Here is a 69,051-nt window from a genome sequence, read left to right as displayed (position 1 = left end):
AGTGTGATGTCATTGAACATGGAGTTGGTTAGAGACCAGCAGTATTTCTACCACATAGAGTGCAAAATAATAGGCGCAAATAATATCAAGAGAATAGATAACAATAAGATAAAGTGAAATAATTAGGAAGTAATGAGTCTTGAGTACAAAGTATTTCCTTTGTTTTTAATATACTTAATTGTAAGTTGACATAATTTAATTTTTAGTAATGGTCATGTTCCCTAAGGTGCCTAGCTTCTGTGGGTGCCTATACCACCCACAAATTTCCTAAAAATTGAACCAGTACAATCTGACTCTGGTACACCCCTGCTTGATAGCTATAAATAATTAAAAGTAGGAATAATATTATTGCTAAAGCCTGTTCTCATTCTTGCACAAACAATAGCCCTCCAGGGACATGTGGACTAATGCGGGAGGAAACATTAACCAGTTTTACTTTTTTTTTTTTAAGATTTTATTTATTTATTTTGACAGAGAGAGAGAGACACAGCGAGAGAGGGAACACAAGCAGGGGGAGTGGGAGAGGGAGAAGCAGGCTTCCCGCGGAGCAGGGAGCCCGATGTGGGGCTCGATTCCAGGACTCTGGGATCATGACCTGAGCCGAAGGCAGACACTTAATGACTGAGCCACCCAGGCGCCCCAGTTTTACTTTTTTAAATTTAATAATTATTTATCAAAATTTGTAGAACTGGTTTCACCAGTGTAGACATATGTCAGATTGCACACTTTAAATATGTAGAGTTTATTTTATTTCAGTTATATCTCCAAAAAACCGTTAAAAACCCTTTTAGGACTTCAAAAAATTGTAATGTGTTTACACTGTTTTGATCAATTGCATTTTTACGATAATTGTAATGATTGAAAATTTTAAAGCTAGTTTTTGGTCATAGAAGGTAAAATAATGATTCCATTTACATATATGTATTTTTAGGCAGAGAAATATGATAGCGTTATCAATAAGCTATTTAAGCATTAAAAAATACATTATTGGTGGGGAGCCTGGCTGGCTCAGTCAGTAGAGCATGGGACTTTTAATCTCAGGGTCATGAGTTCAAGCCCTCCATGTTGGGCGTGGAACCTACTTAAAATTAGAAAAAAAAATACATATGGTAAAATTTTAATGTGGTGAAACATGGGGTGGAAATTTGAGTTTGAATAGAAAAAAGAATGATGGGAAATTTCCATTAGAGAAGAGACTTTTCATGATTGATTGATTGATTGATTGATTTTAGTAATCTCTACACCCAACATGGGGCTCAAACTCATGACCCAGAAATCAAAAGTCACATGCTCTATCTGCCCACTAAGCCATCCAGGCCCCTCTGTTCATGTATTTTTTATTTATTTATTTATTTATTTTTTAAAGATTTTATTTATTTATTTGACAGAGAGATACAAAGCGAGAGAAGGAACACAAGCAGGGGGAGTGGGAGAGGGAGAAGCAGGCTTCCCGCTGAGCAGGGAGCCCGATGCAGGGCTTGATCCCAGGACCCTGGGATCACGACCTGAGCCGAAGGCAGACGCTTAATGACTGAGCCACCCAGGTGCCCCTGTTCATGTATTTTTTAAAACGATGGTTGTGGGTATCAAATTGCTAGGATATTTAATTCAACTGGACACGTTTAAAAGAATGACATAAACATTTATTTTTGAGTGTATGAATTTATAATATGTCATAAATTGTAGCCTTTGCAACTATTTAAACTCTTGATGATAAAAGGTTAGCTGTCAACTAAAAGTGTGCCAGGAAGTACATAGTTGTTCAATAATCATTTGGGAAGCACACTAACAAAAAAAATTGAATACTGCCAGTTTAGACAGCAGAAGCTCTTCTATAAAACCATCCCAACCTCCTGAAACAAAGGAATTCATTTCCCCTTTGAGTTCTGAGAATTTCTCTGAAGGCATGAAACATGTTTGAATGTGGTTATTTGTAGATTTGTGGGGTTTTAACCTGTGCTTCTTGGATTGCGGACAAGGGGGAACATGGATGGTCACTAATTCCATAGGGTATGTGTCTCTATGCAAATTCCTGGGGCAGGAAACTTCAGATTCTCTCTTCACGACCCCCAAGAGGTTAAAAACAATTTGAGCAGAACCTGAGGCCTTTTAAGACGTCTTAATGGGTTCTTCTTTGGCTCCCACAAAACAAAATGCAGTAATCAAAGGTTTAGTGAACTGGATTGACGTCCCCAATTCCCTACATGGGACTGAAGTAAAACACAACAAAACAAAACAAAAAGCCGACCAAGCAAACAAAAACCACCCGGGTATCAGGGTCAGAGGTTCTTGATTAAAATCCTGTTTCCAGCACTTGCCAGTTAGAGGAAAGTTTGAAAGTCCCTTTGCTCCTCAGTGACATGGAGGATAAAAGACCTATCTCTTGGGGTAATTAGGAGGATGAAATAAGGTGAAGTGCTGGGTACCAAGTCCATGCCCCCTACATTATGGCGCTTCCTTATTTTCTACCTCTGAGGTGGAGGGAGCCTGGGGGGATAGCATGGGCCACACACAGATCCTCCTCCCAGCTTCCTTTCAAGCAAAGAGAAGTGATTCGGGGAGTCAACAGGCAGCAGATGGCTGAAATCTGGCCTATAACTGGGGTAAAACTGCCCCTCTCCCTTTTCTCAGGCATCCTAGGCCAGAGGTAACCGAGGCTGGGTATACACCTGGAGCATCCAGAGATGTCCAACCCAAGAAACTACAACTAACCCTGTCCTTAATGGCCCAGCTCAAGTGCCTCCTCTCCTGGAAGGCTTCTCAAAACCTTCTCACCTTTTCCTTCTAGCGCTCCTCTCTCCTTCCCCTGAGACCCCTGTCACTCCATCTGCCCCTCTCCTTGGGCAAACATCCCTTTCTTTCTTATGTTGGATATTAAGGGCACAGGCTTCAGGGTCAGAGAGATCTGGGCTATAATCCTCGTTGTGTGACCCGAGACAAGACACTTTACCTCTCTGTGCCTCAGTTTCTCTTTAGTAACTTGGGAGCTGTGCATGTTGAGAGTATGGTGCTTAGCACAACACCCACCACAAAAAAATGATACCCGTTTTTATGATCACAGCGGTCTTCCTCTAAGAGTCTTGAGTTGGGGAGCTTTCTTGCCAAAAGCTCCTCACACAAAGTAAGTAACAGGTAATCATGTCACTATTTTCAGAACAGCTGAGAGAGTGGGCGTGGGGCTCTCTCTCCCAGAATGGTGCCAACCCTCTTTGGTCTTCCTCACTCCATGCAAATCTCTCTCAAGCTCCAGATAATGACAGCCTGGAGTTTCCAGAGGCCATGGAATGTCCAGCCTCTGCCTCGCATAACCGCAGAACCTGGGAACACTGGACAAGGAAGGGCCCTCCCAGACCGTTCACCCCAACAGCGCTCCCATTGTAAGACAGGGAAACCAAGGCCCACATGGTGAGTCAGCACCCACCGGAGGGATGGTAAAGAATTCTAAAAATAGCCCCACCCTCTCCATTCACTTTCTCCTTGCTTTGCATTATTTATTTTTTATTTTTTTGTCGTAACACTTTCCTCACCTGACATCATGTCTTTATCGTTTTCCTTGTTTATCATCTCTTTCCCCACCAGGTATAAGCTCCATGAGAGCAGGGACATTGTCTTGTGTGTGGATGGATCCCTAGCATCTTGCCCAAGATCTGGCACAGGTCAGTGTCCAGTAAATGTTTGTTGTATAGATAAATGAATGAATGCCATTTGGATGTTTGTCCTTAGAGATTCAGACACAGGTATTCACTCATTTGCTCATCTATCCAATAAACATTTGATGAACGTCTTCTCTATGAGAGGTTTTTTGAAAAATCCTGGTGAATGAGACACTGCCCTTGCTCTCTAGCAGCTCCCTGATTAGGGAACAGTAGCCACCAGTGGCTGAGGACCTATCATATGCCAAGTTCTGTGCTGGCAACTTTATGTGCGTCTTCTCTGTATGTGCAGCTACTGCAATTGCAAAGAACCATGTCTCACTCCGGACTCCTTAAGACAAAAGGGCTTGGGGCTTATTAGAAGGATACAGGAGGGCTAAAGACTAAAACAGAAAGGAAGACATCAAGAACTGAGATGACTCCAGGGACTGGCCATCTTACCTCTAGCTTGTAAAGCCTGCATGGTCTTTATTTGAGGGTTTCTCTTCTTCCTCGATGTGTGCCCCTCTCTCTTTGATGGATTTACTCACTCTCTTTCAAGTTTGAGTTGGGGGGAGCAGTCAGTCGGATTGGCACAGCCAGTGGCCTTCATTGTCTCCCAGAGGGAGGATTTTTAGGTCAAACTGCTTCTTGGGTTACTAGTCGGCCTAGAGGGTAAACATCACCTGCCTTGTAACGTATCCTGAACAGAGGGTATCTTTAGTTAGAAGGGAGTGTTGAACATCATCCTCACTCTGACCCTATGAAGTTGGTAGTGTTACCTCTATTTTACAGATGGGAGAACAGGCTCAGAGAGGAGAAATGACAACAAAGCTGTAACAAAGCTGCCCCAGCTGACCTGCACACCCATGATTGAGAAATACATGTCATTGCTGTTTGCAACTGCGATCTGGGGGGGGGGGGGGGGCTGTTTGTTATGCAGCAACAGCTGACTAATACAGGATTTAAATCAGGTTTCTCTGATTCAGTCTCACTATGTTGTCCCACTGAGTTGATAGCTCTGATTCCTGTTCTCCCCACAAAAACATTTTTTAAGTTTATTTTTTAAATTTAAATTCAATTAATTAACATATAATGTATTATTTGTGTCAGGAGTACAGGTCTGTGATTCATCAGTCTTATATAATACACAGTGCTCATTACAACACACCCTCCCCAATGCCTGTCACCCACTTACCCCATTCCCCACACCCCCCTTCCCATCCAGCAACCCCCAGTTTATTTCCTAAGATTAAGAGTCTCTTATGGTTTGTCTCCCTCTCTGGTTTTGTCTTGTTTCATTCTTTTCTCCCTTCCCCTATGATCCTATGCCTTGTTTCTTAAATTCCACATATCAGTGAGATCATATGATAATTGTCTTTCTCTGACTGACTTATTTCGCTTAGCATAATACCCTCCAGTTCCACCCATGTTGTTGCAAATGGCAAGATTTCAGTTTTTTTTTTGTTTTTTTTTGTTTTTTTAAGATTTTTATTTATTTAACAGAGAGAGAGAGCACAAGTAGGCAGAGCGGCAGACAGAGGGAGAGGGAGAAGCAGGCTCTCCGCCGAGCAGGGAGCCCGATGCGGGGCTCGATCCCAGTACCCTGGGATCATGACCTGAGCCGAAGGCAGCCGCTTAACCGACTGAGCCACCCAGGCGCCCGAAGATTTCAGTTTTTGATGGCTGTGTAATATTCCATCGTATATATATATACCACATCTTCTTTATCCATTCATCTGTTGATGGACATCTGGGCTCTTTCCATAGTTTGGCTATTGTGGGCATTGCTGCTATAAACACTGGGATGCACGTGCCCCTTTGGATCACTACCTTTGTATCTTTGGGGTAAATACCCAGTAGTTGCAGTTGCTGGGTCATAGGGTAGCTCTGTTTCCAACTTTCTGAGGAACCTCCATACTGTTTTCCAGAGTGGCTGTACCAGCTTGCATTCCCACCAAGAGTGTAGGAGGGTTCCCCTTTCTCGGGATCCTTGCCAACATCTGTCGTTTCCTGACGTGTTAATTTTAGCCATTCTGACTGGTGTGAGGTGATATCTCATTGTCCCCACAAAAACATTTTGAAGTGTTCCATCCCCAGGAGCAGAGAGGAAGATGCTGGAAAAGAGATTGAAAGATTTGTCCCTGAGAACCTCCTGCATACTTAACTTGAGCTTCCCTTGCGGTCCCCTACTCCAACGGCTAGAGAAAAGCACAGATAATAAAAATCCCAACCATTCACAGAGTACTAGACAGTTCTTCAAAGGAATTTACATACCTCAAACTGTCCCAGAGGGTAGCCAGAGCTGGTATTATTACAAACAGTTTATAGTTGAGGAAATAAAGATCAGAGAGGTGAAGTGAGTTGTCCAGGTTACAAAGCTTCATGTAAACCCGGATGGTTTCTAGCCCTGAGCTACTTCCATACACCCTATTTCCTCTGCGTCCTTGACAGAGACCATCATCTGAGCGCTTACCTGTGGGAGGCATAGCACCATGGGACGCACACGCCACAGCCCTGGGGCTGGAGTGCAGGGAGCAAAGCAGGATGCTTTGAACCCCACTTTACCAACATCCAGCTGAGTTGTCCCGTTCCTCCCAACTTCCCCTGCCCCCCTGAGGTCCTTTCCCCCAGCCTCCATCCAACATCTGGTCAAGGTGGAGATAGTGCAACTATTTTTCTAGATGCGTCAGAAATCAGAATCTGCTCTTTGCAAACAGCAAAAGCTGTTGGTGCAGCAGAAATGGGGCAGTGAGGTAAAGAATGTCAGTTGAAGCCTCCTCAGCCATTTGACTTATGACATGGGCAATCCACCCACACCACGGGTCTGTTTCCTCCTCCAACAAATGAGATTCCTCCCATGATGATGGGGCTGTGACAAACCCTGTCTCCTTCCCCTGGCACATCCTTGCCCAGGCTAACTCTACCCATCTTTACAGTCTAGTACTTTTACCACTTCCTCAGAGAGACCTTCCCCTGAGGCCTAACTGTCTTCCTGCCCAACTCCTTTGACATCGCTTCCTTCCCAGCATTCACTACAACTTATATTTCTACCATTCCAATTCTGTTTTCTGGCTTTGTTGTGTAGAAGCTCCCCAAGGGGAGGGACTAAGTCTGTTTTCTAGCACGGGGCCTGCTACATAGTAAGTACTCAATATATTTGTTGGATGAGTGAATGGATGAATCTGCTTTCTTCCTCTCATCCCTCCTGCCTTCCCCCACCTGCCCACCCCACACAGCTCCCAGGGTGTGGTAAGGTGATGATGAACTGTAGGCTGGAAATTCTTGGGCAAGGGCGGATGGCCATGGCCTCCGCTTCTCCCTGTCCCTGCCACACTGGCCTTGCTATTCCGAGAACATGCCAATCTCATTCCTGCCTCGGGGCTTTGCATTTGCGTGCCCTCTCTCTGGAATGTTCTTTCCAGATACCAGTTGGCTTCATCCTTCACTTCCATCACATCTCTGCTCACATGCCACCTCTTCAGGGAGGCCTTTGTTGACTGCCATTTCTGAAATAATCCCTCTCAGCCTCCTTCTTCCATTGTTCTCACCCCCTTACCCCCATCTTCATAGCTCTTCTCACGACCGGATGGTAGGTTTTACATTGCTGGTTGACTTATTTATTGTCTGTCTCCTCCGTGAGAATATACACTCTATGAGGTCGGAGTTTTTCTTTTTACTTACTTTATTCAGTTCCTGGCACATAGTAAATGCTCAGTGAATATTTATCAAATGATTGATTTATTGATTGATGAAAAGGGAGGTGAAAAAAATAGATTTTCTTTTTAAAATAAAGCCCTGAATTCTTCACGTCGGAGCAAGGAATGATTTCTAGGGGGCAGCAGAGAATATAGTACACAGCAGGACCAGGAAGTCTGGGGAGTGGAGCAACTGTTTTCAGAAAAATCTCACCTTTCTTCCTCCAGGGGTGTCTTAGACCTGGTAACCAACCTCTGGAAAAAGAGTTCTTTATTCAAGAGAAACAATACCAGGGCGCCTGGGTGGCTCAGTCAGTTAAGCGTCTGCCTGTGGCTCAGGTCATGATCCTGGAGTCCTGGGATGGAGCCCCAGCATCAGGCTCCCCGCTCAGGAGCCTGCTTCTCCCTCTCCAGCTCCCCCTGCTTGGGCTGTTTCTCTCTCCCTCTCTCTCTCTCTGTCAAATGAATAAATAAAATCTTAAAAAAAAAGAGAGAGAGAGAGAGAAATAATACTCCCGGAGGCCCAGCCACCTGCTGGGATCCCTGGCAGCATCTGCTCTCCATAGAGAGATGATTTGCAGAAAAGCACTGACCATTTAGCTTCCTCCTCCAAGCTTCAGGTTCCTCATCTGTAAAATGGGGAAATGTACACATTTACCTCCCTAGGGCTGTTGGGATGATAGGAAGATCGTGTAGGCGAAAGCCCTGTGTGAACTGTAATGTCCAGTGCACTTCCCACTGTGCACTGGGAAGAGGTAGCATGTGGAGTCAGGTTGGCCTGGGGTGGAGTTCCCGCTCTACTTCCCACTGGCAGTGTGGCCTTGGGGAAATGGTGTCCTTTCTCTGAGCCTTGGGTTCCTTATCTGCTAAGTGGGACTATTACTTGTATCTACAATTTACAAGCTTGTTTTAGAAATTAAATAAGCATCAAGTAAGATCATGTAAGTGTCTGGCACAGAGTGGGTAACTCAGCAAATGTTCCTCAAAGCCACACATAGCCCTTAAATACTCTGGGTGGCTGAGTCGGTTAAGTGTCTTACTCTTGATATCGGCTCAGGTCATGATCTCAGGGTCTTGAGATCGAGCCCCGCATCGGGCTCTGCGCTCGGCATGAAGCCTGCTTAAGATTCTCTCTCTCCCTCTGCCCCTCCCCCACCCCCTGCTCCTGCTCTCTCTCTCTCTCTCTAAAAAAAAAATACTCTGGGTAACGAAGTGTTCTTCGTCTGAAGGAGAAAACAAACAATGATGAGTTCTTTCTCTCCAGTTTCTCTTCTGAGCAAGGAAATCACTGTCCAGAACCCATGCAGAGGACTGACGGCCAAATGCAACCTCCCACATGGAGTTTCCGAAAAGTGTGAGCGCAGAGTTGCATAATCTGTCCCTGAGACACGTGTCTCTCCTGAAGTGTTTTCATCAGACATTCCCTGAAAGGTTTCACGTGAGCGGGCACCCTAGCAAAGGAGGAAGGGAGAGAGGGAGTTGGAGAACCCTGCAGGTGGGGTGGGATTAAGAAAACAAGGTACTGCATTTACTGAGCTCCTACTGTGTGCCAGGCACTGGGCTTACTCTGACATCCACTTAGATCTTTCCCATAAATCTGAGAGATCAGGTGTTACCACTCACGCATTCCAAGGGAAGAAATAACAATAATTAATACTGCTAACGTTTACATAATGCTGACTGCCTATCAGGTAGTAGTAGGGTGAGCACATATTTGATCCTCAGGACAGCCCAGGTCATGGGTACTAGTCTCACTGCCATTTTTATAGAGAAGGAAACTGAGATTCAGAAATGAAGTAGCTTCCCCAAGATCACCCAGCAAGATAGTAGTAGGGCTAGGATTCGAATATAAGCGGGGCTCAGAGCCCACAGACTTGTATGAGGACATCCTCCAAGGGATTTATGGGGGGGGGGCGTAGATCTGGAAAGTGATTCAAACAAGAGTTGACCTTATAAACCCACAGTGGGAGTTCAGTGTAGAAGTGACGTAAGTGACCAAGTAACCAGAGGCACTCCTCTTCTCTGCACCCGGAGGACAGTTTGTCCCAGCTGTGGCTGTTTGTCATTCAGTCTCTGACCTAAAGTTTAAAAAAAAAATTTCATTCATAAGTTTGGAACCACAAACCCAGCAGCGTGGGAAGGGCCCTTGGAGATCAGCTATTCTAGTCCAACCCCCTCAGATTACAGATGGAAAAAAACCCTGAGGCCTAAAGAGAGCCATGGACATGGCAAGGTCACAGAGCAATTTTCTGTTAGAAGGAGGATTTGGTTTGAGGTCAATTACAGATCATCTTGTTCTGTAATTACCAAATGTTGGCTGTACCTCTGAATCACTTGGGGAGCTCTTTAACTGTCCAGATTTCTGCATTCTGCTTCTGGAGATTCTGACTTTGGTTTGCAACAAGGCCTGGGAATCTGACAACATATGTTCCTCAGCTGATTCAGATGGCACAAGGCCAGGGACTGCATTTGGAAGTTGGAGTCCAATTCTCCTCCTTAATTTTATACTTTGGCATACTAAAACCCAGCAAGGGACTTGCCCCAAGGTCACATGGCAGGTCACTGGGGCCCTAGTTCAGGCTTTGTGATCATTCTTCTCCAGGCTTCCTGTGGTCAGATTCTCAAAATGGGCCAAGAAGGTTAGCTAAGGGAGTTACTGTGGCTTTCCCCAGCTCTTGGTTTCCTTGTTTTACCCAAATTAAGACAGAGGATGGTGCCCCATTTCCCAAGCTGGGAAAGATGGGAATTCAAGAGCTGAAATCCTACAGGTAAAAGGAAACTGCAACAGGCTGTCCTGCAGGCCCGTGGGGCTTTCCCAGAGGCAAGCTCCAGGCTCCAGGAATGACATCACACTCCAGCTATTCAGTGCCCTAACGCCTCAGGCTACCTGTGTTTTCTGTTGCCAGAGAATGGGTAGGGAGGGCCTTCTGTCTGTGGGAGGTGACGGGTGGAGAAGGCCCAGCTATGACTCTAGTGGGGTCCTGACTCAGGAGGAGCCAAATGTTCTGGCACCTGGAAGGAAGACCAAGCTGCTTTTGGGAACTGAGTCAAACCTCTCAAGCACTTTTCCTGGGCTTCTCCCTACTCCACCACTTATTTCGCTTTTTTTTTCCCCTTCGGGAATGGTTATTTGGGTTTTGGAGTGTGGTGTCTTGGGTTCAAATTCCTGCTCAGTTTCTTATGAGCTGCCTTACCTATGTAGAGTCACACTCCCTTTCTAAGCCTCCGTTTCCTCACTTTTATTTATTTTTTAAAGATTTTATTTATTTATTTATTTGACAGAGAGAGAGATAGCGAGAGCAGGAATACAAGCGGGGGAGTGGGAGAGGGAGAAGCAGGCTTCCTGCCAAGCAGGGAGCCAGACGTGGGACTCGATCCCAGGACCCTGGGATCATGACCTGAGCCAAAGGCAGACGCTTAACGACTGAGCCACCAAGGTGCCCCCGTTTCCTCACTTTTAAAAAGATGGATAATATCCACTTTCTCAGATTGTGAGGATAAAACAAGATCACATATGTATTTGATAAGCACAAGATGTTTTCTCAGAAACAGTAGATCATATGGGTAATCAGTGGACCAGAGGGATTTGAATATATTTTTGTTGATCCAAATTGAGGCGCCTAAAAGAATGGTTAAGCTGGAAAGCACCTCAGAAATCTTTGGGCCTTAATGACTTCCAAACTGGAGTCCAAGGGAACTGTTTACAGTATTTCTAAATGATAAAGGAAACCACATACTTACTCTTGATAAAGTCTCACGTTTCTTTACTTTTGTCTGGAATTGTATCAACTCAAGGTGGTAATATGATTATCACATGCTGTTCAGAAGTTCTGATTGGCAGTTACATGTGTCTTTGATAAGTTTTTTTAATGGGGAACTAATTGTGGAGGGTAGATTGAATGTTGGCAAACGTTAATCATGTCTAAGTCCTCATTTCATAATCAGGGAAGCTGGGGTTTAAAGAGGGAAGTGGCTTGCTAGTCGAGCAGCTAGTAGAGCTGGCTCTAAAACCCACGTTCTTTCCCTGGAATCAGTTACTTCCCTTCTTTCCATTCTGGAGAAGGGGCATCTAGGCTCAATGAAGTTGAGGGGTTTGGGTCGGCTGGGACAGGAATAAAGTGATTCATCAATTTCCTGTTACTCTTTCTCTGTTTTGACTCATTCAGCAAATATTTACTGACTGTATACACTATGTGGACTCAGAGGAGAAGGCGGAGACAAAACAGTTACGGTGGCAGGCGGGGTCAGAATCTGCTTCCAGGTATGACTTCAGAACCTGTCCTTTTTCTATTTTAAATATATATGTATATATAAATATAAACGGATACCCACGTTATAAAGCACCCACTACTTTGCCTCCTAATAATTAGGTTGGGTCAGAGGGCAGGGATTGTCCTATTCGTACGTGTCCAAACCCTCCTGGCACTCAGTAGCACGAAATCAGCGCTGCGATGTTGGCACGTGAATTCTACTCCTGACTGCCACTAACTCTATGTATTTGAGGCAGTATGTTGCTTTCCTTCTCCGACCCTTAATCATCTGTAAAAACGGGAACAGTGGCAAAGCCCTGTGTGGAAGGGCTGGCTGGTTCACTTAAAGTTATCCCAGTCTTTAACTAGGAGACAGAAAACAGAATCTACATTTAGAGATTCCGTAGTTCCTAAACATCTTTCCCTGGTTCTTGCCCACCCCTCTCCCTACTCTCCAGGTTCCCCGCTTTTCTTCAAGATTCCCCTATAGAGGGCACGCAAGCTCTACCGCTCTCGTGCCTCACTTCCGTTCGCCTTCACTCTTCATCTTGCGCATGTGCACACTTCGCTTCCCGGCGGCCCGTACGCGGGTCTAGGTGGCTTGGCCAAAGATTGCACCCACTACGCCTGCGCACTCTCGGCCCCGCCCCCTCCACCGCCGTCCCCGGAAACGCTTCCTTCTTACGCCGTCGCTGCAGCTGCCGCAGCCGTAGCTGGACCTTTGCCTCTCTAGGCCGGTAGGGCTACTCCTCCATGGTCCTGTCTGTCAGCGCTGTTTGGGGGGCCAACCGGTGAGACTGGGCCGCGCTCGGACGCTTCGACCCTCGAGTCCGTCACCGGTGAGTGAACCCCAAAGGAGCCTGCGGACGGGCGGGCCTGGGCAGCCGGAATGGGCAGGATTTCTCCTCGCTCTGGCAATGGGTCTGTCCGCCCCGCCCTCACCCCCACTCCCGGAATGGGCTCGCCGCCTCTGTCCCAGTCCCTCCTCCCGGGCGGGGCGGCGTTGCCATGGTGACGGCGGGCTGGCTGAGGCCCGGCGTGTGTCCTCGCAGGTGCCAGGGCGGCCCCGGACCCATGGCGCGGCGGTGCTGACCCAGGCCCCGGGTGGCGGCCGGGCCGCGAGGGCCGGCATGGCGGGCCAGTTCCGCAGCTACGTGTGGGACCCGTTGTTGATCCTGTCGCAGATCGTCCTCATGCAGACCGTCTATTACGGCTCACTGGGCCTGTGGCTGGCGCTGGTGGACGGGCTGGTGCGCAGCACCCCCTCGCTGGACCAGATGTTCGACGCCGAGGTAGGGTCCCCTGGCCGGTGCGGGCGGAGCCTCGGCCTCGCGGGGTGTGTTTGTGGGTCCGACCCCCCCCCCCGGGATCTAGACGTGGCTGGACCACCATCTCACTTTGTGACCCTGGGAAAGGGACCTCTTCTTTCTGAGCCTCAGGTGCCCCATCCATAAAAATGAAACCACTGACAACAGAGGCAGATTATTAGTACAAAGGAAAGGATCTGGATATCATAAAGAATAAGCTTGTGTTCCAGGCAACCTGATGCATCTCCTCTCTGACACTCTGAAAAAGTGACTTCACTTTCCTGGCCCCAGATTCTCAGGTGCCACATTGGAGAGGGGGGGTGGATAAAAGAGCATTCATGGGGATATTATGGAAACTGCCTAGAGTATGGGATTGGACCTCAGTTAAAATTACGCTTACTACCTGTGTGATGTGGGGCAAGTGTTGTCCCGTCTAAACCTCTCAGTTTTCCTGTCTGCAAAATCATGAGACCAGTGGCAGAGCCCGTGGACTGCAATACAAAGAGCCTGTACTTTGGATTCAGGAAGGTTTAGCGTCCAATCTAGGTCCAAATATACTAGCCATGGGACTTTGGGCAGGTTGCTTCACCTTTCTGAGCCTATTTTCTCTTTTGGAAACTGGACAGAATAATTCTTAGCAAAATGTTATGAGGCCCAGAGACCCCAGAGGACCTAGGAAGATGAAAGTGCTTTATCAAGTAATGGAGGGCTATGAGATGGTTGCATCTGAGAAGCAGCTGTGTTGTATGGTAATGAGCCCAGCTCTCGGAGCCAGGAGATTGGGAATGGAATCTTTGCACCTGCTACTTATTCTCTGTGTAGCCCTTGGGCAAGGTATTATCTGAAAAGAGATAACAGTAATGATAACAATAGCTTTGGGAGGTTGTTGTGAGGATTACAGGAGATTATGAAAGTCAGAGGCCTTTGTAAACTGACAGTGCTGGACAGATGGTATTCAGTAGTATTGTCTCTAGAGTGGTGGACGTTGCACACACACTGAGTGCCCAGTAGTAGCCTCTTAGGAGCCTCTGTCCTCCTGGGAAGGGCCTGTGGGAATCCTGGGCTTTGTTGAAGAGCCATCTCATGCATACGACCTGGAGACCTGGATTCTAGACCAGGGGTTGGCGGACCTTTCCTTAAAGGGCAAGATAGTAAAGGTTTTAGGTCACAACTACTCGACTCCGCCATTGTGGTGCAAAAGTAGCCAGAGATAGTACTAAGCAAATAGGTGTGGTAGGGTTTCCATAAGACCTTATTTACAAAACTAGGTGTCTGATTGGTGGGGCCTCAGTTTGCCGAACCCTGTAATAGTCCGTACTCTTGCTGTTTACTTACTGTATCACTTTGGGCAAGTTACTTAATGTCTCTGAACTTTTGCTTCTCCTTTGTAAGTCTTTTCCCGGCTGCTGTTTGGGGTCAGACGAGATACCATAGTGGATGTCTGTGAAAGCACCTTGTTGGAAATAGGCTGCCATACAGACGCAGGGCCCTGTGGTCTTCTGTGCTCTGGGAAGAATGCTTTTTCCTTAGGAGGTCCTGGAGCCTGGAGCTCTGCCAAGCCAAGTCACTTTTCCAGCATATTTCCATTTGTGATTCCCCCTCAGATCCTGGGCTTTTCCACCCCACCAGGCCGGCTCTCCATGATGTCCTTCATCCTCAACGCCCTCACCTGGTGAGTATCACCAGTTTTGCTCTCCAGCTTTTGGGGTCCCAACACTGGAACTAACTTCCTAAATCCAGACATGAGACAGGCTGGCACTTGTTCCTGGGGAGTGGTGGATGAAAGTGGGTGGCAAAAGCCAGTTCTGGGACTGGCTGCATTACTTGTATCACGATTTTGCCTTAGCTGAAAAGCTCTTAACATCACTCTGCATGCTGCCTGTGGGATAGCTTCCGTCTCAGATCACTTCCCTGTTGTGGAACGAGGTGAGGAAGGGATTGGACCGGTAGTCAGGAGAAGTCGGTTCTGTTCTTGATCCGTGTGCCATTGGCCAGATTACTTCCCTCCTGTCTAGGCCTTGGGCTCCTCGTCGGTACACCTGAGGGGTTTGACTGGGTAACATTTAAGGCCATTTGTGACCATTGCCTGCCTCTTGAGAGGCAGTTTAGCATAGTGATTAAGATCTTGGCTTTGAATCTCAGCTTTCCCACTAGTCTAGTGACTTTCGACAAGTTGATCTATCTAGGCCCTGGTTTCCTCATCAGTAAAATGAGGCAAATAATATTACCTATCTCATAGTTGTAAGGGTTAAATGAATTCATTCATGGGAAGTACTTAGAACAACACCTTGCACATTACTGTTCTTGACCTTACACTGGAGATTGAAAATGGGTGGGCTGACTATGACCTGAATTTGGCTCCTAGATATGTTCTGTTTGGCATCCCACAAGTGGTGTTTAAAACATTTTTCCACTTAGTTGAAATTCAGGATATTTTATATATTAAAAAAAAAATATCCAGATTTTTAGCTTCTCTTGAAAAATGGAAAGATCATTTGATTCCAGGCCAGCCTTCCAGTGTGAGGATTTGCCCAGCTGCAAGCAGCTTGTTGTCCCCAGTTTCAATGGCCCGTGTACGCTTCAGGGTGCTGCAATCCCCACCAGTCCCTGGGATTCCCCTGAGTGACAGTTACTATTTCTCATCAAGCTTGTACTTTTGTTTTTCTTCTCCCAGCCTGATTCCCTCCCAGCATTACCTGCTAGCTTTCTCTAGGCATCTAATAATGTAACCCTTGCTTCACACTTCTCTTACTTGCTTCTGACCACTATGCTGTTAGCCTAATTGTCTCTACTCCCCAAATGATCTAAGGTCAGGACAACCCAGTGACAACTCACTGCTGTCCTCTCCCCACAGTGCCCTGGGCTTGCTGTACTTCATCCGGCGAGGGAAGCAGTGTCTGGATTTCACTGTCACTGTCCATTTCTTTCACCTCCTGGGCTGCTGGTTCTACAGCTCCCGTTTCCCCTCGGCGCTGACCTGGTGGCTGGTCCAAGCCGTGTGCATTGCACTCATGGCTGTCATCGGGGAGTACCTGTGCATGCGGACGGAGCTCAAGGAGATCCCCCTCAACTCAGCCCCTAAATCCAATGTCTAGAATTGGGTCCTTTGGACACCCGGCTGGGCACTTGGCCCCACCCCCAACACCTTGGGCTGCTCAGACCCTCCAGTCGAGGTCCAGCCCAGGTCTGAGAGGAACCCTGGAAATGTGAAGTCTCTGTTGGTGTGGGAGAGATAGTGAGGCCCCGTCAAGAAGGCAGGTAGCAGTCAGGACCACAACTGCAAGAATGGCCTCTGTCGGCTGAAGCCTTGCTGTCTGGGAGGTCAGCAAGGGGACCTCTGTCAGGGTAATAACAGAATTGGAACCATGTCATTCTTGAGCCACCATACCTGTCACCAGCCTGTTATTTTAAAAAAGAACCAAATCAAGGATATCTGATTGGAGCAAACCACTCTTCTAGTCATCTGTCTTACCTTCCCGGGACAGCTGTTACCTTTGCCATGTTGCTGAACTGCAGCTATTCTGTTTGGAGAAACGCTCAGTTTCTGGATCTGTAGCCACAGAAAGAGACAGAGGTACAAAGTATTAGGCTGCTGTCAGGGAGAGGATGAGCAGATGGAGGCATCAAGCACGAGGAAAACACACAACCTGTGTCCTGCCACACACCTGTGTGCGCACACCCATGAACCCATGACTGACTTTTTTCCAGTTCTCTCTGCTGGGTCTCCACCTGCTGCCAGCGTTCAACAGAGCAGGCCCTAGGACCCAGAGAAGAGTCCCAGCATCGCTCCTGGTCCACCCCTCGTGACAGAGTCACTGCCTCTTCTCTAGGAATGACTAGGCACCCCAGCTCCCTCCGGACCTCACTTCTGGCAATAGTTCCTTTTTCCTGCCTTCCTGGGAATTCTGCGGTGGGAAGGGTATGATGGGTACCCAGAGACAGGAAGGCCAGCTTTCCAACTTGGGTTGCGCTGATAGTGCTGAGGGAGATAGGAATTTGCTGCTAAGATTTCTCTTTGGGGTGGCATGTCCTCTGTGAGGGGCTTGCAGCTGTCCCTCCTATGTACATAAATACAGTATTTTCCACGGTTCTGCCTGTGCTTACTTTGTCCTGCCATGGTTGGGCCGGTGAGAGCCCTGCACAGCCAGACAGGGAAGCTATAGGGAATGAGTAGGCCACCTTCTCTTCTAGACCCCAGATTGTCCTTCCATTTGGTTGAAATACTAAGTGCAGGGAATTCCTGTGTCCTACCCCCTCCATCTGCGGCCACCTCTGCTCTGCCTTGGGTGATCTGCCATGACTGAGTTTCCTTTTTCTGACCAGTGGTTTCTGAATGTGTTCAGTGGAACGCACTTGGTGTAGACCCACTTCTGTATTGAAACCATCAGTGTTTCTCTTCGGGCCCTTGGGAATCTGCCCAAGAGTGTGGGCAGCTTTCAGCTTGTAGTGTTAGGGCTTCCCAGATGAGTTTTGCTCTCTGCCCACGAAATTTTTTTTCATAGCCCTGCAGAGTAGGGAGGTGAGGCTGATAGGATGAAGGTTTAAGAGTGAATGTGCCTGGTGGGGGGGGAGGGAGGGGTGTTGCTGTGGCCAAGCTGGAAGGAAGCAGCTTGTTAATGGGACTTGAATCCTGGCTGCAGGGTCCAGGAGATAAGACCAACTGAGGTGACTTCCCCTGAGTTAGTGGGCTGTCCCCGACACCACAAACCACAAAGGCATGTGGTTAACGTTATTTGGGGAAGGTCACCAGAGCACACGTCGTGTGGCTGCTGTCTCCCTTGGTCAGCTGGGGGCTGGTTGCTCCAGCTGTGTTGGCACACATCTTTGGGAGTTTCCTTCAGAGACCTGTGCCTGTTCTGCATATCTTCTCTAATGATAAATCTTTGCCCCTTGAGTGGTAATTTGGTTTTTGGAAATTGCCAGAAGTCAGGGGAGCCAAATTTTTTTTTCTCCGACAATATACAGTGATGGAGCCGGATGACAGTTGGGGGGTGAAAAAATGTGTGACCTTAATGAAATTTGATTTTTTAAAATTTTTTATTTATTTGAGAGAGAGAGAGAGCACAAGCCGGGGGGAGAGGCAGAGGGAGAAGCAGATTCCCCACTGAGCAGGGAGCCTGATGCGGGGCTCGATCCCAGGACCCCAGGATCCTGACCTGAGCTGAAGGCAGACGCTTAACCGACCGAGCCACCCAGCCGCCCTGAAATTATGATTTTCTAAAATAACAAAGCACTATCTAGAGGCAAGTTCCAGAGAGAACTGGGCAGTGGCAGGGACATGTTTGTCATTTTATTTATTTTATTTTTAATATATATTTTTTAAAGATTTATTTATTTATTTTAGGGAGAGAGAGAGGGAGAGAAAATCCCAAGCAGACTCTGCTGAGTGCGCAGCCTGATGTGGGGCCCTATCTCACGACCCTGAGATCACAACCCAAGCTGAAACCAAGAGTCCGCTGCCCGGCTGGCTGCGCCACCCAGGCACCCCTGTTTATCATTTTAGTAATAAATAGCTGTGCTTAATAGATGTCCAGCAGTGGCCTAAGTGCTTTACATGTTGTTTTCTTAATCTTCACAACAACCCTCAGAAGTAGGAAATACCATCTATATCTTACAGATGAGGAAACTAAGGCATTTGCCCAAGGTTACATGTTAGGAACTAGCAGACCCAGGATTTGGGCTCTGGCTTTGACAATAAACTCATTCTGAAGACATTAATAGTTAAAGGACGTGCAAGTTCTTTAATTAATTTTACAAACTGTCACTTCTGCCTTCCACTGTATTGCTTTAAATACAAAGGATATATAGTGCTTTGTAAACATTGTGAGCTTTCTTAGAAGAACTGGTAGACAGTATATTAAATATGGCCACAGATTCCCAAGTGAATGGATGAATGTAGGAAATGTTTTTATTTCCAAAGGATAAGGGAAAGTTACCTCCACCCTGACACTGAGTTGGTGTATCTCTTGACTTCCTAGGGGGTCTGAAGCCTGCACCTTTTTTATCCCTCACACCCCTACCCCTCCACTACCTCAACTTCCATTTGGAGAGAGAAGTGGAGACTAGTGCATAACTGGTACTCAGAAAAGTTATGACCCGAGGAGAAATTGGGAAAGGAGAAAGGGATATCTAGCTCAGAGGGTGCCCCTAGCTGCCAGTTCTAGGCAGCCCTGTCCAGATCAGAGCCAAATGGAGGCCGGGATGGCAGCCAGCAGATACCAGGGGGTGGGGTGGGAAGCTCCAGGCCCCCATGAATCCTATGGGGTGCACGATCCAAACAGTCTTTCCTGGAAGCACTTTCAGCTGCTCAGTGACTTCCCTGATAAGAGTAGCTGCTTCTGGCAGTCCCAGGGGGCAGTCCGTGCACAGACATGGATCTCCTCCCTGTATCCGTAGCACAAGGAACACAGAGCTTCAGGGGCAGGTAGAGTATGGGTAGATTCAGGGCACAAGAGAGGCCCTCTGTGGAGAGGGAATTAAAGCCTTATTTGAGGTTTTCTGTAGGAAAGTAGCAAGTGGTGGTGAAAACAGCATTGAGACAGGAATGGGTAGAGGTTGCTAAGAGTTTGGATCCCTGTCCTGCTACTCTATGGGCAAGACAGAATTGTAGGGGCCTGGGGCACCTGCGTGACTTGGTTAAGCATCCAACTCTTGATCTCAGCCCAGGTCTTGATCTCGGGGTCATGAGATCGAGCCCTGTGCTGGGCTCCATGCTGGGTGTGGTGCCTACTTAAACAAAAAAAAAAAAAAAAAAGAGCAGGGCCCCAAGGCTATAGGACTTAAGAGAGCTGCAGTGGAGTGCAAGGTTAAATCCTGGGTCCCATTACTAGCTGTGAGGACTTAGATAAGCTGCTTGACTTCCCCTTACCTTGGTTTCCTTGTTTGTAAAATGAGGTAAGCTAGCACTCTCCTGTGTTGTGAGGATTCAATGAGATACCTAGTGTAAAGCTTAGCACAGTTCCTGGTGTGTAGGAAGTGATCCAGAAATCTAAGCAGTTATAGTTACTGGGCCACTGCCCCATCTCTCCTCTTTTTACAGAGGAGACACCTTTCTTCCCAGCCTCAGTATTCTCAGCTGTTAGATGGGGAACAGGTTTGCCTGTGATCCAGGTGCAGCTACCAAGTACTGCGCTCTTTTGTGTCATCCATTGCAGAGTGACTTCGGTGTATTCTCACTTAATCCAATGAGATAGGTACCATTATTTTCCCATTTTGCAGACAGAGAAACTGAAGATTAGATACACTTCTGTGTATTCTCACTTAATCCAGTGAGATAGGTACCATTATTTTCCCATTTTGCAGACAGAGAAACTGAAGATTAGGAATAAACAACTTTTCCTAACATCACAGAACTGATGAGAAGCTAGGCCTCTCTGCCTCAACAGCCTCATCATCTTCACGTTCCAATCATGTTTAGTGGTAAGTGATCCAGAATAGTAGAGGGACAGTTTCTGGAATCCAGATGTCATTATAGCAAAAGGCTGTGAATGTGAACATAAGATTGGCTTTTTAACATGCAGCTAATTCCCTTAAAGGTGAGCAGTTAGGCGGGTGCTCATGAGTGAGACACAAGGAGCTTTATTGTGGCACAGGGCCAGGGAGGAGGCAGGAAAAAAAGGACAGACATTTGTCCAACACCCCACGAACTGGCTTCACCTACATCAAGCCTGATTTGCTCGAAGCCCTGTGGAACTAGTATCCCTATTTTATAAACGGATGAAATAGGCTCAGAGAGGTCATGTGACTTCTTAAAAGTCACTCTGAATCAAACACTTTAATTTTCCCCCCGGTTAACAGGCAGGGAGCTGTTTCTGGGGGTGGTGTCCTCTGATCACTGAGATCTGTTGCAGCCTCCTGCCCAAAGCAGGATCTAACTGAGCCCAGAAGAGGAGCCTCAGATTGTAGTAGTCAAGCACAGGGAAGGTGGTAATGGGAGGGCCCCAGCTATGGGACTGTGGGAGGCAGGTTGTCTGAGGCCCAAGTGCCAGCTCAGGTGGGGGTGCGGGTGGTAAGCCTGGAAAGAGTGCACAGCTGGGAGTCGTTCACACTGTAGCCTGCATCCTTGCTCCTCCCCCCAGCGGCGCTCTGGACAGGAGGGATCCTAGCCTCAGCACGCAAGCACGGCCCATCCAACTGCTGTTCTTGGGCCCAACTCTGGCTCCCTTTGCGGCAAAGTGGAAGCTGCCAATCTTACCCAGGCCCACACCTTTCAGGTCCCCACTTGGGGCTCCCAGGGCAGGCTCCCAGGAAGACTAGTGCAGGGGGTCACCAACCCGGTGTGTTTTGGTTGGGAGCGCGCTGCCCTGATTGCCTGCATAGTGCGCATAGACAGACGTTCGCGCAAAGGTTGATGGAATGGAGGGTGCTGGGGGTGAAAGAGCGAGTAGGGGTGATTTTTTTTTTTAATTTTATTTATTTGAGAGAGAGTGAGAGAGCATGAGAGGAGAGAGGGTCAGAGGAAGAAGCAGACCAGCCGCTGAGCAGGGAGCCAGATGTGGGACTCGATCCCAGGACTCCGGGATCATGACCTGAGCCGAAGGCAGTCGCTTAACCAACTGAGCCACCCAGGCACCCGAGTAGGGGTGATTTTTGAAGACTGATGGGACTGATGATGTCCAGCAAGGAAACCGAAATGGCGACTACCCAGGAGGTGGGCCGGAGTGCAAGACCAGCGGGAAGACAGCTTGGAGTGGAGCTTGCGGGGTGGAGGCGGCGCGGGAAGCGGCGCGGTGGGCGGACGTGGGGGAGGCGCGCGTAGGCTCGTAAGAGTCCAGCCCGGCAGGGCAGCCCAGAGAAGCCCCGCGCCGGCAGGCTCAGGCTGGCGGCGCAGCCCAGGGCTAACGCGGTGCGTTTCGGGGGAACCCCTCCCATCTTCCTCTCTCCTGCACCGGGCATCTCCACCACCGCCTGGGTTCCTCCCGGGAAGGCTCTGCACCCCTTGATCGCTGCGCTGCTTTCTTGAGGGCGCCACTCCGCGCAGCCTGCCTCCAGGGCAAGATCCCCAGAAAGCCCGGGTTCCCTGGGTTTTCCTCTCCCCAGCTGCACGTTCAGGGCTATGGCTCCTGCTGACAGGGCGACCCCGACCCGATGGGGTCGACCAGGACTTGGGATTGGGGGTTGGGCGTGTCGTGTCGCACGGGAGCTGTAGAGTCGAAGTACTGACACTGGGCCTGACTGGGTGCTTTCCTCGACCCAGGCGGGACACATTTCGAGGCCAAGCTGACACCCATTTGTTGACACCCGACGCTGCAATAACCGGGGCGCAATGCACGTGAATGACTGGCTGGCTGGATGCTCCCTTGTGCCTTTTTCCTTTCTTCGGAAAATGGAATGGGGAGCAGCCACCAGTTTTAGATTAGAATTCTGGCCCCTCCACTTCCTAGTCGCGTGAGCCTGGCCAAGTCACCTTCTGTCTCGGCGCCACGGTCTCTCATCTTGTTGGCTTGCAGGGCCATTGTGAAGCATCTCGCACCCGGAAAGTACCTTCTATGACTTCATAAAGTGTACTCTTCCGGAGGCCAGCTCGCAGGGGTGGGGAGGGGTGCAGCTTGCTGGTTTCTGTGTGCCACGTTCTAGACTGACCTTAGGGGCCTGGGAATGGGGTGGAAGAAACCTAAAATGGTGATGCACGCTTTTCCTCCCCACCTCAGTCGAGGGCCCCTTTCCTCCCTCCATCCTTTCCAGCCCCTAACAGGCAGAGCCGGCAGTACTATTCTTCAGTTCCCAATGGGAGATTTTATTTGTAGACTCGTGAATTTGCCCGCCCATCCCTCGCGCTTAGATGATTGCGCCATCTCCACCCTCACCTCACACCTCTGGCTCCCGTCCAGGGTCACGCCACCTGTGAGCAGAGACCTCGGTGTTAGGAGCTAAGAAGGCCGCCAGGGGGCGCTGCCACCCGGGGAGAGGGCTCAGGGACCAGGGCCCGCTAAAGTCCTGCAGGTTGGGGATCTGGGTTTTGTGAAGGGGAAGCCTCCCTTTCAGCTGGACCCCCAAGCCCTTCATGCCTTCCTCTCTTGGGACCTCAGTTCTCTCATGGAAGGGTGGAGTATTTTGTTTTCTTTCTTTTTTTGCTAAGGAACTTTTTGTTCAGAGTAAATCTTATTTGAAGCATAAATAAATGAAACGTGGGGTGGTGATTTGGTCTAAGAGGGGATGGGATATGGCAGAGCTCTACTTGACTGCTCCCCCTTCCCCCAACATTTGGAAATCCCTGAACTCCCTTACTCAGACTCCTGACTGAGATTCTGAGCCATAGCAATTGTGGACCCTCCTGAGGCCTCCAGGCAGTGAGATGACCCACCTCAGAACCCCCACTTCCAGGGCCCCCCCCCCCCAGAGCCCCTGTTTGGATCTTGAGAGGCCCCAGCCTAGCCACCACCCTGCTGTGTGGCCTCAATCAATGGTTTCCCCCTCTCTGGGCCTGAGGGAGGGGTCTCCCCCTAGCACTGCTAGCTAGCCACAGCCCCCAAGAGTCTGGATCCTGAGCCTCTGACTCGGGCCCAGTTCCAAGCCTGGCTTCGGCCTGTGTCTCGCCCCGGCCGGGTGGTGGTGTCATACTCTGTATGGATGCCACATAGGTAGCTCAAGTGATGCAGAGCAGAAGCGGGTACAGCAGCGCTTGACCCAGCGCAGGGCGGATGATCTGCACATCACCCGAGGCCCTGGGAGGTGGATTCGTGTGGGCAACCCCTCAAACCAGATCCACTGGTCAGCTGCTTCCATCTGCTTCTTGTCCCCCATGGGAGTTCTGTGCTGGTAGGTCTTCAGGAAGACAATGCGGAGGTCCCCAGTGGGTGATTGCCTCCCCTGGGCTCCAGGGCAAGCGGTCAGGTCATGACCCTTTGATGTCCTTGGGAGCTCAGGCTCCACCTGCTCCTCGCTCTGGTGCGCTGCCACCGGCGGCTGGTGTGCCCTGTTCCCCCCGCCCAACCCCACCGGGGGCTCCCCTGGGCACTCTAATTCCGGTATCTTCCTGGGGCACCCAGCCTCTTGGAGCTCTTCGTTATCTTGTTCCACTCTATCGCAGACGCTGCTGCTCCTGGCACAGGGAGGGAAGGCAGTCAGCAGAGCAGGATGAGGGCCCTGGTCCCCCAGCCTCGCCCTGAGACCGCTGCTATGCAGCCAGCTCAGGGGGGAAAGCTGGAGAGCCCCGGAAAAGAAACTTCACCACCAGAGGCCTTGTGCCTGGAGGCAGGGGAGGTGATAATGGCCAGGGGAGGGAGTCCTCCTGGCTGGGGAGGCGAGCGGCACTGGCCTGTGGTTAGGACACCTAGGACTAGATGTTGTCTGCGCGGGCCACTGGCCAGGGTTCCGCCTCTCTGGATTTCAGTTGATGGGGTGAACTAGTCCAGTGTTTTCAAACTGTGCTCCAAGAAACCTTAAGTTTCTGAGGAGACCTCTCAAATGCCCTCCCCACCCTGGGGAGGGGCAGGGTGAGGGCGGGATACCTTTCTGCCCAACACAATTGGGGCCTGAGGAAGGATACTTGAAGAGAGGTTCTGCTGCTTTAAACAGGTTGGAAAACTATGGGACGAGAGAGGCCTGACCCTTCCAGCCCAGTGTTAACTGATTGCCTGCGCGTCCGAGGCGGCCAACTCAGAGAAAGGAGCTCCGAGAGGGGGCGTTAGCCTTCTAGTGCTAGAAGGAGACTTGCCCCAAGGGTGTGTGTAATAGACTGAGTCTTCTGTAAAGCACAGCATTGTCCTAGCTGAGTGTGTGTGGAGCGGCATGAGGACTCAGGCTCCACATAATGCCAGTACCGCTGATTATTACCACCATTGAGGGTCTGCTGTGCATCAGGCCGGGGACCCTCACACCAGCCCCACAAATAGGAGGCAGTGAAGTGGCAGAGTGGCTTGGCGAGCACAGGTTTTCAAGACCAACAAACGGGGGTTCAAATTTGCTTGTGCCTCTTACCATCTGCCTGATTTGGGGCAAGTCATTTCACCGCTCAAAGCTTTAGTTTCGTCGTATGTAAAACTGGGGTAACTCTGTCTACCTAATAGGAATGCTGTGAAGAATTAACTAAATGGGAAATACTTGTGAAGTACTTAGCAGGTGCCTAATAAATGTCAACTTTCTTAATATTCTGACGTGATTTATGAGGAAGCCGAGCCTCAGCAAGATGACTGGTCTGCAGGTGAATCTCTGGGTGGTGTGGATTTGAGGGTGAGGAGGAGGAGTGGCCCCTCTTGCCTGGGTGGTGCCCTAGTTGGTGGTTAGTCCCATAACTGGATGATTGTGACCATGGTTAGGACCACAACTCTGATATCACGCAGGCATGGCTTCAAATCCTAGCTCTGCCACTTACCAGTCTTGTTAGCTGGGACAAGTCACTGCGTCTATTGAGCCTCGGCTTCCCACTAGTAAAATAGGGCTAATCAATACCTTTGTCATAGAGCCTTTGTGAAAATTAGGTTTTCACAAAGTGAAACAGTGCCTGTTCGTAGTAAAGATAGTCATTGGGTCCGTGGTGGGGGCCAGGGGTGTGCCGAGCTCACCCAGTGGAGATCCCAAGGATCTTCGGAACTCTGAGCAGTGAATTCCAACACCTTCTGGCCAGGCTATGCAGTTCTTGGATCCGGGGGTTTGAGCTCTTGAGCAGCTTCAAGAGCGACAACTTTTTTAATACCTGCCAGGGTCGAGAAACCAGGAAAACAGAAGCTTCAGCTTTCCTGGGGTAGCCTCCCACACCCCACCTCAACTTGGCTCAACTCCATTCAGTGCTGGGCCTGGGGACTCCTGGGTCACTACAAGCCTGACAACTAGGAAGGACCAAAATGGGGCATCTCACCATCTTAAGTCGGTTCCGCCCGATTACTTTGACAGGTTGTGGTATCTTGTCCTGTGGTTCTTCATCTTGTATCTGAGAGACAGAAGGAGAGAGTGCACTAACACAGGAGGAATCCCCCCCAGACGCCTCCACTATGCTTCTCCATTTGGCTGAGCATGGGTTTGACCACCCTTTGGGAGTTTTGTCACCTTGGTTTGGGGGCAGAAATGGGGAAACCATTCCAACTCTCCTGACCTCTCTTCACCCTTCACCTCTCCCTCCCCGCCCCACCCCAGGCTGGATGGCCCTGCTCTGGGTGTGGTCCAACCCCCTCTGTGTCCACTCCCAAGTCCAACCTTGGAAACCATTCTATTCTTGGGCCTCTTCTTTGCTGATGGACTCATACTGGGGCTGTGAGACCTCAAGGACAGGTGGAGCAAGACTGGTACCAGGCACCGCCTGCTCCCTGCCCCTCTCAGTTCGGCCAGCACTCAGGCCAGCCATCAGGATGGCTGTGCTGAAGCTCCCAGGGAGGGGAGCTGTGACATCACTGAAATTTGTGACAGCAGCAGGGCTGGGTCTCCAAGGAGTATGTGTGTGGCAGGGGTGGAGGGTGAGGAGGAAACTCCCCATCTGTGGAAAAACCTAGTAGGTACCAGACAGAGGCCTATATTGTCAACACCTCCCTGTGAGGTAAGAGAATTATCTCCTCTTTTTAAATAAAGAAGCCAAGGTTCAAAGAGGTTAAGTAATTTACTCAAGGCCACACAGCTGGATAATGGTGGAGCTGGAAATTTAAGGTCTGACAGTGAACGCATGAAACCAGGCATTCCCAACTACGCTCATCTGTTCATCTGTGTCATATGTTGACCGTGCACCTGCTACGTTTGTTATTCTAAGCACTGAAATAAAAGACAATTCTTATCTTCAAGGAACATACATTCTAGTGGAGGGAAAACAAAACAGTGTGTGTGCTTGTAAATGTTTAACATTTGGCTCTCTGAAACAAAATGTTCATCTACGTGTGTGTGTATTATAAATTGTACTGATAGAAATCTAAAATAATAAAATTCGACAGTACTCTTTGTTGTAAATTCCAAAGAGCCAGTTCATTCTTAAAGTATGTTTTTCTTGGATTCTGCCTAACTCATATCCATAACCAACCTGTGGTTGCAATGGATGAACAAATGTTGACATTTTCACTTAACACTAAAGAGGAAGAAGAAAGTACAAAAGTGAAAGAATAAAAATGTTTGAATTTCACTCACTCATCAATGACATATCAAGTTATCTGCTGTATTGGATCAGAGTTTTCAAATACCAGAGGTATATTTTCTCAGATTTTCTTCGTGGTGCGCTATTTACAATGTACTAGCTATAGACGGGACATATGTGTTTACATTTAATTGTATTATTAACATTTCCTCCATTCGTCTCTTTTTTTTTTTTTTTTAAGATTTTATTTATTTATTTGACAGAGAGACACAGCGAGAGAGGGAACACAAGCAGGGGGAGTGGGAGAGGGAGAAGCAGGCTTCCCGTGGAGCAGGGAGCCCGATGCGGGGCTTGATCCCAGGACCTGGAATCATGACCTGCGCCGAAGGCAGACGCTTAACGACTGAGCCACCCAGGCGCCCTCCTCCATTCGTCTCTTAAGGCTAGGCCAGCAGTCAGCAAATTTCTTCTGTAAAGGGCAAGATAGTAAATATGTCAGGCTTTGCAGGCAGTATCGCTGCGGCTGCTCCGCTCTGCTGTTGTAGCGTGAAAGCAGCCACGGATGCTAAGCAAATGAGTAGGCATGGCTGTGTTGCAATAAAACTTTATTTACAAAGGTAGTGTTGGATTAGATTGGGCCCATGATCAAACCCTGGTGTAGACAGTCAACAAAATAATAAATCAAAACCTGATTTATTACAAGTACCTGTGTCTCTGGGGCAAAAACTCCTAGCAGGGCTGATTTCAAGCTACCAGCGTGATGTCACTGAAGGCAGAGTTGAATGGAAATGCACGGTAGCATACCGTTACAGCTACTATAGTTCTCCAGATGTGAAGACTCTCAAGGACATAGATAGTAGCAAAAGGTAGCAAACAATTGGAAAGTGATGAGTTTGAGCGTTTTTCACCTTTGTTTATAACATCATTAATTTGATTAAGTTTGTATAATTTGATTTTTAATGATTGCTATGCTTAACGACCAGTCAGCAGAGTTCGTAGAAGCATAATAGGCTTTTGCAAGCCCTTATGAGTCAGTTCCAGCACACCACTGTCATGTCAGAGGGAAATAAGTGTGGGGAGAAAAGTAAACAGGGCTGAGGGCCGAGGGAGAGCAAAGGTAGAAGATTTGCTAGTATTAAAAAGGCTGGAATGGGGGCGCCTGGGTGGCTCAGTTGGTTAAGCGTCTGCCTTCGGCTCAGGTCATGATCCCAGGGTCCTGGGATCGAGTCCCACGTCGGGCTCCCTGCTCTGTGGGGAGCCTGCTTCTCCCTCTCCTCCCCACTCGTGCTCTCTCTCTCGCTATCTCTGTCTCTCTCTCTCAAAAAAAAAAAATATAAAAAAAAAAAAAAAAAAAAAAAAAAAAAAAAAAAAAAGGCTGGAATGGGCAGCATTCGCCAACCAGATGAGATTTGAGTAGGAACCTGAAGGAGGTGAGGGAAGGGCAGACTGGCCGTAGAGGAGATGGGGGCAGGGAGGGGGTGGTGGTGAAGGGTTGGGACAGACGAGGGCTGCTCGGAAGGATCTGCCTAGCCGGCCGCAGCAATGAGTGGAAGAGCCTGTGAAGAACAGCTTCCTGGCACCACCCCAGTCAGTCAGCCAGTCTGATACCCAACCGAGCGTGGGAACCGAACTCTCCACTGTACTGCCTCTAGGGCAGAGAGGTGTATGTGTGCAGGGGGTGCTTAGCTCTGCCTTTTAGGGGTGACACACCAAGCCGAGGCTACAGAACAGCTTCGTCCATGTCAATGTCCTTTATTATTAGGGTGAAGGGGGGAGGTTAACGTGCTGTACCCAGGGAAGAAACCTGGAGGTGACTCGAGAGGGAAGCTGTGGGGGACACTCCCTCTCCCTTCTGTCCAACCCACTACTTTTGGCTCCTCTTCCTGCTCAGGCACCACTCTTCTTGCTGGCACGATTTCAGCGCTTACCACCTGGACTCTGGTGGGCTGTATCAGGATCATCTACAACTGCCACTCAGCCCCCGGGTGCCAAGGGCCTGGGGACCCACCATGTGCTACACACTCAGGATAGCCACATTATAGGCAGAGCATGACTCCTCTCAAGAAGTTCACAGGCCCCGGGGGGGGGAGGTACTGCTAGAATATAGGCTCTTCAAGGGCAGAGAGTTTTGGCTGTTCTATTCATTTATAAACCCCCAGAGCCTGGTAGGTCACAATAAGTATTTTTTGAAAAAGTGAAGTAAACAGCATTATCAATGACAAAGGTAACCCCAGGGGCTGTTGGACTACAGAGGACCAGCCTGAGGAGGTCAGATAAGTCTTCGTAGACACTTAAATGTAATGAGGAATGAAGGAGTAGAAGTTGGCCAGGCAAAGGGGTGTGAGGTAGGCAGGGCATTCTCAAAACAGGGAATTTTGAAAACATAGGTGTGGGGGGCGCCTGGGTGGCTCAGTCGTTAAGCGTCTGCCTTCAGCTCAGGTCATGATCCCAGGGTCCTGGGATCGAGCCCCACATCGGACTCCATGCTCCGCAGGAAGCCTGCTTCTCCCTCTCTCACTCCCACTGCTTGTGTTCCCTCTCTCACTGTGTCTGTCTCTGTCAAATAAATAAATAAAATCTTTAAAAAAAAAAAAAAGAAAACATAGGTGTGGAAAAGAATTATGGACAGTTATATGTTGCTAGAGTAGAAAAGAGGGGCCAAGAGTGCCAGTGGATGACCAGGGCTTTACCACCAAGATGCTTGGAGTTTGTCCTGAGGGTCCAGGGACCCCCTGAAAGGGCTCTGGCAGCCAAGGCAAGGTGGCTAGATTTGGTGCTGGGGGCCTGGCCTGGCCCGGCCGGCCCTGCCACTCTGCTCTAGTCCATGCTTTCCCCCTCATGTGGTCCCCTCCCTCGGAAGTGGTGTCTGTCTGAGCATTTCACCCCCACAGGGCAGGGAGTTCTCCATGCCCAGACTCTACCCCAGCAGAGACTCCCACAGCAATTTTCCATGTCCCATCTTGTTTGGTCTTTCCATCACAGGAAACCCATTGGTGGGGAGAGAGACTTATTCAATGACACACAGCCTTGTGGACCAACTCCAAGGCTCTTGAGTGGAAAACCACCACTTTTTTTCTCCTTAGTTGTGGTAAAATACACATAACATAAAATTTACCAACTTAACCATTTTTAAGTGTACAGTTTAGTAGAGTTAAACACATTCCCACTGTTGTGCAACCATCACCACCATCCATCTCCAGAACTCTTTTTCATCTTGCAAAACTGAAGCTCAATACCCATGAAACATCATCTCCCCATTTCCCCCTCCTCCCAGGCCCTGGCAATCACCCTTCTGCTCTCTGCCTCTAGAAATGTGACTGCTCTAAGTACCTCATGTAAGTGGAATCATAAAATAGTTGTCTTTTTGTGTCTGGCTTATTTCACTTAGCATAGTGTCCTCAAGGGCCATCCATGTCATAGCCTGTGTCAGAATTTTCTTCCTTTTTTAAGGTGGAATAATATTCTTTTGTATACTATCCATGGACACTTGGATTGCTTCCACCTTTTTTGGCTATTGTGAATAATCCTGCTGGGAACATGGGTGTATAAATATTTCTTTAAGACCCTGCTTTAAATTATTTTGGGTATATACCCACAAATAGCTGGATGATATGGTAATTCTATTTTTAATTTTTTGAGGAACTGTCATGCTGTTTTCTATAGCAGCTGCACCATTGTGCATTTCCACCAACAGGGCACAAGGGTTCCAGTTTCTCCACATCTTCACCAACACATATTTTCTTCCTCTACTTCCTCTTCCGCTTCTCCTCTTTCTCCTCCTCCCCCTCCTCCTTCTTCTTCCTCGATAGCAGCCATCCATAGGGTGTGAGGTTCCACTCTTGTTTTGTTTGTTTCCTCTCATAGTTTGCACTTTAGATTCTTTAAAGTCAGGTTTATTGGGATATCTTTTAATACAGTAAAATTCATCCATTTTAGTGAACAGTTCCATGAGTTTTGACAAGTGCAAACCACCACAATCAACATATAGAATGTTTTGTAATCCCCTCAAGTTCCCTCATGCAATCTCTGCCGTTAACCCCCTCCCCCTCCCGGCCCTGGCAATAGCTGATTTGTTTTTCAGGCCCTACAGCTTTGCCTTTTCCAGACCATCATATAAATGGAATCCTGCAGTGCAGAGCCTTTTGAATCTGGAATTCTTTCAGATTCCAGAAAGAATCTGGATGAGCACATCTCAGAGGGTAGCGGTAGTTTGTTTCTTTTCATTGCTGAGTAGTATTTCACTGATGAGTACGCTACTGTGTGTTACCTAATCATTGAAGGACATCTGGGCTGGGTTTTGGCAGTTCTGAATAAGGTTACCAAAAGCATTTGTGTGCAGGTTTTTGTGGGAATAAGTTTTTATTTCACTTGAGTGAATACCTAGGAGTGGGACTCCTGGATCATATGGTAATGGTACGTTTAACTTAGTAAGAAACTGCCAAACAGTTTTCCAAAGTAGTCATTCTGTTTTATATTCCTGCCAGCAGTGTGGGACAGGTCTATTCGCTACACATCCTGGGCAGCACTTGGTACTGTTAGGTTGTGTTTTTTAAATTAATTAATTAATTAACTTTGAGAGAGAGAGCATGAGTGGGAAAGAGAGAGAGAGAGAATCTGAAGCAGACTCTGCACTGAGTGCAGAGCCTGATGCAGGGCTTGATCTCTCGACTGCGAGATCATGACCTGAGCCGAAACCAAGAGTCAGCTGCTCAACTGACTGAGCCACCCAGGCATCCCAGGTTGTGTTTTTTAAAAAGCCATTCTAGTAGGTATGTAGTGGTATCTCAGGGTAGTGTTAATTGATATTTCCCTAATGACTAATAATCTTGAGCATCTTTTCATGTGCTAATTTGCCATCTATTTATCTCTTCTGGTGAAGTGTCTGTTCAGGTCTTTTGCCCATTTTTAAAAATTGAGTTGTTTTTGAGGTGCGTGGGTGGTTCAGTCAGTTGGGCATCTGACTCTTGATCTCGGCTGGGGTGTTGATCTTGGAGTCATGGGTTGGAGCCCCACATTGGGCTCCACACTGGGCGTGGAGCCTACTTAAAAAAATAATAAAAGTTGGGTTGTTTTTCATACTATTAAATTTGAGAGTTCTTTGTAAATTCTGGATCCCTTTGTCAGACATATGATTTTACAAGTATTTTCTGCAGTCGCTGGTTTATCTTTTCGTTTTCTTAACTGCCTTTTGAAGAGCAGATTCTTAATTTTGATGAAGTCCAGTTTATCAGTTTGTTTTTTTTTAACGGATTATGCTTTTGGTGTCATATCTAAGAAATATTTGTTTAGCCCCAAATCACTAAGGCTTACTCCTATGTTTTCTCCTCAACATTTTAGTTTCAGGTTTTTAGATTTAGGTCAATGACTCATTTTGCATTAATTTTTTTTAAAAGATTTTATTTATTTCTCCATCTCCTGCTCCCCCTGCCTGTGTTCCCTCTCTCACTGTGTCTCTCTCTGTCAAATAAATCAATAAATCAATAAATCTTTAAAATATTTTCTTTATTTATTTGACAGAGAGAGAGAGTGCACAAGCAGGGGAGCGGCAGGCAGAGGGAGAAGCAGGCTCTCCGCTGAGCAAGGAGCCCAATGTGGAACTCGATCCCAGGACCCTGGGACCATGACCTGAGCTGAAGGCAGATGCTTAACCGACTGAGCCACCTACGCATCCTTGGATATTTATTTTGCAATAATTTTTGTATATAGTGTAAAGTATGGATCAACGTTCTTCTATATGGATATCTAGTTATTCCTACACAATTTGTTGAAAAGACTGTCCTCTTTCCTTTGAATTCCTTCACACTTTTCTCAACAATCAATTGACCATATATGTATGGATATATTTCTAGATTTTGTTCTGTTTATTTGATTTATATATCTATCCTTTTGCCAGTATCATACTATCTGGATTCCTTTATGGTATGTCTTATAATCTGTCTTGATTACTATAGTACTTTATAATAACACTCAAAATTAGATAGTGGGTTCTCTAACTTTCCTGTTCTTTTTTTTTTTTAAGTTTATTTATTTAAGTAATCTCTACACCCAACATGGGGCTCAAACTCATAACCCTGAGATCAAGAGTGGCATGCTCTTCTGACTGAGCCAGCCAGGCACCCCTTCTGTTCTTTTCAAAATTTTTCTTTCCTTATGAATTTTAAAATCAGCTTGTTGATTTCTACACAAAATCCTACTAAGATTTTGACTCTGTTCCTTGGACTTTTTGTTCTGAGTTATCCTTTCTTTTTTGGGCACATTTGCAGTTCAGTCATTTTCTCAACATGCTTCCTGCCAGTAAAATTTTGAGGTTCAAAGGCCTCTTTTAATTTTTCTCAATTATTTTTGTAAATTTTGAAATGATTATAGATCTGTAGGGAGTTGCAAAAGTAGTACAGTTTCCTCTAGGGGTGGCACCTCACAATACATACAATATGAAAACCAGGAAATTGATATTGTACAATCCACAGACCTAATTCAGATTTTAGCAGTTTTACATGCATTCACTTGTGTGTATGTGTTCCATCACCACTAAGATCTCCCTTGTGCTATCTGCCCCTCTCCCCGCCATACCATTCCTAATCTTTAGAAACCAGTAATTTGTTTTCCATCTCTATAATTTTGTCATTTCAAGAATGTTATGTGAATAGAATCATACTGTATGTGACCTTTCGAAATGGGCTTTTTTCACTCAGCATAATGCTCTTGAGATCCGTCCAGGTTGTTGCTGTATCAATAGTTCCTTTTATAAACTTAAAAAATCACTGTAGATTCACAGAAAATCCCCAAAAGATGTATGCATGGAGGTCCTATGACCTTTCACTCATTTTCCCCCAATGGTAACATCTTACACAACTACATTATAACACCAAAACCACTTGTTGATTCATGTAACCACCACCACAATCAAGATACAGAACCGTTGTACCACCCCAAGGCTTCTTCATGCTCTTTGTAGCTATACCCACCCCTCTTTCCTCCCACCCTACCCTCTGGCAACCCCTCTTCATTTCTATAATTTTGTTATTTCAAGAATGTTATATAAATGGAATTTTACAGTATGTAACATTACAAGTTTGGCTTTTTTTCACTCAGAAAATACCCTCAATATCAACCCAGTTGTTGCATGTATCAATAATTTGTTCCCCCCGCCTTTTTTTTTTGCTGAGTTTTATTCCATAGTATGGAATGTACCACAATTTGTTTAACTATTCACTCATTGAAGAACATTTGAATTGTTGCTAATTTAGAGCTATTACAAGTAAAGCTGCTGTGAACATTTATGTATAGGTTTTTATATGAACATAGTTTTCATTTCTCAGTAATAAATGCCAAAGAGTGCAATTGCTAGATCATATGGTGTCTGCTTAGTTTTCTAAGAAGCCACAAACTATTTTCCATAGTGACTATATTATTTTACATTCCCACCAGCAACATATTAATGATCTGTTTTCTCTGTATCCTGACCTGCTTTTGGTATGGTCACTATTTTTTTAAAACCATTCTAATAAGTATGGAGTGCTATCTCATCATGGTTTTAATTTGCATTTCCCTAATGGCTATTGATGCTTAACATATTTTAATGTGTTATTTGCCACCGCTGTATCCTCTTTGATGAAATATCTGTCTTTTGCCCATTTTCTAATTGGATTATTTGTTTCCTGTTGAGTTTTGAGAGTTCTTTATGTATTTTAGATATGAGTCCTTTGTAATATATGTGATTTGAAATATTTTTTCTCACCTATATGCCTTTAATTTCCTTTTTTGGTCTTATTTGCTGAGTAGAAATTCCAGTACCATGTTGCATAAAGGTGATGAGAACAGTCATCCTTGGCTTGTTCTTGATCTTATCTTTCACCAGTAAATATGATGTTAGCTGTAGGTTTTCTGTAGATGCTCTTTATCCAGTTCAAAGTTACCCTCTAGTCCTAGTTTGTTGAGAGTTTTTATAATAATGGACATTGGATTTTGCCTAATGGTTTTTCTGCATCAGTTGATATGGTCACGTGATTTTTTTCTTCTTTAGTTCATTACTATGGTAGATTATATTAATTGATATTTGAATGTTGAACTAGGCCTGCATGCCTGAATAAATCCCACTTGGGTTTTTTTTTTTTTAATTTTTATTTATGAGAGAGAGAGAGAGCATGAGCAGGGGGAGAGGCAGATGGAGAGGGAGAAGTAGGCTCCCTGCTGAGCAGGGAGCCCGACATGGGGCTCGATCCCAGGATGCAGGGCTCGATCCCAGGACCCTGGGATTATGACCCGAGCCAAAGGCAAAGGCTTAACCGTCTGAGCCACTCAGGTGCCCCAAATCCCACTTGATTTTGATGTTTAATTCTTTTTATGTATTTTTGGATTGAATTTTTGCTAATATTTTGTTGAAGATTTTTGTGTCTATTTTTGTGAGGGCTCTGGGTCCTTTATATAGTACCTGCACTACCCTTGAACTGGTATAGTGTTATTTGAGAGTAGACTTAAAATAGTTGTAAATATATATTACAGACTCTAGGGAAATGACTAAATTTTTTTAAAAGAAGTGTAATTGATAGGCTAAGAAAGGAGAGAAAAATAGAATCACATAAAATGCTCAAAACAAAAGAAAGCAGAAAAAGAGGGGAAGAAAGAAAAAGAAATAAAGAACAAGCACAACAAATAGAAAACAGTTATAAACATGATCGCTGTTATGGCAATTATATCAGTCATCACTTTAAATGTGAATGGCCTAAATATATTCTAACTAAGAATGGAACATTCATGATAGACTACATTCTGAGCCATAAAACACACCTGAACAGATTTAAAAGAATAGAAATCATACAAAGTATTTTCTCAAACCACAATGGAATTAAATTAGAGACCAAGAACACATAGCTGGAAAAGTCTGAGATATTTGGGTATTAAACAATACATTACTAAATAACAATGGATCACAGAAGAAATCTCAAGAGAAACTTAAATATATTTTGAACTAGGGGTGTCTGGGTGGCTCAGTCGGCTAAGCTCTTGATTTTGGCTCAGGTCATGATCTTGGGGTCATGAGATTGAGCCCCATGTAGGGCTCTGCTGTCAGCAGTGAGTCTGCTTGAGATTCTCTCTCTCCCTCTGCCTCTCCCACCCCTCCACCCCACCCTCACATGTTCTCTCTCTCTCTCTCCAAAAACAAGTAAATAAAATCTTAAAAAAACTTTTTTAACTAAATGAAAGTGAAAAGACAACTTATCTAAAGTGTAGGGTGCAGTAAAAACAGTGCTTAGAGGGAAATTTATAGCACTAGTGCATATATTGGAAAAGATGAAAGATCAGATATCAATCTAAACTTTTACCTTATAAAACTAGAGAAAGAAGGGCAGTTTAAGCCTAAAGCAAGCAAAAGAAAAATAATAAAAATTAGAGCAGAAATCAGTGAAATTGAAAACAGGAACACAACAGAGAAAATCAATGAACCCCACAAGTTGTTCTTTGAAAAAGTAAATAAAATCAACAGAACTCTAGCCAACCTAACCAAGAAAAAAAGAAAGAAGACACAAATTACCAATATCAGAAATTTAAGAGAGGCCACCACTACTGATCCTAGGGACATCAAAAGGATAATAAAGGAATATCATGAACAACTCCATGCCCTCAAATTTGATAACTTAGATGAAATGTGTCTATTGTGTTGTGTTTTGTTTTGTTTTGGTACTGTCTTTCGTTTGGTAATACTAACCTCTTAAAATTACATTGAGAAGTGTTCCTTCCTATTCCATTTTCTAAAAGAGATCGTATAGAATTGGTATTAATTCTTCTAATTAATCCTTCTAATAAGTATTGGGTGGATTTCTCCAGTGAAACTATCTGGTGCTGGATATTTCTTTTTCAAGAGGGAGGTGTGTGTGTCTTTGTGTTGCATTGACTACAAATTCAATTTCTTTAATAGTTATAGAGCTATTTTTATGATCTATTTTTTTGGGTGAGTTTTGGCAGTTTGTACTTTTTGAGGATTTAGTCCTTTTCATCTAAATTGCCAAACTTATGTGTGTAGAATTGTTCTTCGTAGACCCTTATTGTCTCTTTAATGTCTGGGAGCCCATAAGGATATCCTCTGTTGCGCTCATGAAATTGACAGTTTAGGACTTCTCTTTCTTTTTTTCCTTTGTCAATCTTGTTAGATGTTTGCCCATTTTATAGATCTTTCCAAAGAACCAGCTTTTTCTTTGATTTTCTCTATTGTTTTTCTATTTTCAGTTCTTTGGGATTTTTGCTCTTCTGATTCTAGTTTAAGGCAGGAACTTAGATTATTAGTTGGAGGTGTATCTTCCTTTGAAAGTAAACATTTAGTACTGTACATTTCCCTTTCAGCATGGCCTTAACTGTGCCCCACATATTTTGATACTTTGCATTCAGCTAAATTTTAGAAAATGTTGTTGAGATCTTCACTTTGACCCCTAGATTTTTTTAGAAGTATGTTGTTTAATTTCCATGTGTTTGGAGTATTTCCTGTCACCTTTCTGTTACTGATTTGGATCTGTTTGATTCCATTGTGGTCAAGGGAACACACACTGTATAATTTTGATTGTTTTAAGTCTCTTGAGGTTGTCTTTGGACTTAGGATATTGTCTGTTGGGGTGAATATTCCATGCGCACTTGAAAAGAATGTGTGTCTTGCTGTTGTTGTTGGATGTTCTCTAAATGTCAATTACATCCTTTTGGATGTCGGTTTTGTTAAGTTCTTTTGTTAAGTACATATTCTGCTGCTTTTCTGCTTAGTATTTCTATCAGTATTTTATTTTATTTTTTTAAGGCTTTATTTATTTATTTGACAGAGAGAGAGCACAAGCAGGGGGAGCAGCAGAGGAAGAGGGAGAAGCAGGCTCTCTGCTGAGCAGGGAGCCTGATACGGGGCTCGATCCTAGGACCCTGGGATCATGACCTGAGCCAAAGGCAGACGCTTAACTGACTGAGCCACCCAGGTGCCTCTCTATCCGTATTTTAGAGATGTGTTGAAGTCTCCAACTCTGATAGTGGATTTGCCTGTTTCTCCTTTCGGTTCTATCAGTTTGATTCCTATACATTTAGGATTGCTTTGTCTTCCTCATGGTTTGACCCTGCTATCATTATGTAATGTAACCTCTTTTCCCTGGTGATTTTCTTTTATCTCATATTAAGATGGCAGATTCTGTGGTCTTTTGATTAATGTTTGTATGGCATATCTTTTTCAATCCTTTTACTTTCAACTTACCTATGTCATTATACTTGAAGTGAATTTCTTGTTGACAGCTTATATTTGGGTCATTTTTTCATATTCTATTTTGCAGGTCTCTCTCACTTTTAAATGATATATTTAGGCCATTTCCCATTCATGTAATTATTTGTATCTTAGTGCTTCTGTTTGCCATTTTATTGTTTGTTTCCTCTGTTTTTCATTCCTCTGTTCCATTTTTCCACCCTTCCTGTATTACTTGAACATTTTTTAGGATTCTGTTTTTTATTTAATCTATGGTGTTTTCTTTCTTTTTTTAAGATTTTATTTTTTAAAGTAATCTCTACACCCAATGTGGGGCTCAAATTCACAACCCTGAGATCAAGAGTTACATGTTCCACAGATTGAGCCAGCCAGGTGCCCTCTTTGGTCATTCTTTTAGGGTAGGTCTTCAGACAACAAATTCTTTTAGTATTTCTTTCATTTGAGAATGTCTTGATTTCTCATTCCTAAAAAGTCTTCTTGCTGGGTACAGCATGTCAGAGATAAACAAATTATTTAAAGTAGAAAGGACAGATTTTGATCAGTAATATACTGTTGTAATAGGAAAAAGAATCCAGTGTGAACTGAACTCAACTTTGATTTGTACAGAGATGACTCAGCATCTTAAAGGAATTTGAGAACAAGGAGGGGGTGAGGGGAGTGCTCTGTAGAGTTAAGGAAGTGAAAATCTACAGAAAGCAGAAAGGGGATATTGGTCCACGTGAAACCCATCTAGGTTTGCTAGCTCCTACCCTCCCATAGAAGATGTGTATCTTGCTGTTGGGAGACAGGGACCCTGTCTTCAGGGGTTGGCTGGAACAAACAGTGAATTCATTTGGCAGCCTTGAGTTTTCTTAGGCAGACACTTTAAGGGGTCTGGGGTCATCCTAGGGATTCAGCCTTGAGCTGTTAGAAACTATATTAGTGTTTGTTCAAGTCTTTATAGACCAAGGTTAAGGCCTGGTCGAAAAGAGGGCTCAGAGGAGCCCGGGTAGAGTTTGATCAAGGAGAGAGTCTTTGTCAAGCACTCTGGATTGACTTTGTTTTCCTTCACTGCTTAAAAATGTTGTGTGTTTTCCTTCACTACTTAAAAATGTTGTGCCATTGGAGCACTGGGTGTTATGCACAAACAATGAATCATGGAACACTACATCTAAAACTAATGATGTAATGTATGGGGATTAACATAACGATAAAATTTTTTTTTAATTAAAAAAAAAAATGTTGTGTCACTTTTGTTCTGGCCTCCATGGATCATGAGAACCTGATGCAACTGAACTGTTGTTCTCCTATTGGTAAGATATCATTTCTCTAACTGCCTTCAAGATTCGTTCTTTGACTTAATTTTTCAAAAGTGTTATCATGGATTTATTTGGGTTTATGTTGGAGATTCAGTCAGCTTCTTGAACCTGTAGGTCAGGTCTTTGTCGAATTTGGGAAAATTTTAGCCATTATTTTCTTGAATGTTTTTTCAGCTTCACTTCCTTTTCCTCTCCACCTGGGACTCCAGTGACACAAATGTTAAATCTTTTGTTATTGTCTCACAGGTTCCTGAGGCTCTGTACTTTCTTTGTTTCTTTCTTACTATAATTTTCTCACTTTTTCATATTGGATCATTTCTACTATTCTCTCTTCAAATTCACTGATCCTTTCATACGTTATCTCCATTCTTCTATTGAGCCTCTCCAGTAAGGTTTTTGTTGTTGTTGTTGTTTGAATTTTGGTTTCTGTATTAATTTCCTAGACCTGCCTGCTGTAACAACTGGCTTGATGGCTTAAAACTATAGAAGTTTATTTTCGTACAGTACTGGAGGCCAAGAGTCCAAAAATCAAGGTGTTAATTCCTTCTGGAGGCTCTAAGGGAGAATCTGCCCCATGCCTAGCTAGCTTCTGGTGATTGCCAGCAATCCTTGACGTTCCTTGGCTTATAGACCTATCATCCTGGTATTTGCCTCCATCTCACATGGTGGTCTCCCTTGAGTATCCTTATGTGTTTTCACATAGTCTTCTTTTAAAGGATACTAGTTATTGGATTTGGTGCCCACACTAATCCAGTATGACCCCATTTTAACTAATTATTTCTGCAAAGACTCTATTTCCAAATAAGGTCACATTCTATAGTACTGGGTAGACATGAATTTTTGGAGAACACTATTCAACCCAGCACAATAATTTTTTCTTCAGTTCTAAGATTTCTATTTTATTTATGTCTTCTATTTTTTTCCCCTGAGATTTTTTTTTTATTTTTTATTTTATTTCAAGAATGTTTGTTGAAGCATTTTTATAGTGATTGTTTTAAAATCAGAGTCAGATAAATCCAGCAATGCTGTGATTTGTTGGCATCTATTGTTTGTCTTTTCTTATCCAAATTGAGATTTTCCTGGTTCTAGGTATGTTGAATTATTTTCAGTTATAACCTGGACATTTTGGAAATTATGTTATGAGACTCTGGATCTCATTTAAATCTTCTGTTTTAGTAGGCCTCAGATGACCTGGGCCAGTGAGACAGGGGGCACCAACTCTTTTTTTTTTTTTTTTTTTAAGATTTTATTTATTTATTTGACAGAGAGAGACATAGTGAGAGCAGGAACACAAGCAGGGGGAGTAGGAGAGGGAGAAGCAGGCTTCCCACGGAGCAGGGAGCCCGATATGGGACTCGATCCCAGGACCCTGGGATCATGACCTGAGCCGAAGGCAGACGCTTAACGACTGAGCCACCCAGGCGCCCGCACCAACTCTTTACCACCAGGTGAGAGTGAAAATTGAGGCTAGGTACATGACCCCACTCATACCAACCAGTAGGGCAAGGGGAGGGTTATCTCATGACTGCTGGCAGAGGTGGACATCTTGTCTCTACACTTGGCCTCCTTTACACTGGGGGAAGGGAGTGGTGCCTCATTATTGCTGGATGGGGATGACAGTGTGGCTCCCCACATGGCCTCCTCTGACACCATGGAAATGGGGAAGGATTCTTGGGGAGGGGTATTTGTTACTGCTGGGCAGTGATGAAGGCCAGGCTCCCACGGGTCTCCTCTAACACCACCTGGAGGTGAAGTGGGGGAAGTGTCCTGTTACCTTTGTTACAAGACAAACATTGAAGTCCGGCTTTCTCCTCTGTCTTTGCTAGTGGAGGCTGGGAGTGGTTTTTCCTCTAGTATTGCTGGAGTGGGACGTTTAATGTCAGAAGATTTCTGTCTTGCTAGGGTGCCCCTTTCTCAGTCCTTTGACAAGAGAAAACGGGCTTTTCATGGGAACAATTTTTAACTGCCTGTTTCCAGGTTGCAGGCTTCTCCAGACCCTAGCAAAAAGAAAACCTACTAGGGTTCCTGGTTGGTCTGCCTTCTTATGTTTGTTTGAAATATAATGTCTAGCATTTTAAGCTGTACTTAGTGGGAGGGATAGAGAGGAATGCATCTACTCCATTTTGTTCAGAACCAAAAATCCTGTTTTTATTTTATGCTCTCTTTATCCCTATACATCCAAGCTGGAGATGTTTCTGGATATATTATCCTTTTAAGAACTTGTAGGTCACTCTGAATCTTATTCAGGGCACTCTATTAGACAAAAGCCATGCCCACAATTTCTTTGAGATAAGCCCTTCTCTGCATTAGGCTTCTGCTGAAATGGCTAAGGGACAATACAACACCCCTAAGCTTTCTAGAATCCCTATTGTTTGATTCAGAGGATCTGTGAGGCACACCTATAATTTCTTTAGAGATCTTTTATCTGACTGAATAGTACTCTGAGGCATTGCCTCTTCCTGAGATGTAAACTCGAGATTTTGTAGCCATATTCTCAGTTTTTTTTTTTTTTTAAGATTGTATTTATTTATTTGAGAGGGAGAGTGAGAGAGAAAACACAAGTGGAGGGAGTGGCAGAGGGAGAAGGAGAAGCAGACTCCCCTGCTGAGCAGGGAGCCCGATGTGGGGCTCGATCCCAGGACCCGGGGATCATGACCTGAGCCGAAGGCAGATGCTCAATGACTGAGCCGCCCAGGTGCCCCTCTCAGTTTCATTTTTAGACCATGTTGTTTTGGATGTTTTCAATGCCCTGGCTTTGAGGTTTGCTAGGAAACCACTTCTTAATGTTACTTTCTTTTTTTTTTTTTTTAAAGATTTTATTTATTTATTTGAGAGAGAGAATGAGATAGAGAGAGCATGAGAGGGGGGAGGGTCAGAGGGAGAAGCAGACTCCCCGCTGAGCAGGGAGCCTGATGCGGGACTCGATCCCAGGACTCCAGGATCATGACCTGAGCCGAAGGCAGTTGCTTAACCAACTGAGCCACCCAGGCGCCCTTAATGTTACTTTCATTTGCCATTTGGAGAGGCTGAGAATTTCCTACCGTGAAGTCCTGGCTCCTTCAAATTTAACAGCGCTTCATTTTAGCTAAGGGTTTCTCCACCTTGGCACTACTGACACTCTGGGCAGGATGATTCTTTGTGTGGGGGGCAGTGGTGAGAGGGGTCTGTCTTGTGCACTAGAGGATATTTAGCAGCATCCCTGGCCTCTACGAACTAGATGCCAATAGCAACCTCTCCAGTTTCGACAACCAAAAACGTCTCCAGACATTGCCAAATGCTCCCCCCCGCCCCCCGGAGCAGCCTCGCTGTCACTTGGGAACTGCTGTTTTAGTTCCTCTCTCCCTGCTGGCATTTTACCGTCGGCAGCGAGAAGAGACCAGGTGGCACCTTCACCACCTTGCTTGGAAATTAGCTAGATCACCCAGTTCATTAGGCGTACCCCCCGTTCTCCTCTTTACTGCAGGTGATGGGGCTGCTAACCTCTGTGTCCTGACATAACGAGCTTCCCCCTCCCCCAGTTTCCAGTAGTGCTTACCAGTCCACCCTGGCTGTTGTCTTATCAAAGGCCTGAGGCTTCTATCAGCAGCTTTTCCAAAGCACTTTGACTACACTCTTCTCTGTTTGTTGCCAGTTCTAATGCCACTGCCATGCTTGGGAGCTGACACGGCAGCACTCTGCCCCAGTACCAGAGTCTCTACCTGGTTATCTATTGCCGCATGTCAATACAAACTTAACAGTTTGAAACAAGTATTCAGTATCTCAAAGGCTTCGGGTAGCAGGAATCCAGGAATGCTCTAGCTCAAATGGTCCTGCCTCCATCTCTCAGGAGGTCACAGGCAAGCTGCCGGCCACGACTGCGGTCCTTCCAAGGCACTCCCAGGGCTGGTGGATCTGTTTCCCTGCTCACTCATGTGGCTGCTGGCAGGCCTCTGCTCTTCCTGGCTGTTGGCTGGAATCTTCTGTTGCTTGCCACGTGAGCCTCTCTGCATGGCTGTTGACAACATAGTAGCTGGCTCCCCCCTGAGTGAGTGATCCAAGCAATAGAGGACCCACACCCAAGATGGAAGCTGTGGTCTTTTGTTTTTTTAATTCTAATTTTGGGCAGGATCCATTATCATTTCTTACATAGAGAAACCTTGATCCAGTGTAGCAGAGGTCTATAGAAAGGTATGACTAACGAATGGCACTGAGCACTGGGGGTATTTTGGTGGCTGGCTGCTGCATTTCAATTTAATTCAATTCAGGATATTTTTCTAATTTCCTTGTGGACTTCGTTTTTGACTCATGGGTTATTGTGAAGTGTTGTGTTTTATTTCCAAGTATTGGGGGTGTTTCCCAGATATCTTTATTAGTTATATTTCAATTCTCGTATAGTCATATCAACATTTTGTATGATTTAAATTCTTTTAAATTTGTTGAGGTTTGTTTTGTGGCCCAGACTATGGTGTATCTTGGTGCAGTTTTATGTGCAGTTGAAAAGAATGTTTACTCTGCTGTTGTTGGGTAAAGTGTTACAAAATGTCAGTCAGAACAAGTCAGTTGCTAGTGTTCAGGTTTTCTATATCCTCCCTGCTTTGTCCTGTCTACTTGTTTTATTGATTACTGAGAGAACAGTATTGAATTCTCTAACTGAAATATAGACTTTTCTCTTTCTATTTTAGGTCTATTGGTTTTTACTTCATCTATTTTTGAAACTCTGTTATTAGATGTATTCGCATTTATAATAGTGGAGTCTTCTTGGTGAATTGAACCTTTTATTATTATGAATATCCCTCTTCATCACTGGTAATAGTCTTTTTGAAGTTTACATTTGTCTGGTATTAATATTGCCACTCTAATTTGCTTTGATTACTGTTTATATGGTGTATCTCATTCCATTCATTTACTTTTTTTTTTTTAAGATATTTATTTATTTATTTGACAGAGACAGAGAGAGACACAGCGAGAGAGGGAACACAAGCAGGGGGAGTGGGAGAGGGAGAAGCAGGCTTCCCCCTGAGCAGGGAGCCCAATGCGGGACTCGATCCCAGGACCCTGGGATCATGACCTGAGCCGAAGTCAGACGCTTAATGACTGAGCCACCCAGGTGCCCTCCATTCATTTACTTTTAACCCATATATTTTTTTATGGTTAAATTGGGTTTCTTGTAGACAGTACATTATTGCCTTTTGCTTTACCTCCTACTCTACTAGTCTGTCTTTTAATTTGTTGTCTTTCATTGACAGTTGGATTAAAATCTTGTATCTTGCTATTTGTTTTATATTTTACATGTTTTTTTCTCATTTTTTCTCTTTTTCTTCCTTACTTTGGATTAATTACATTTTTTCAGGGAAAAACATCAATCTATGGGGTACCAAAAATAGACAATAAGACTTACTGCATTTGATCAAAACAGTTGGTTCCTCACAGCACACCAAACAACATGAACAGCAGCATAGTTGTGTGTTTGTTGGTTCCCTTTGCCCCAAGGCCAACAACCGATATGGTGGTCCCAGATGCACAGCAGATACACAGTGAGTTTACACTGTGGCTAAGGAGCCAGGCCCAGAACTTTTATAACAAGCAGTAAGCAAGCCTGCCTTGATTTGATCTGATCTCTCCAGCTCTATTAACAATCAACAATCCTGGGCGAGGGCCCAGGTGACAGAGAAGTCAGATCCTTGCAATCTTGACATAGTCAACAAGACACGTTGAGCACAAAAAGGCCCAGGGAGAATGCCTCCCAATATTTTTATAATCCCACTTTATCTTCATATTGGCTTGTTAAACTTCTTTAAAAAAATTTTTTTAGTGGTTGCCCTTGCATTTACAATATATATCTTCAATTAATCAAAGTCTATCTTTAAATAATGTTATACCACTTCTTATATAGCAGAGAATCCTTCAAGAGTATATTTCCAATTACTTATCCCATCAGTTTGACTATTGTTATTGTTATACATTTTACTTTAATATATGCTATCTATCCACAACATATTGCTACTTGTAAAAATTGAAATGTAGTGACATACAATTTTATATTAGTTTCAGGTGTACAACATAGTCATTTGACAATTATATACATTACAAAATGCTCACCATGATAAATGTACTTACCACCTGTCACCACACACAGTTACTGACTATATTCCCTGTGCTGCACTTCACATCCCCATGACTTCGAAAGCGAAAGAGTAGTGTACTGCCACTCTCTGGCTTTAATAGTCAGTTGTCTTGTAAGGTGATTAAAAACAGGAAAATGTCTCTTCTATTTACCTTTATTCTGTCCATTTCCAGAAATCTTTAGTGCTTTATGTAGCTCTTTCTGGAGGCAGAAAGAATGTGATACGAGAGAGAAACCCGGATCTACATAAGGAAATGACTCTTCTCGCCCGTCTGCCCGGAGGCCCTGTCCTCCTCCCACCTCACAATGCCAGTGCCCGCATCCCACTTCTTCTTGGAGGCTCCTGTCCTTCTTTGGAATTCAGGTTAATTGGTTGCTCTGCAACCTCAGCTCTCTGAGTTTGACAGAAGTTGTAATTTTATAGACTACCTAACAATTTTTAAAAATTGTGATTAGTGGGCGCCTGGGTGGCTCAGTCGTTAAGCGTCTGCCTTCGGCTCAGGTCATGATCCCAGGGTCCTGGGATCGAGTCCCACATCGGGCTCCCTTCTCGGCAGGAAGCCTGCTTCTCCCTCTCCCACTCCCCCTGCTTGTGTTCCTGCTCTCGCTCGCTCTCTCTGTCAAATAAATAAATAAAATCTTTAAAAAAAAAAAAAATTGTGATTAGTGTGGTAATGATGCTCTTCCCAGCTTTCTGCATCCTGGATGGAAGCCAGAAGTCTCAGCCATCTACTTTTCCATGGCTCCTTCCACCTCCTTTTGACATCTGCTCCTGGGGCTGCTGCCTGGGTCTTTCTCTTGCCTGACACCCTTCCAGCTTAGCCCCCTGAATTATCTCTAGCTTGGATGCTTTTCTCTCTCTACCCCCTCATGTGGCAACTATCTGGCAAAGAGAAGGGATGGAGGTTCCAGATCTCTCACCATCTTGGGGACAGGTCGAAACAACCCATGGAGTTCTGTTCCTGGGGATAAGCCTGGAAATCCCCTGGAACGGGGAGAAATGGTTTTGGGAGCTGAGCTCTCACCCACCGTACTCCCGAGTGGGTCTCATTCCTCTGTGCTAGGAAGGGGGACGAAGTATCTACTTCATCCAGTAATGAGGACTAAGAATCAAACTGACTAAAACATTTCTTGGAAGATAGAAACTGCAACAGGACAGAAAGGGAACAGGCTGGGAGCAGAGGTTACAAGCACAGTCCCTGGAAGCAGCCTCTGTGGATTTGAATTTCATCACTTATTTGCTGTATGGCCTTGGACAAGTCCCTTCACCTCTCTGTCTCTCAGTTTCTGGATCTGTAAAATGGAAATAATAATAGTATTTACCTCACAAGATTGTTAAGAGGATTAATAGAGTTAATATATGCAAAGCACTTATAATAGCAACAGATATATAATAAGCTCTGTAGAAGTATTAACTATTAGGGTGTACTTCCTATAATTTCAGAAATTCATGGAAGAAAGCACTTTCCTCCCTTTCTCAGAACCCATTACAATCAAAACACCTAATGTTTATTGAGCATCTCCGAAGTACCCACATCCTGTACTAAGCATTTTATATGAATTATCTCATAAGTGGTAGGGATTAATTATTCCTACCTAATAAGCAAGGAAATCAAGGAACAGAGAAATTAAGTGTTTACACAGCTGGCTAGATGCAGAGCTAGGTTTGCAACCCAGGAGGGTGGGACTACCACGCCTGTGCTCTTAACCACTTGCCTACCACTTGCCTCCCACAAACTAGTTTCCTTGCTTGTAAAATAGTGGGAACGCTGCTTGCTGTATTTCTCTCACAGGGTTGTTTTGAGATCCCACTAACAATAGATGAAGCAGCGCTTTGGGTATCTGTACAGGGCTGGTCCCCTGACAGGGAAGCCTGAATGTGTCATGACTCCATCCCTTTGCACATGCCCATCCCCCCTCTTCTCTGCTTGTTGAACTTATTTCCTCAAGACTCGGCTCAGATATCAGCACCTAGATTTTATTCTAACAATGGAGGGATTTAAGCAGGGGGTGGCGTTTTGAACGCAGACTTGGGTTTTGAAATGGTGGCTGACTGCTGTGTGTTATGGGGCGGGGGAAGAGGGATGCAGTGTAGCAGGGCCAGAGTGAGTACAGGAAAACCAGATAGAAGGCTACTGGGGAGCCAAGGGAGAGATGGTGGTGCAAACAGAGAGGAACGGTGGATTGAAAAGTTATTTAGGGAAGAGAATCGACAGGGAATGGAGGTGTATTTACCACAGGACAGGGAGGTGCCAAGGATGACCCCCAGTTCCCGGCTTGCTCGTGGATGTTTGTTCAGTGAATGAACGAATGACCCCACGGAAGTATTCCCGACAGACACCCCCGACCCGGTCCTGTTCCCGCGGCTCTGGAGCTGTGAGCACAAGGGGATGGGTGGGAGGGAGGAGGAAAAGAATGGGCACAGAATCTCAGTCCAGGAGCTGCTAGATTGGACACTTAGGCACTCACTGGTTTGAGCAGGAGGCGCGGAGAGGGGGGCAAGCGTTTCCTCCGTCGGCCCCGCAGTTTGTGCCTTGCCCCTCCACCCCCGCCAATCTGAACGCGCAGCGCCCCTGTTCGCGCCCTGGAGGACTTGGCTCCACGCCGGCGTCTCGGGGTGCGGCGCAGCGGCCCACCCCTGCAGCCCTGACCCGCCCCGTCCCGGCGCCCACCCCGCCCAGTGCGCTGGAAGCCTGGGCGGCGGCTCGGTGCGATCCCGGAGACAGAACCCGGGGCTGCCGGGTGAGTCCTAGGGTCAGGGGGCCCTCCGCCGCGGCGCACCTGCCCTGATGCGCGGCACCGGGTCAGTGCCCTCCCCGCTCCAGCGGGTCTCCTTCCCGGCTGCGCCTTCTCGCCCAGGGTGCGGGTGCGTTGCGGCGGGGCTGCCCGGGAGTCGCCAGCAGCAAGTGCGCGTGGGTCGACAACCCGCGCGTGTCCCCGCGGCGGGGATGCACCGCCCAGTGCGGCGCAGCAAGTGGATCTGAGCGTGCGGAGCCGAGCGCCCCGGCGGCGGGCGGAGTGCGGACGAGCGCGGCCAGCTGCGGGGCAGGGATGCGCGCCGGGAACTTTTCCCCGGGCCTGGAAGTGCGAGCGGCCGCGCCCGAGGGGGCTCCCCAAGGCCGCCGGGAGGGAGGCGAGCGCGGGTGCCCGCCGCCGCCCCTCCCCCACTTCCGCCGCCCGCCGCTTCCTCGTTCCCGGCTCCCAGGGCCCGGCCGTCCCGCGGGAGCCTCGGCGGCGCAACCCCACCCCTCCCGGCGCGGCTCGCTCCCACGCCCCCGCCGCCGTCTCGCCGGAGCCGAGCGACCGAGGCAGCGGGGGCGCGGGGCACTGCAGGTAGGGGCTCAGCGGCGGGGGCGCAGAGGCGGCGGGCGGGCGAGGGCTGGGGGCCCTCCGCACTAGCCGGACGCCCTGGGGCCCTCGGCCGCCTCCCCCCTCCCACCCGCGGGCGCGTCCCGGCCCTTTTTAGGGAATTTTCTCGCTCCCGCGGACTCCAGGGCGGGTGGGGCGGAGACCGGCGGGGCGCTCTGTATTTCTGGGGCCCCCCGGGCTCTCCAGACCTCGTCTTTTCCCCAGCACCTTTCGTCGCGTAAACAACTCCCTTCCTCTCCCCGGCCCCGGCTCCGCTGCTCCCTGGGGACAGCGCCTCAGGTCTCGGGAGATGGTTAGGGGGAGGGGGAGAGGGGGCGTCCTGGCACCCCCGGCCCGTGGGCGCCCCCACCCTCGTTCTCTCCCTCCCCCGCCCGGCCGCTGGAGCAGACGGCCCCAGGGGCCCCGGGTATTTTTAGCGCTGTGACCTGGGCGGCAGCTCGGAGAGCCTTTCCCAGGAATCGGCGTCAGCGCCTCCCTCCCCCGCTGCCAGCCGGCGGCCACCAGGTCTCCGCACACTGTCTTTGGCCCTGGCTGGGGTCTCCGACACCGAGTCCGGATGAAGCGAGGGAGGCAGGCTACAGAGGATGACGAGCTGGTCCTCAAGCCAGATACTCCCTTGCCTCCGGTGATGGGCTCAGAGCGCGCTGCCGGAAGGAGATGGAGTCAATGCGAGTGGAAGTATAGGGCCTGGGCTGGCCCAGAGCTCTGGTGTTCTGGAAAGCTCTCAGCACTGGGGACCGCGGGGGCCTGGTCTGAGTTGGACCCAGGACCCGCCCTTCCAATTGCTACTCACTGACTAGTGGGGATATAAGACTGAGATGTGTCAGAGGAGAGGTGCTTAAATAAAGACCTGGGGAGTACGGAGAAGAAAGAGATGGGGGGCGCCTCTAAATAGCACAGTATCTGGGCTTTACATTTTACAGAGCACCTGCACCAGCAGCCGCTGGGTTGAGTTTGAGGCAGGTAGGACTATTAAGTCATTTTCGGATGGGAAGCCTGAGGCTGGAAAGATGATTTCCTGAGGGGCAGAGCCAAGTCTGGAAGTCAGGTCTTTAACTTAAGAGCAGGGTTTGGAGGGGATGGTGGTGATGGGGTGTGTGGGGGAGAGGGGGTGCTTTAGTCTTTGGGTTTTGAAGGCTGGGCATGAACCAGAGTTATAGCACTTGAGCACCCTGAGGTCCCCATCCCACCATCTTCCATGGCCTTCCGAGGGGTGGCTGGGTCCGTTAGAAGTGCCTCCTTCTTTTGGGCTGGACCAATCCCACCAACCCCTCTCACCAGGGCATGATACTGAGTCTTGGCTATTGGCCCCGTTCCCTGAATACAGAGGAGCTTCTTTTGCCGTGCCTGGAACCAGCATCCCCTTTGTGGAGCCAGGCTCAGCCCTGCCTCTCTCTGAGACTTGAAGTTTGTAGTAACAGACTTTGTTTCAAGGAAGGGAAGGAGGTGGCCAAGTCCGGTGGTGTCCAGGCTGCAACGCCAGGATGCTGGCTGCAGAGGGGCTCCCCAAGCCCAGGCCCCCGTTGTGTTCCCTCTCAACTTCATAGCTCTACTTGCCCTGCCACCTCCCAGGAGCTGACATGGACCCAAATCCTCGGGCAGCCCTGGAGCGCCAGCAGCTCCGCCTTCGGGAGCGGCAGAAGTTCTTTGAGGAAATTTTACAGCCGGAGACAGAGTTTGTCTTCCCCCTGTCCCACCTGCATCTCGAGTCGCAGAGACGTAAGCTCTGAGTCCTGGGGAGAGGGCCTGGAGTGGGGTGGGGGGGTAGGTCTCGTAGGTCCTGAATCATGGGAGCCTCTTCCCCTTGTTTTTTTGGTCCTCAAAACTTCTGTCTCTGGACCTGACACATATCTTTGACCATCCTAGGGGCTCTGGGGGCTCTGGCCTGCGTCCTCCTGACTTGCCCCCTTCTTGATCTTCAGCCCCCATAGGGAGTATCTCATCCATGGAAGTGAATGTGGATGCACTGGAGCAGGTAGAACTTATTGACCTTGGAGACCAGGATGGAGCAGATGTGTTCTTGCCTTGTGAAGACTCTCCACCAGCCTCCCAGACATCTGGTATGGCCCTTGGCTTGGGGGACTTGGGCACCAGTTAGCCCAGAACTGTGTGGCAGGCTCTGAAGTGAGGCTGCAAGGCAGGGCTGGAGAAGTATACATGTAGGGGTTGGAAATGGGTGTTTCTATGTATGAAACAGCTGTCTGTTCTGATTTTAGGGAAATTGACCCCGAGGGGAACTGGGTGACAGATCTCCAATCTAAAATTCTGGGAATGCCTCAGCCCCCCTTAGCCTTTGTTAATTTTGTGTTTGTGAAATTAATGTGATTAATTCATGTAATTAAAATCATATAAAATATAAATTTTTATATTAGATAACTTAAGCCATTTTAGTCCTCTTCATATGAATATTTACTGAACACTTTTTTTTTTTTTTTAAGGTTGCTAATACTGTGCTCAATTAACTCAATCCTTACAATGTCCTACTAGGGCAGGCGGTAGTATCCTGATTTTATAAAGGAGGAAATTAGACTCAGAAGTTGTCACACAGCCAGAAAGTGGAAGAGCTGGGTTCAAACCATGGCTGTCTCATTCCAAAGCCCATATGTTTAGCTTATAAAATAGATATTCTCTTATTTAAAGCTGCCGCTGTTTATTGATGGCCTACTGCATGCCAGACATTTTATAATCATTCTTCGATTGATTTTATCCTCAAAACCCTTCTGGAATGTAGGTGCCTATCCCATTTTTAGAGAAGATTCAGTCCTTGAGGGGGAAAATGACTTGCCCAGAGCCACTCAGGAGCAAGTAAGTGATGTAGGTAGAGCTTGAACTCTTGAATTGATTGACCTGAGTCTAGGGCCCAGACATGGTGTAGTGAAGTGAAAGGAACTGGCAGTCAGGAGACCTGGCTCTTTGTGGACTGGCTCAGTGACTGGTCACTCCCCTGCTCTTCTCTGGGGTTCAGCCTCTCCTGGCCGGACCATCTCCGAGAGTGCCCAGAAGCCCTGTTTGTGGCCCTGACCAACTCTTCTTTTCTGGGCAGGGCTGGATGACCACCCGGAGGAGTTGAGCCTGCCAATGCTCACGCCAGACAGGACTGTGTCCCGCACGTCCTCCTCATCTTCTGACGACTCCACCAACCTGCACAGCCCAAATCCCAGTGACGGCGGGGCAGACACGCCCTTGGCACAGTCTGATGAGGAAGAGGATGGGGCTGATGGAGGGGCAGAGCCTGGAGCTTGCAGCTAGCAGTGGGCCTCCATCTACAGACTGACTGAGCTGGCTCTTCTCCACAGGAGACCCTAGGCCCAGCCAGAGCCCTTCAGAGAAGACCAGACTCTTTACTTGCAGTAGGCACCAGGGGGAGGCAAGGACAGTGGGATGGCATACCTCTCTGGGAATTAACCCTCCTGCTTTACTGCTAACCTTTCCTGCTACCTAACCCTCCCACCAGTTTTTGGCTTCCTCCCAAGGTAGGGCTTATAGGCGAGGAGATGGAAGATGAGGCAGGACAAGATGCTACTGCTTTTCTTAGCACCCCTCCCTCCCCCAGACTCTCCGCAGTCTTCTGATAGAGTCTCCTAAACCAGTGTCTCTAAGTGGACGTGAACTCTGTAGCACTCCCCGTGCAGTGGTACTCCAGCCATCCTGCTCCCCTACATCCTGTTCGGGAACAAGGCACGGTATAAATAATAAATAATAATCTACCAACCACTCCCCTTTGTGTGTCACGTTGCAGAGATCTCAGACCCACTATATCTAACGACACCATCCCCCCATCTCTCATGTGCTCCATCTCTTCAGGAAATAGTTCTTGAATACGTGTGCTGGGCGTTTGGAGTACAGTTCTGAACAAGACAGGCTGCATCCCTGCCTTTGGTACTTGACTGTCTCTGGAGGAGAAAACCAAGTAAATACCACGGTTCACGGTGTAATCAGTAGCATGATGAGGAACAACTCTGGTATCAGAAAATAGCTCATGTGGCCACCAAAGAGCTGATTTTTAAGCTGAGATCCAGAGGCTGAGTAGGAGTTTGCCAAGTGGGGGCTGTAATTCAAGCAGCAAGAGCAGCTTGGGAAGACTGTAAGTGGAGAGAAATAGCTCTGAGGAACTGAGGAACATTCAGCTGGGCTGAACTGTTGGATGTGGGGACGAGAGGAAGGTGAGAGAGGTAAGACCGACAAAGGTCAGTCAGGAAGTACTTGGAAGCCTGTACCAAGTTTCGGTTCGGCTGCCAGTGAAAGGTCAGAGACTTAAGATAAACATTTATTTCCTCATATAAAAGACGTCCGAAGTGCAGGGCCGTGTGGCTGCTCCGAAGTTATTGGGCACCTGCGTCCTTCTTGGCTCTTTTTGCTCAGCCATCCCAGCCACGTGGCTCGAATTCCCATTGATCGCTCCTGTCTGAGGTGGCCATTGAAGCCCCGCCCGTCATATCCTTGAAACTGGCAGAAAGTGGGAGAAGAAACTGGGGACAGGCAAAGCACAGCCTGCTGGCTGTTTCCACTTCAGGAAGCGTCCTTGGAAGTTCTAACCAGTCGTGTCCACTTTCATCTCACTGACCAGAGCGTGCTAACCCGAGAAAGGTTTCACTTACAGATATTTTATAGACATAGAGACACAACATTATCTGGAAGAAAGAAAATTCTGGCCTTTGGAAAGACAGTAACCTTTTCAAGTCACTGCATTACCAGTGCATCTGATTTCCGTACTACCTTTCAAAGCTCTCAGAAGCACCGTGGCTGCTGGAGAGGCTGGGGTGGTCCTTTAGTAGAGCACACTGCTGTCTTGATAAAAACCAGGGTTGTGTTTCTAAGGAACAAGAGGACAATAGTCTTTGGATAGGTAGCTGGCAGTTGACATGTTAGGGGCCATGTTAATGAATCTGAATTTTATGGGGAGTAATGAAGGATTACAAGTGGTTGCATTTGCTTGTTAAAAAGGTAATTCTGGCCACAGTGTGGGGAATATACTGGAGGAGGACAGGCTCAGGACAGACACCTAACACAATACTCCATGCGAGAGATAATGGTAGTGATCAGCTTGACTGGGTTGAGGCAGGGTATAAAAAATAAATGACATTCATTCAATAAATATTTATTAAATTAAATGTCAGTGTTTAACATGTGTAAGACCCTGAACAAGGAACGTAGAGTGGGAAAAGAAAAAAAGTGCTGCTTTTATGGGAGTCTAGTCTAGTGGGGGCCCAAATGCAAAATTGCGACTATGACCAGTTCAAGGAAGGAGTTCATAGCCTATTAAGAGCAGTCACGGGGGCATTTCCCTTGAGGAAGTGGCATCTGACCTGAGCCCTGAAGGATAAGAAGGAGTCAAGGAGGGGAGTAAGGAGTAAGGGGGGTACGGGGGGTGGGGGGAGAGAGGCTCCTTGTGGACTGTTCACTGGAGAGCACCAGTATGGATGCCTGGGAACCAGGAGCCACACTACATAGCGGGGTAGTGGACTAGCGTGGAGGTGGACGGGATGTAGAAAGGTGGAAGGAATGAGGAGAGATTTAGGAGACAGTTTCCAAAAGATTTGACGGGTAGGTGAGAGAGAGGAAGGGGTCAAGGGTGCCACCATTGTTTCTCCCTTGTGCAACAGGATGATGTGGAATGTAGGGGAGATCCAGGTTTGGGAAGAAGGTCACAAATTTGGTTTTGGCCATGGTGAGCTCAAGGTGCTTTCGAGACCTGCAGGAGGACATGTTGGGTAGGCACTCGGACCCACGTGTGTTGGATTTAGAGAGGATTAGGCTGGGAAATAAATAGATGGAGCTACCAATGTGTAGGTGGTAAGTGAGTGAGTGTGCCTTCCCAGGGAGGGAGGGGGAGTGGAAGGAGAAAGGAGGGTTCTAGGACCCAACCTTAAGGGGCATCAAGTCATTTCTCACATCAGAAAAAAGAAACCATTCCACCTCCCTTTGTACATCAAACACCACCATGGGATCAATGGCCTTCAGCCTAAATCCCAAAGTTCTTTGTGCCACCCAGGCTGAGTGAGTGACAGGCCTGCAGTCTTCCCATAGTCCCAGCCTGCTTCCACCCCTGCAGGAGGCCATTGTAAGTGACAGCTCTTAAGGGCTTTTCCTAGCGCTGGTGAGAAACTTGTGGGAGTTTTGTGCTCCTTTTGTCTAAAAGCCTCTGTGTCCAAGTTGAGATCATCTACTAAACTGGGCTGGGGCTCAGTCTCATGTGAAATTTTGCAGTTTTTCTGGGTTGCTTATGACTTTGCTGCACACAAAGGACATGGCTCTGTCCTTGTGCCCTCTCCCTGCCTTTGGAGTAGCAAAGCTCAAATACCTGTCTCACTGTGGCTGAACCTTCACCTGGGATGCAGCCTATGAGCTCCGTGGCTCTGCTATACACAGCTTCTCAGCTCCCAGGATCACCCTACTCCCCTCCGAGGCAAATGAGGGGAAGCTAGACTAGTTTGGTTGCTGTCAATATGTCAACAAATCTCTTAGTACTCCAGGCACGTGATGCTAAGATCTGTGGGGCTTGGGGCATTTTCCCTGCCAGTCTTCTGGAGAGGCAGAATTGTGTGTGAGCCTCTGGGGAGCCTCCAGTTCAGCTGCTATGAGCCCCAGCCTTGCCTAGAAAAGTCTAGGGTCAGCTGAGACCCCAGGACCACTTCCTGCTTGGACAATGATCTCTTCTTCTGCCAGACCACAGGGGCTTGGCGAGCCTTCAGGGCCAGCATCTCCAGCTGACTGTTTCTTGAGGCCATGCAGTGCCCCTGGAGAGGAGAGGATGATTTGGAGCCAGCTCCGAGGCAAGCAGCCCAGCTTTCAGTCTCCAAGCCACAGCGTGGCTTCTTCTGTCTCTTGCAGACTTGTCACAGACTCTGGGGAAGAGGGAAGAAGACAGACTCATCCTGTAGAATCCTATGCTGTGGAGGAAATAGGAGGGACCACAACTCAGGAGATGATTCCCCGGAAGGTGCACACTGTAGCAGTCCCTAAAGAATGCACAGAACCTGACACTGAACAGCATGGCAGTGTGGGGACAGTATCAACTGTGCTGTGACTTATTTGTTCAGACATTGCTGAGCACCTAGTGTGTGCTAGCCTCCTTGCTGAGGCAACAAGAATACTAAGGTGACCAGGAGCTCTTCCAGGAGCAGATGTGGCCACAGATAATGGAAAGAGAACACAGGCTGTAGCAGAAAACAGAAGACCGTAGCACACTAGAGAGGGAGAAGGTAAGTCTCCTGGAGGTGGCTGGGTCTTCAATGATGGGGACAGGCAATTTCAAAAGGAGACAAAGCATAGAAATATAAAATAATCATAATGATGGTAGCTCCTCTTTTTTTTTTTTTTTTTGAGGTTGATGGTGTGAACTCTAGTCTTGGCTTCATGACTCACTGTGATCTTAGGCAATATTTCAGTTTCTGTACCTGTTTTCTCATCTGTAAAATGGAGATCATAGACCCTACATCCAAGAATTGAGTCAATGATGGTCAATATTATTAAGCACTTAATACATTCTAGATCCTACATAAAAATAATTTCTAATCCTTAACAACAACCCTGAAAGTAGGTTTATCCATTTTACAGAAGAAGAAAAGTGACCCTCAGGTTGCTCATGCTCCTGTGGATTAAAAGCTGGTGTGGGGATTTGTCTGACATCTAAACTTGTGGCCTTTATTCGATGTCTAGTGGGAGAAGAACACTAGATGGAAGTAGAATGAGGGCATAATGACAGAAAGACATCTTTTTGACACTTCCTCTCTGGTTGGTTGGGGTGTATCTTGGCAGACACCAAATTTGGCTCTTCGTAGAAGTATGGTTGTGAGTTTTACCGAGAGACTACGAGCAAACTCCTTCATGAATGTGTTCCTCATAGGGCAGCTGGAAAAACCAAAGCAGGAATTTAATATCGGAACTCCTACAACTCAATAATAAAAAGGCAAACAAGCCAATATAAAAGTTGGGGGGGGTACAAAAAGATTTTAAGACTCTTCACAAGAGAAAATATATGTATGGCCAATAAGCATATGAAAAGATGCTCAACATCATCAGGTAACAGGGAAATGCAAAATAAAACCACAGTAAGATACCACTACATATACCATATGGCTAAAGCTAAAAAGTCCTCCCAAATTAAAAACAAATGTTGAGCAGGATGTGGATCAACCAGAACTCTCATATATTGTTGGTGCAAGTATAAAATGATACATTTTGGAAAAAGATCTGGCAGTTACTTAAAAAGTTAAACATTACCTATGACCTTTGACCACTCCTAAATATTTAACCAAAGGAAATAAACATATGTCTACAAAATAACTTATACAGCAACCTACTTCATAACAGCTAAAGACCTGAAAGAGTTCAGGTGTTCATCACCAGGAGAATGGATAAAGTAAGGTATATTCATACAATGTGAAACTACACAGCAATAAAAACAAACTGCTGATACATGCGAACACATGGATGATTCTCAGAAACATTCTTCCTGTGAAAGAACTCTTACACAAGAAAATATACATACGATATGATGGTTTCACTTACATGAATCTCTAGAACAGATTATATTGTGGAGAAAAATCAGAATAGTGGTTGCCTCTGAAAGTAGGAGGGGGCAGGGATTGGCTGGCAAGGGGCATTAACCAACTTTCTGGGGTTTTTGGAATGTTCTATAACTTGATAGAAGTTTGGGTTACACAGGTGTATGCTTTTGTCAGACTCAGTGACTGTGCACTTCAGAGTTGTGCATTTCTTTGTAAGTTTTACACCAAAATCTAAACAAATATTAAGCTTCATTTAATGACATGCATGCTGAAATATTTAGGGGAGAAGTGTACTTATGTCTGCAATTTACCTTGACATGTATCAAAACATAAGAGGAACTGAGGGACTTACAGACCAAAATGTGGTAAAGCAAGTATAGTAAAATGTTAATGGAGGAGTCTAGGTGATGGGGTAACAGGTGTTCATTCTTTCAACTTTGCTGATGTTTGACATTTTTCATAATAAAGGGGCCAGTTATTTGGGGGTTTTACAGGAAAGCTCTGCACCAGGCTTAGGACTGAGCAAATGGACACACCAGAAGCCGAGGAAGACGCACGCACGAGCCCTGTCATGTGACCTCGCAAAAGACTTTTTCAGTCCTCAACTATTACATAGGCACAGCGGCAGTGGCAGCGCTCGGTATTATTACGCACATTCTAATGAACACGAGTACCCCAAAGTGGCGGGGAGGGAGGTCCTCAATCCAGCCCCCAGTCGTGCCAGACGTCCACCGCCCTTCTTGCCCTCCCGCGCTCCCTCAAACCCAACCGCCTTAAAGGACCCAGCCCGGTCGTCTCTCTGGTAACCTCACCCCGAGTTCCGGGATGGCACCGGAAATCATTTCTCATACGCTCTTCCTATTGGAGGCCAGCTTTCGTGGGGGCGGGCACAGCTGGGAGGCGGAAGTAGCCGCTGGCATGGCGGCGGCCTTGCCGCTTGCTGTGCTCGTGCTGCTGCTCCTGGGGCCCGTGGGCAGGGGCCATGCAGAGCCCCCACGCGACACCCTGCGGGAGGAGCTCGTTATCACCCCGCTGCCTTCTGGGGACGTAGCCGCCACATTCCAGTTCCGCACGCGCTGGGATTCGGACCTGCAGCGGGAAGAAGGTGAGAGGATGAGAGTGGAGAAAGACAACTGTGGCACCCGCTGGGAGGGGGCGTGGAGGCAAGCCCTGGGGGCGGAGCCTGGTCCCTTGGAGGGGTTCTGGACCCTGGGCTTGGGGCTCGACAAACTAGCTCTTGGGGGAAGGATGGGATAGTTACTGAAGAACCCCATTGTACTGGTGGTGAAACTAAGGCCGGGGGAGGGGCAGTGACTCCTCCAGACGCCTAGACCAGGGGCTCTTTCCGCAGGTCCAGGCTGCCACTCTAATCCTTTAGTTAGAGCCCTCTGTCGACACCACCGATGATGATGCTGTTGGCCGTTGCCATTTATCCTGGGTGCTAGGCACGGAGCTAAGTTCTGTAAGAAATAGTGAGGAAGAAGTTGGAGATGTAGAGAGATAAAGGCACTTGGTCAAGATCACATCGCTAGTGAATGGCAGTTTGGTCCTGCATTCAGATCTCTCCGGCCCCAGAGCTTGGGGTCTGTTGCTGCTTTGGGGTGGCTGAGAACCCGTCCTCCAGGATCTTCACTTACCTACTCCCCTCTTCCAGTGTCTCATTATAGGCTATTTCCCAAAGCCCTGGGGCAGTTGATCTCCAAGTATTCTCTACGAGAGCTGCACTTGTCATTCACGCAAGGCTTCTGGAGGACTCGGTACTGGGGGCCACCTTTCCTGCAGGCCCCATCAGGTGCAGAGCTCTGGGTCTGGTTCCAAGACTCCGTCACAGAGTGAGTGCCCACCCTGAGTCCTGTTGCAGGCCATGGAGGGAATGTGGCAGTGGCCAGTGTTGTCATCGTGCCACCGCTCCTAGGGGGCAGCAGTTCCAGCAGACAGCAATTCCATGGGGGGTAAAGGTGGCATCGGAAGTAATAAATGATATTGCCACTGGGTGGCATTCTTTACTTTGGTATTTTTCACTTCCCCTGATACTTCCAGACCTGAGGTAGCACATGCATGTATCCACAGAGACAGGTAACAAATAATTTGAAGCTTACTTGGATGTAAGGCAGTAGAAGTCTGTGGCAAACTGGATGACCTTTTAAAAGATGTTCACTCACATAATAATAATAACGGTAATGATAGTGATGATACCATGAAGGCCAAACAAAACATCTGTGGGCTAGAATTGACCTACAGGATCCCAGATCTCAGCATTAGAGGAATAGCTTTTGGGAGATGGACCAGTTTAGGTACTGCTGTTGTACCACAATTTCCTCTCAATCCCACTATGAGAAACCAGTAGCACAAACATGATTTTAAAAGGGGGGATTAATAGGGAGTGGTGGGGACTATGGCAGGCTAGACAGCTTGAGAGGACAGCTGCCACTCACCCTCAGGGGACTGTGGCCCTGTGGGAATAGAGGCCTACCGTCATCAGATACTCTCATTTTCAAGAGATGCCAGAAATCTGGATTTTAGTGTGAAAATTGGCAAATTTAAATATCAGTAAGTAATTTCAAAGTGTAAGAAATGCTGTGTGGGTCAGTGTTGTGCACACCACAGGAAACATGATTATGGCTTGGGTAGAGCTTTCAGGCTTCAACTTTGCAATCTTTACATGAGGCTCAACGATTGGAGCAATTGAAAAGCACTGAACAGAGGATTATCGAAGAACCCCAGGACAACACTAAGATGATATCAGATGAAGCTCAAGCAGTGACTTCGACATTTGCCAAGCCTTTCTTTTTTGCCTGAACTCTAACTCCCTTGTTCCCCCCCTCCGCCACACCTTGCTGTCACTGTCTCCCCTCAGCTCGTAATTGCCTGTAACATGGAGCTGGTGTTTAGAATTTTGGTTTTATGCTTTCTGTTCTTAATATAGAGAGCAAATCTGTTGTGATATTTTTCTAATTTAATTCGATGTTTTTGTAGGGTCCTAGAATGGTTGTTTTTCCTTGTTCAGTGAGCCTTTATGGATGTAGGACTTCCTACTCTGAGGGTGGAGGCAGCACTTACTTTCATGCCCAGGGTGTTCACAGGGAAGTATGTCCTTTTGCCCAGCTGGGCACACCTCAGAGTGGATCAGTGGGCTGATCTCAGCCTCTGAAATTGTGGGGCACTTTACACGGTGTTGTGGGGTGTATATAGGTGACCCAGACGTGTTCCCTGTCCCCAGATTGTCCCAGCCTAGTTGAGGAGAAGAGAGGCTCAGAACAAGAGGCTGCCGCTCCCCAGCCATGTCCCAGGAGGGACCTCATGAGAGGCTCAGAGAGTCAGAACCGTGGCAGCACAGGACGAGGCTGTGGTTGAGGGCAGAAAAGGGTTTCTGGAGGAGGGAGCCTCTTTGAAGGTGGGCGGAGAGGGGTGAGTAGGGCATCGCCAGGAGGAGGAGGAATCGCCTGAGCAGAGACCTGTGGGGATGCCGGGATGTCCAGAAGAGAGTGAGGAGGAAGGGGTGGGTAGGGTGAGACCCAGGAGGCAGCTGAGCAGGACGGTGGTACCATGGCAGCTCCATCAGCTAGCCAGTCTGTCGGTTTGGCAGCCAAGTGCAGGCTTGGAGGGAGGGAGCCCCGCGCCAGTGAGTGGGTTTGTGTCTCCATCCAGCGTGGATAAATCTTGGAAGGAGCTCAGTAATGTCCTCTCGGGGATCTTCTGCGCCTCTCTGAACTTCATCGACTCTACCAACACGGTCACTCCCACTGCCTCCTTCAAACCCCTGGGGCTGGCCAATGGTGAGATAGCCCCGTGGCCCTGTCCTTCTTCCTCTTGCCCGAACTTTTGCCTCCTTTCTCTTCAGCTTCCTGCTCCTTCAGCTGGGCTGGATCCTAAATCCCCTGGGTGTGCAGGCCCCGGAGGAAGGCTTCCTGAGACCATGCTGTCTCTGCGTTGCCTTCTCCCAAGGAGAGGAGGGTCCCACCCCCGCCAGGACCTCTAGGGTGGTGGTACTGGAGAGTTGCATGGCGAGCAGGAGGGAGTCCCCCCATCTTTGAAGAGTGGGGCCTCAGGGCCCACCCCGGACAGACTCGTGTCTCCCTCAGGCACTGATCATTCTTTCCTGCGCTACGCTGTGTTGCCACGAGAGGTCGTCTGCACGGAGAACCTCACCCCGTGGAAGAAGCTCTTGCCCTGTAGCTCCAAGGTGAGGCCAGAGTGCTCCGAATGTGCGCAGGAGCCCCCGAGAACGGCATCGGCGCCTGCCCCGTCCCTGCCTGACCGCCAGGCCCCCTGTGCAGGTGTCCCACAGTGAGGGCACTGACCTTTCATCCCTTCCTGCTTCCTCCAGGCAGGCCTGTCTGTGCTGCTGAAGGCCGATCGCTTGTTCCACACCAGCTACCACTCCCAGGCAGTGCATATCCGTCCTGTGTGCAGAGTAAGTCGTGGCGAGTGGGGGCGGGTGCCATCCGGGGCCTCCTGGTGTGTTCTGCGGTCTGTGCCGGTAGTAAGTGTTAGCTGGGATGCTGATTATTTGGGGCGTTGGCCACACACCAAGGAAACGGAGTGGTTGCCTGGCAGGTGTTCAGTAAATCTGTGTCATGGAGCATCGTGAAGAACACTAGCTGTGCGTGTGACTGCCAGCTTAGTCGCTCAGCTGGCATGACCTTGAGCAAGTCCTTTCATTTCCCCGAGCCTGATTTCCTCCTCTGTCAAGTGAGAGTCACAGTAGTCTCAGTTCCTGCGGGTGTCGGTGACGGTTTCTCTGGCTGGTACACATACCGCCGCGGGCACAGGGTCGGGTGCTCAGTACTGAACGGGAGCAAATGGATGGGTGGGAAGGTCCATGGCAGACGAGGGCTGGAGCCCAGTAGGCGTCCCTGCGGCGGTGTGTGGGGGTGGGGACTGATGCGTCCTGACTGCTGCTGTCTGGCCCTCGCGGTAGAATGCGCGCTGTACCAGCATCTCTTGGGAGCTGAGGCAGACCCTTTCCGTGGTATACGATGCCTTCGTCACAGCACAGGGGAAGAAAGGTAGGCTGCCTTGGCACCTCGCTGGCTACCTACCATCACTGGTCCCGCCCTGTCTCTGCAGACCAGGCCTAGTCCTCACCCCCGCTCAACCTCCTCTCTGCTCCTCAGACTGGTCCCTCTTCCGGATGTTCTCCCGAACCCTTACAGAGCCCTGTCCCCTGGCTTCAGAGAGCCGAGTCTATGTGGACATCACCAGCTACAACCAGGTACCCGGGTTTCCAGTCACAATCGTCACCCTCCATCCAAGGCCAGCCTGCGCTTCTGCTCACTTCTCAGCCCTGCCTTTGTGCCCCCAGGACAATGAAACGTTGGAGGTGAACCCGCCCCCAACCACCACATACCAGGACGTCACCCTCGGTACCCGGAAGACCTACGCCGTCTACGACTTGCTTGACACGGCCGTGATCAACAACTCCCGTAACCTCAACCTCCAGCTCAAGTGGAAGAGCCCTCCTGAGAATGGTGGGTGCGGATGGGCCGCCAGGGCACTGGGCTACAGAGCTTTCTCTCTCGGGGAAGACTCACACCATGGGATATGAGGTGTGCGGTTAGACCCAGGTCCTGAATCGATGTCTTGATTCTAACTCCACGTCTTCAAGCTCTGTGACCTTGGGCAGGTTCCTAACCTTACTGCCTCATCTAGAAAATGGGGACATAATTACCCAGCAGATTGGATGAGATAATTAATGAAAGACACAGAGTTTGTTCATGCATTCATTTAATTATTAGCAAATATTTTTTGAAGACTGAAGATACCTTGCATTCAAGAGACAGAATGTCTCTCGATTGAGGCAGACCTGAAACAATTAATTAATTGTGATTGTATTCAGTGTTACCGAGGCCAAGTGCCAACTACCACGAGGGCGCCTGGTTTGGGCTGGAGGGGCACAGGGCTCGGCACGTATGAGTACTTAGAAGTAAGAGTAATTCTATCATGCTGTGGGCCCGGGAAGACAGGGATGATTCTGGGATGCAGGCTTCCCAGTTTTGATGGCCAAGGTCTTCCCCGTCGCTCCCTGGCTGTGAGACTCTGGACGTGGCCAGGGGAGTGGGGGTGAGGAGTGACCCTTTCCTTTGGGAGCTCTTAACCGTGGACCCATCTTCGCAGAGACCCCTCGGGCGCCCTTCCTGCACGCCCAGCGATACGTGAGTGGCTACGGGCTGCAGAACGGAGTGCTGAACACGCTGCTGTACAACACCCACCCGTACCGGGCCTTCCCCGTGCTGCTGCTGGACGCCGTGCCCTGGTACCTGAGGCTCTACGTGCACACCCTCACCATCACCTCCAAGGGCAAGGAGAGCAAACCGAGTGAGGGCTGAGTCCTGCCCCCCGCCCCCACCCCGCCTTGCTCTCCCTCCAGGTCCCCCAGACCCTCCTTACTCAGGGGAGTGATTCCCCAGGTACCTCGGAGAAACTACACAGGCACAAAGAGTTTGGAAGACTTTGAAATGTGGCAAGGGTAGCCTCACCGTGCCAGTCCTGGAAGTAATTCATAAAGCAGAGATAATTCAAACACACAGGACTGGGGATTCTTAAGAGGACTTTACAAGGGCAGCGATTTTCTGATCTTTTTTACTTCTTTGCTCCTTCTTCCTTGGTGCCCCGGGCCCAGCCTTTTGTGCGGAGTCCTAGGCTTGCAGTGGAGAATGGATTAGCAGCAGGGAAAACGGTATTGGAAACAAAAAAGATAAAGGTGGAGTAGATGGTTTCTGCCTCCTTGGGACGGGTAAAGAGGCGTTGTTTTAAAAATTTATTTTTACTTGCCACGCTTTTTCTGAAGAGGAGTTAATATCTTGTGCGTGCTTTCTGTCAGGTGGCAGGCATAGCAGTAAAGCCCGTGTGGTTTGGAGTGCAGGGAGACCTACCACAGAAGACTTCTCAGGAGGGGGCTCTGGCACATTCCAGACACCCAGACCTGCTGTCCGTGACTGCCCCTGTTGTTACCTGCACTTTCAGACCTGGGCTGTTCACTTACCTTCAGCACCACTGTTTGCGTCCCCTTCAGAATCTCTTCTTCAACACACTACCCCTGTATTTTGTAGGCTTTTCTGTTTGGTTTTTTAACCTTTTGCTCTGGAAAGTATCAAGCACACACCTGCGTGAGCGAGCATGACACATCCCACGGGCCCGGCTCCCCCTGCTCGTGTTTCATCTCTGACCTTGTGTCATTTCTCGATTTTAGTTTCCTGCTGGAGTTTCTTAAAACTGATCCTAGACGTCGGGCCCACCTTCCAGTGCTTCAGCCTACATGTCTACCAGGGAGAGGGCTTCCCAAAAATACCAGCTGTCCTTATCATGCCCGTTTGCCCCAGTGGTCTGAAAAAAAAACACTGGATAGTTGGTTTATTTGAGTTAGAATCTAAATAGGGTCCTCACATTGCATTTGCTTGATAAGCTCTCAAGTTTCTCTCTCTCTCTCGTTAGTTAATAGACCTCATTTCCTTAGAGTGGTTTTAGGTTTAGAGAAAAACTGAGCAGAAAGCACAGAGTTCCATGTGCTACTACTACCTCTCCTTCCCCATTATTAACATCTTGCATTGGGGTGTTTGCTCTTAAGTCTCTTAATCTATAACGGTTCCCACTCTTTTTTTTTTTTTTTTTTTTTAATCTATTTGCTGGAGAAACTCGGTCATTTGTTGTATGGAATGTTCTACACCCTGAATCTGTCCTTGGGACTGTGGTTAACATGCCCCTCCCTCCCCTGCATTTCTTGTGTGTTGGTGGTTAGATAGAGAAACTTGATTAGATTCAGGTTCCACATTTTGGCCAGGAAACTTCTAGGTGGTTCTGTGAACTTCCTGTTGAATCACATGAGGCGCCTGATGCTGGGCACCCCAGTTTCAGTGATGTGAGGATTAACTAGATTGAACTTGCCCTGGGACAGCTGCCCTGGAAACACCTTTTCCTTTTTCCAAGACCCTGCTCCCCTCCCTGAGCCTGCCTGGCTCCTGCAGTCCAGAGCCTAAGGCCTCGAGAGGTAGGGGCGAGGGTGCAGGTAGTCCGACCGCAGCAGAGAGGGGTGGGTGACCCTTGCCTGTCCCCAGGTTACGTCCACTACCAGCCTGCGCAGGACCGGCTGCAGCCGCACCTCCTGGAGATGCTGATCCAGCTGCCGGCCAACTCGGCCACCAAGGTCTCCATTCAGTTTGAGCGGGCGCTGCTCAAGTGGACTGAGTACACCCCAGACCCCAACCACGGCTTCTATGTCAGGTGGGCTCCCCTCCCATTCTGCCCCCAGCCTCCCGCCCACCCGCCGTGCCACTCACCCCAGTGGGGGAGCCACACACACCAAATGCCGTCTGCCTCTCCACAGCCCGTCTGTCCTCAGTGCCCTCGTGCCCAGCGTGGTGGCAGCCAAGCCCGTGGACTGGGAGGAGAGCCCCCTCTTCAAGACCCTGTAAGTGTGACCTCGGCCGCCAGCTTCAGGGTGGGTAGCCACACGGGCGATCAGGTTCATGCGGGCCAGGTCGGGGTGGGCTGTCGCCCCTTCCAAAGCAATGTGCCGAATTAACTCAATCCCAGTAAAAATCCTAGTGGTCTGTAATGTTTGTCCTGACTCTATGAAGTGATTCTGAAGTGCTTCTAGAAGAAGAAATGGCGAGAAGGGCTGTACTTAGAGCCTGCACGTACTCATTGTTTCTCTTCACAAATATTTCATTGAGTGCTTATCAAATTCCAGGTCCTTCAGAGAGCACTGGGTGTACAACAGGACATACGACAGCCTTGCCCCTGTCCTGCTCATGTTAAGAGGCAGGAGGGGAGATTCTGGTCTAGAGTAACGGGGTCGGGGGTGCTGGGGAGTAATCTAGGGGGTTATCCAGGAGGGCTTCTCTGAGTAGACAGCCTCAAGGCGGAGACCAGAGGCTAAGGAAGAAACTGCTGAGCGAAGGCAGGGCCCCATCCCTCACCGTCAGCACAAGGCGGCTCTCCTTTGATCAGGTTTACGTGTCATCTCATGTTTCTGTGTCGACCTGCGATGTCTTCTGTCAAAAAGGTTTTGAGGCTAAGAAGGCTTTGCAAACCCTTGCCGCCGCCCCTTGGCCCGGTGCAGCCAGGAGTGGGGATGGGCTGGGATGGGGAGGAGCATCCCAGGCCTGCGTCGCTCACGTCTCCTTCCTGACCCCCAGGTACCCAGTGTCGGACAGCTCTAGCTATTTCGTGCGCCTCTACACGGAGCCGCTGCTGGTGAACCTGCCCACGCCGGACTTCAGCATGCCCTACAATGTCATCTGCCTCACGTGCACGGTGGTGGCCGTGTGCTATGGCTCCTTCTACAATCTCCTCACCCGAACCTTCCACATCGAGGAGCCCAGCACGGGTGGCCTGGCCAAGCGGCTGGCCAACCTTATCCGGCGTGCCCGTGGTGTCCCCCCGCTCTGAGATTTGCCTCCACAGCGGGGCTGCTGTTTCTCTCTGGGGAGGGCTGGTGGTGACCCCAAGGGCTCTTTCTGCCACTCGCTCTCTTCAGAGTTGGCTTTTAAACCAAACTGCCCCTGGACGAGGCCAGGGCTTAGATGCGCTGTCCAGCTCAGGAGCCACGAGCCAGATGTGGCATTTGAATTTAAATTGATTTAAATTAAAAATTCATTTCCTCTGCTGTCCCAGCCACATTTCAAGTGCTCAGTAACCAAAAGTGGTTCGTGGCTGCTGTCCTGGACAGTGCGGACAAACGTTTCCATCACTGCAGAAAGTTCTAGGACAGCGCTGACCTAGATATGCTGAGGAGCTTGCATCACCGCGTGGTAGCTGGAACTTTCTGGTTGTGGCATAAAAAGTGGCTTCCTTGGTTCTTTGCTTCCTGTCCGTGAGGCCCAGGAAGAGGGGGCTGGGGCTTGTTTCCTGGGCACCTGCATAAGACTTCCTACACTGCCTCCCAAAACCCCGACAAACAAAGCTCCTCTGTCTCCTGCTAAGAATTCCCTCTTCTCTCTTGCTTCCCCCTCATTGGTGATTCCCAGAACTCCCTGGGTTTGGCCGGGAGTATTTATAGAAGTGTATCCGTGACCATGACCATGAACCATCCTCTACCTTTCAGGAGCCCTGAGAACCAGTCCCGTATCACCAGGGGTAGAGCTGGAGAGGGGGAAGAGCTCCATGTGTTGGTTTTCTAACTGTGTGGTGCACTGGAATCACCTGAGATGCTTGTGAAAGTAATGCAGATTCCTGGAGTCCACACCCTGTGAATTCAGTCTGTCTGAATGTAGCCCAGCCTTAGAATTTCTGTCAGGCTCTTCATGAGCTTGTGTTCGGGGTGGTCCTTAGACCTCTTACACAGGCTTTGAAGCCAGGTCCATTGGATCGAGGCCTGCCCCTGCCCACCTACCCTTCTGCTTATATGACCCTGGATTCCTGTACCAGGTCCTTAGGCAGATGCCCCTCCCGACCCCCATCTTCTGTCCCTGCCTCTGGCACACTTGGCATTAACTGTGTAAGTATTTGCAGTCTGCCCATCCCTTCCCCAGCTCTCCCATCATAGCAGTTTGGCTTAGAATGCCCTGTTCCCCCAACCACGCACTGTCCTCTACTGCCTAGTTCACTCTTAAAAAAAAAAGAGAACCAGAGAGTTACTTCCTCCAGGAAGTCTTCCCTGATACACCAGGCTGCTGTAGGTGCCCCTTCCCTCTGTTCCCAGAGCATCCTGGACTTAACCTTTACAGGTTCTTTTCACCCTGGTTGTTCTTGTTCTTTAACTTCCATTAAACTGTAAGCTCCCTGGAGGCACAGGGGCTGTCTTCCATCTGGACCTGATCCAGCTCAGGACATGAAAGTGCTCCATCAGTATGTATGTATGACTGGGTGTAGGCTATTCTGGCCCGGGATCTGGGGTTCAAGGGTAGGGATGGGAAGGGCGAGGGGCACCAAGAAACCGCACAAGTATGTGTGCAGAGTCTTGAGCACAATAGTACTGGTGACGTTTGTACAGCCAACATAGATGGGGTTGTTAGGTCGCCTCTTGAGGGTTTTCCAAGAGCTCTCAGAACGTACGAGTGAGGTGTGTATAGGAAGGAGGTGATGAGCTCATCTAGACCACAGGCAAAAACAACTTGGTCAAGATGCTTTCACTTGAGTTTTTCTTCCAAGCAGTGAATAAGCAGGGTGTAGATGAGATGAGCATGTGGGCGGGTGGGTGGGTATCCAAAACTTGTGGTCCTGGCGGCCTGCATGGAGCAGGATGCCTGCCAAGAAGGGGAGAGAATGGAGTTGTGGCCTGGCTGTGCTTTATACCCCCAGCCCAGTCAGCACTCGGAACCACCTCTGCTGCCACGTCATACGTAACCCGTGCACTGACAACACCATGTCTCTCGTGCTCCTCCCAGAATTCCAGATTCATTCACCCAACTGCCTCCCTGCCGGCTGCACTTGGACATCTAAAGGCACCTTGGATTTAATATCTCCAAAACCAAGCATCAGCATACTCTCCCCCACTACCCCCAACACGCGCAACCATGGTCGGCCCATCTTCCCGGTCGCCCAGGCCAAAAACCCTGGAGCCATTCTTGATGCTTCGCTCACATGTCATGCGTGCTCCGTTAACAACTCTGCTCTACCTTCAAAGTAAATCCAGAAGCCAGCTCCTTTTCACCACCCCCACTATTGTGCTATCTATGGATGAGGTCTTCCTGGCCACACCTGTTTAAATCGCTGCCCCCAGCTACGAGC

At 47.9% G+C, this 69,051-nt stretch overlaps 4 protein-coding genes across 12 annotated transcripts; 3 read left to right on the top strand and 1 right to left on the bottom strand.

Annotated features, from left to right (window-relative positions):
- The first annotated feature begins 12,243 nt into the window (after nt 1-12,243).
- Nucleotides 12,244-50,521, top strand: SYS1 (SYS1 golgi trafficking protein). Of its 6 annotated transcripts, none has more exons than XM_032419225.1 (4): nt 12,244-12,419; nt 12,633-12,872; nt 14,492-14,559; nt 15,742-16,319. In XM_032419225.1, the coding sequence occupies exons 2-4, from the start codon at nt 12,711-12,713 to the stop codon at nt 15,980-15,982; spliced, it is 471 nt and encodes a 156-aa protein (XP_032275116.1). In that variant the 5' UTR covers nt 12,244-12,419; nt 12,633-12,710; the 3' UTR covers nt 15,983-16,319. The 6 variants fall into 6 exon arrangements, 5 of the variants coding, with proteins under 5 accessions (XP_032275116.1, XP_032275117.1, XP_032275119.1 ...); XR_004301193.1 differs by lacking the exons at nt 12,244-12,419; nt 15,742-16,319 and adding exons at nt 20,190-20,306; nt 32,395-32,412 and having other exon boundaries at nt 12,426-12,872; XM_032419226.1 differs by lacking the exons at nt 12,244-12,419; nt 15,742-16,319 and adding an exon at nt 50,444-50,521 and having other exon boundaries at nt 12,426-12,872.
- Nucleotides 14,543-52,776, top strand: DBNDD2 (dysbindin domain containing 2). 4 transcript variants are annotated; one of them, XM_032419232.1, is made up of 4 exons: nt 14,543-14,559; nt 50,444-50,590; nt 50,794-50,931; nt 51,915-52,776. In XM_032419232.1, exons 2-4 carry the CDS (start codon nt 50,452-50,454, stop codon nt 52,118-52,120), a joined length of 483 nt encoding a protein of 160 aa, XP_032275123.1. In that variant the 5' UTR covers nt 14,543-14,559; nt 50,444-50,451; the 3' UTR covers nt 52,121-52,776. The 4 variants fall into 4 exon arrangements, with proteins under 4 accessions (XP_032275123.1, XP_032275121.1, XP_032275122.1 ...); XM_032419230.1 differs by lacking the exon at nt 14,543-14,559 and adding an exon at nt 48,137-48,244; XM_032419231.1 differs by lacking the exon at nt 14,543-14,559 and adding an exon at nt 48,231-48,305.
- TP53TG5 (TP53 target 5) lies at nt 22,543-27,042 on the bottom strand. Its single transcript, XM_032419233.1, is given in 4 exon segments — nt 22,543-22,728; nt 23,448-23,928; nt 25,391-25,521; nt 25,684-27,042. Coding segments are annotated over 4 exon segments (936 nt in total). The 5' UTR covers nt 25,903-27,042; the 3' UTR covers nt 22,543-22,623.
- Nucleotides 52,777-58,230: 5,454 nt separating the features above from the next.
- On the top strand, nt 58,231-68,502 carry PIGT (phosphatidylinositol glycan anchor biosynthesis class T). The gene is made up of 12 exons (XM_032419223.1): nt 58,231-58,486; nt 59,036-59,213; nt 61,030-61,157; nt 61,464-61,564; nt 61,709-61,795; nt 62,303-62,390; nt 62,499-62,596; nt 62,687-62,852; nt 63,499-63,699; nt 65,436-65,601; nt 65,705-65,788; nt 66,519-68,502. The coding sequence occupies exons 1-12, from the start codon at nt 58,300-58,302 to the stop codon at nt 66,769-66,771; spliced, it is 1,737 nt and encodes a 578-aa protein (XP_032275114.1). The 5' UTR covers nt 58,231-58,299; the 3' UTR covers nt 66,772-68,502.
- The last annotated feature ends 549 nt before the right edge of the window (nt 68,503-69,051 follow it).

This window comes from Phoca vitulina, unplaced genomic scaffold (assembly GCF_004348235.1).
Source record: "Phoca vitulina isolate PV1807 unplaced genomic scaffold, GSC_HSeal_1.0 scaffold22, whole genome shotgun sequence".
Taxonomy (NCBI): domain Eukaryota; kingdom Metazoa; phylum Chordata; class Mammalia; order Carnivora; family Phocidae; genus Phoca; species Phoca vitulina.
The sequence above is the reverse complement of the archived record's forward strand: the minus strand, read 5'-3'. Positions and strand labels throughout refer to the sequence as shown.

Excerpts from the sequence above, each read along its gene's own strand:
- SYS1 (XM_032419224.1), top strand. The coding sequence starts at position 12,498 with ATGGGTCTGTCCGCCCCGCCCTCACCCCCACTCCCGGAATGGGCTCGC. Across the intron at positions 12,873-14,491 it reads ACCAGATGTTCGACGCCGAG|ATCCTGGGCTTTTCCACCCC; the intron begins GTAGGGTCCCCT and ends ATTCCCCCTCAG. Across the intron at positions 14,560-15,741 it reads ATCCTCAACGCCCTCACCTG|TGCCCTGGGCTTGCTGTACT; the intron begins GTGAGTATCACC and ends CTCTCCCCACAG.
- DBNDD2 (XM_032419232.1), top strand. The coding sequence starts at position 50,452 with ATGGACCCAAATCCTCGGGCAGCCCTGGAGCGCCAGCAGCTCCGCCTT. Across the intron at positions 50,591-50,793 it reads GCATCTCGAGTCGCAGAGAC|CCCCCATAGGGAGTATCTCA; the intron begins GTAAGCTCTGAG and ends CTTGATCTTCAG. Across the intron at positions 50,932-51,914 it reads ACCAGCCTCCCAGACATCTG|GGCTGGATGACCACCCGGAG; the intron begins GTATGGCCCTTG and ends TTTTCTGGGCAG.
- PIGT (XM_032419223.1), top strand. The coding sequence starts at position 58,300 with ATGGCGGCGGCCTTGCCGCTTGCTGTGCTCGTGCTGCTGCTCCTGGGG. Across the intron at positions 61,565-61,708 it reads TCTTGCCCTGTAGCTCCAAG|GCAGGCCTGTCTGTGCTGCT; the intron begins GTGAGGCCAGAG and ends TGCTTCCTCCAG. Across the intron at positions 62,853-63,498 it reads GAAGAGCCCTCCTGAGAATG|AGACCCCTCGGGCGCCCTTC; the intron begins GTGGGTGCGGAT and ends CCATCTTCGCAG.